The 72,089-nt window shown below is 43.1% G+C and overlaps 6 non-coding genes across 6 annotated transcripts; 5 read left to right on the top strand and 1 right to left on the bottom strand.

The window, feature by feature from the left end:
• Positions 1-29,259: 29,259 nt before the first annotated feature.
• Positions 29,260-29,331, top strand: TRNAP-UGG (transfer RNA proline (anticodon UGG)). Its single transcript has one exon. It is a non-coding gene; the product is annotated as a tRNA-Pro (tRNA).
• An 11,789-nt stretch (positions 29,332-41,120) lies between these two features.
• On the top strand, positions 41,121-41,192 carry TRNAP-AGG (transfer RNA proline (anticodon AGG)). Its single transcript has one exon. It is a non-coding gene; the product is annotated as a tRNA-Pro (tRNA).
• A 4,621-nt stretch (positions 41,193-45,813) lies between these two features.
• On the top strand, positions 45,814-45,885 carry TRNAP-AGG (transfer RNA proline (anticodon AGG)). Its single transcript has one exon. It is a non-coding gene; the product is annotated as a tRNA-Pro (tRNA).
• A 1,396-nt stretch (positions 45,886-47,281) lies between these two features.
• On the top strand, positions 47,282-47,353 carry TRNAP-AGG (transfer RNA proline (anticodon AGG)). Its single transcript has one exon. It is a non-coding gene; the product is annotated as a tRNA-Pro (tRNA).
• A 1,944-nt stretch (positions 47,354-49,297) lies between these two features.
• Positions 49,298-49,369, bottom strand: TRNAP-AGG (transfer RNA proline (anticodon AGG)). The gene has a single exon. It is a non-coding gene; the product is annotated as a tRNA-Pro (tRNA).
• A 1,755-nt stretch (positions 49,370-51,124) lies between these two features.
• TRNAP-AGG (transfer RNA proline (anticodon AGG)) lies at positions 51,125-51,196 on the top strand. The gene has a single exon. It is a non-coding gene; the product is annotated as a tRNA-Pro (tRNA).
• Positions 51,197-72,089: the final 20,893 nt, after the last annotated feature.

Here is a 72,089-nt window from a genome sequence, read left to right as displayed (position 1 = left end):
CCAGGAACAGCAGAGCAAGCACCAGTGCTCTGACCAAGGGGAGCTATATAGCCCCAAGGAAGAGGGAGGGAGTTTTGGCTCCTCCCAACAGACCTATAGATATATAGATATTAACCAAAATAAATTTCCAATTACCAGGGGGAGCCTGGATCAAACCCAGGCACCCCCTCTTTCCCCACTTCTCCTGAACATTTTCATTATTTTCTCTCCCCCTTCTGTCCCAATAAAAGGGGGGGGGGGGGAGACGATACAGAGGAGATTCCTCCTCTGGAGACGCTAGAAGCGTGTTTCCAGCGACATCCGGAAGCCGTCCGACATCGGGACCAGCTTCGAAGCTTGCGCATGCGCAGAAGGGACCAATGCGCAGGGAGAGAGAGAAGCGCGCCGGCCCCAGCAGCAGCAGCCAGACTTCACAGGGAGGAAGAGCTCTGACTGCCGACTAATGCAGAGCCGACAGGAGAAGGTAAGACGCTCAGGGGAACTAAAAGTAGGTAAGGAGGTAAGAGAAACCTCCTTCCACCTGTCCTACCACAGGACAGAAAAAAACACAAGGGGAGGAGGTTCCTCTTACCTTCTTATAGGGGGCATAACGGCTGCATTTAATTTGACTTCATTTAAATTCTACCTGTCCTAAACCGCACACAGGGGCAGGAATACCCCATCTGTTGTGCTGCGGTTTGGACGTGGGGGATTCCATGTATATCCATGTGTAGCTTTACGCATCCAGGTACATCCACGTATATCCATGCACATCCACATAAATCCATGTATATCCATGCGTATCCATGTACATCCATGTAAAACAAAATACATCTGTGTACATCCATATCCATCCATGTACATCTATGTGTATTTATGTGTATCCATTTACATCCATATACATGCTTGTACATCCATGTGTATCCATGTACATCATTACACATCAATGTACATCCAGATGTATCCATGTACATCCATGTCCATCTATGAATATCTATGTCTATCCATGTACATCCATGGGCAGCGCCGCACCTCCCATGAGGCGAGCTGAAGCGAGCGCTTCAGGCGGCGCTATGTCAGGGCCCCAGGCAGGGCGGCATTTTTGCTTCCCTAAGCCAGTCCAGGACAAGGTGTCCTGGACTGGCTTAGCACCGAGCGGTGGTTTGGGGAGGCCACTGGAGCAGCGCTGCTCCAGCAGCCTCCCCTCACGCTCAGGCAGAGAGCAGGTCATCTCCGTGCCTGCTCTCTGCCTGCGAACGGCGCTAAGCCCCGCCCCTCCTCTTGGCCACACCCCCTCCTCACAGCCACGCCCCCTCCTCAGGGGGGCGGCTTTCTGTAGTTCGCCTCGGGCGGTGAAAGGGGAAGGTTCACCCCTGTCCATGGGTATCCATGTACATCTATATACATCCATGTCCATCCATGTGTATCCATATACATCCATTCACATCCATATTGTCTGGGGTTGCTAGGTGGGGTGACATAGACACACAAGTCCAGTTTGGACTACTTTTCAGACCCCAGAGTATAATAATCGGAGACCCGGGGGAATAAAACATAAAAAAATTACTGTTTCTTACCTGTCCCCGGCTCCTACGCTGTCTTCTCCACTGCCGTCCTTCTGAAATGACGTCAGACGTCACATGACCCGGGACGCAGGCGGGGTTCATGTGACGTCAGAAAGGAGGCCTAGCAGGATCGTGGAGAGGTAAGTAACAGTGTTTGTTACGTTCCCTTACCTCTCCCGATCCGCCGATCATTATACTTGGGAGTCTGCAAAGACCCCCGAGTATAATGATAGTATTTGTGGGGCCCGCGGTGTCACTTACCGATCCCGGCCCAGCCAGGATCAGCAAGTGAATAGGGCCCGTAACGGCCTATTAAACGGCCTATTAAAAAAAAAAAAAAAACGTAGCGGTAGCGGCTGTCACCAGGCCCCCAATGGCCCGGGCCCTGTGGCAGCTGCCTCCGCTGCTTCTACGGCAGTTACGCCCCTGGATACACATATATATGGATATACATAGATACACATGATATACATGGATATATATATATATATGCGTTTACTGCATGAAATAACAGGACTTAAGTTGCAATAATCTAAACAGAGGCAAATAAAATCTCATATAGTTTGTAGTTTTAAACGGGACATACTAAAAAGAATGAAGAAAAAGAATAAAGAAAAAGAATGAACATTATTACCAATGGGGAAAGATGTAAAATAAAGATGTAGTGAGCTTTCTAGGTTTAAAAGAACTGGAATGAACAGGATATATATGTAGTCTCTACTGGAATGAACATATATTCCATAGAAACAGATGTATAATACTTTTCCTGTGCTAGATACACCAGGAATGAACAGGATATATCTGTAGTGTATAGTGGAATGAACATATATTCCATAGAAACAGATGTATAACACTTCTCCTGTGCGAGATACACCAGGAATGAACAGGATATGTCTGTAGTGTATAGTGGAATGAACACATATTCCATAGAAACAGGTGTATAATACTTTTCCTGTGCTAAATAGAGTAGGAATGAATAGGATATATCTGTAGTCTCTACTGGAATGAACATATATTCCATAGAAACAGATGTATAATACTTTTCCTGTGCTAGATACACCAGGAATGAACAGGATATATCTGTAGTGTATGGTGGAATGAACATATATTCCATAGAAACAGATGTATAATACTTTTCCTGTGCTAAATAGAGTAGGAATGAATAGGATATATCTTTAGCCTATAGTGGAATGAACATATATTCCATAGAAACAGATGTATAACACTTTTCCTGTGCTAGATACACCAGGAATGAACAGGATATATCTGTAGTCTATAGTGGAATGAACATATATTCCATAGAAACAGATGTATAACACTTTTCCTGTGCTAGATACACCAGGAATGAACAGGATATCTCTGTAGCGTATAGTGGAATGAACATATATTCCATAGAAACAGATGTATAACACTTTTCCTGTGCTAGATACACCAGGAATGAACAGGATATATCTGTAGTGTATAGTGGAATGAACATATATTCCATAGAAACAGATGTATAACACTTTTCCTGTGCTAGATACACCAAGAATGAACAGGATATATCTGTAGTCTATAGTGGAATGAACATATATTCCATAGAAACAGATGTATAACACTTTTCATGTGCTAGATACACCAGGAATGAACAGGATATATCTGTAGTGTATAGTGAAATGAACATATATTTCATAGAAACAGATGTATAATACTTTTCCTGTGCTAGATACACCAGGAATGAACAGGTTATATCTGTAGTCTATAGTGTAATGAACACATATTCCATAGAAACAGATGTATAATACTTTTCCTGTGCTAGATACACCAGGAATTAACAGGATATATCTGTAATCTATAGTGGAATGAACATATATTCCATAGAAACAGATGTATAATACTTTTCCTGTGCTAGATACACCAGGAATGAACAGGATATATCTGTAGTCTCTGCTGGAATGAATATATATTCCATAGAAACAGATGTATAACACTTTTCCTGTGCTAGATACACCAGGAATGAAAAGGATATATCTGTAGTGTATAGTGAAATTAACATATATTCCATAGAAACAGATGTATAATACTTTTCCTGTGCTAAATAGAGTAGGAATGAATAGGATATATCTTTAGCCTATAGTGGAATGAACATATATTCCATAGAAACAGATGTATAACACTTTTCCTGTGCTAGATACACCAGGAATGAACAGGATATATCTGTAGTCTATAGTGGAATGAACATATATTCCATAGAAACAGATGTATAACACTTTTCCTGTGCTAGATACACCAGGAATGAACAGGATATCTCTGTAGCGTATAGTGGAATGAACATATATTCCATAGAAACAGATGTATAACACTTTTCCTGTGCTAGATACACCAGGAATGAACACGATATATCTGTAGTGTATAGTGGAATGAACATATATTCCATAGAAACAGATGTATAACACTTTTCCTGTGCTAGATACACCAAGAATGAACAGGATATATCTGTAGTCTATAGTGGAATGAACATATATTCCATAGAAACAGATGTATAACACTTTTCATGTGCTAGATACACCAGGAATGAACAGGATATATCTGTAGTGTATAGTGAAATGAACATATATTTCATAGAAACAGATGTATAATACTTTTCCTGTGCTAGATACACCAGGAATGAACAGGTTATATCTGTAGTCTATAGTGTAATGAACACATATTCCATAGAAACAGATGTATAATACTTTTCCTGTGCTAGATACACCAGGAATTAACAGGATATATCTGTAGTCTATAGTGGAATGAACATATATTCCATAGAAACAGATGTATAATACTTTTCCTGTGCTAGATACACCAGGAATGAACAGGATATATCTGTAGTCTCTGCTGGAATGAATATATATTCCATAGAAACAGATGTATAACACTTTTCCTGTGCTAGATACACCAGGAATGAAAAGGATATATCTGTAGTGTATAGTGAAATTAACATATATTCCATAGAAACAGATGTATAACACTTTTCCTGTGCTAGATACACCAGGAATGAACAGGATATATCTTTAGTGAATAAAGAAATGAACATTTGTTCCATAGAAACAGATATATAAGACTTTTCCTGTGCTAGATACAACAGGAATGAACATGATATATCTGTAGTCTATAGTGGAATGAGCATATATTCCATAGAAACAGATGTATAACACTTTTCCTGTGCTAGATACACCAGGAAAACAGGATATATCTGTAGTGTATAGTGGAATGAACATATATTCCATAGGAACAGATGTATAACACTTTTCCTGTGCTAGATACACCAGGAATGAACAGGATATATCTGTAGTCTCTGCTGGAATGAATATATATTCCATAGAAACAGATGTATAACACTTTTCCTGTGCTAGATACACCAGGAATGAAAAGGATATATCTGTAGTGTATAGTGAAATTAACATATATTCCATAGAAACAGATGTATAACACTTTTCCTGTGCTAGATACACCAGGAATGAACAGGATATATCTTTAGTGAATAAAGAAATGAACATTTGTTCCATAGAAACAGATATATAAGACTTTTCCTGTGCTAGATACAACAGGAATGAACATGATATATCTGTAGTCTATAGTGGAATGAGCATATATTCCATAGAAACAGATGTATAACACTTTTCCTGTGCTAGATACACCAGGAAAACAGGATATATCTGTAGTGTATAGTGGAATGAACATATATTCCATAGGAACAGATGTATAACACTTTTCCTGTGCTAGATACACCAGGAATGAACAGGATATATCTGTAGTGTATACTGGAATGAGCATATATTCCATAGAAACAGATGTATAACACTTTTCCAGTGCTAGATACACCAAGAATGAACAGAATACATCTGTAGTGTATAGTGAAATGAACATATATTCCATAGAAACAGGTGTATAACACTTTTCCTGCGCTAGATACACCAGGAATGAACAGGATATATCTGTAGTGTATAGTGGAATGAACATATATTCCATAGAAACAGATGTATAATACTTTTCCTGTGCTAGATACACCAGGAATGAACAGGATATATCTGTAGTGTATAGTGGAATGAACATATATTCCATAGAAACAGATGTATAACACTTTTCCTGTGCTAGATACACCAGGAATGAACAGGACATATCTGTAGTGTATAGTGAAATGAACATATATTCCATAGAAACAGATGTATAACACTTTTCCTGTGCTAGATACACCAGGAATGAACAGGGTATATCTGTAGTGTATAGTGGAATGAACATATATTCCATAGAAACAGATGTATAACCCTTTTCCTGCACTAGATACACCAGGAATGAACAGGATATATCTGTAGTGTATAGTGAAATGAACATATATTCCATAGAAACAGGTGTATAACACTTTTCCTGTGCTAGATACACCAGGAATGAACAGGATATATCTGTAGTCTCTGCTGGAATCAACATATATTCCATAGAAACAGATGTATAACACTTTTCCTGTGCTAGATACACCAGGAATGAACAGGATATATCTGTAGTCTATAGTGGAATGAGCATATATTCCATAGAAACAGATGTATAGCACTTTTCCTGTGCTAGATACACCAGGAATGAACAGGATATATCTGTAGTGTATAGTGGAATGAACATATATTCCATAGAAATAGATGTATAACCCTTTTCCTGCGCTAGATACACCAGGAATGAACAGGATATATCTGTAGTGTATAGTGAAATGAACATATATTCCATAGAAACAGGTGTATAACACTTTTCCTGCGCTAGATACACCAGGAATGAACAGGATATATCTGTAGTGTATAGTGGAATGAACATATATTCCATAGAAATAGATGTATAACCCTTTTCCTGCGCTAGATACACCAGGAATGAACAGGATATATCTGTAGTGTATAGTGAAATGAACATATATTCCATAGAAACAGGTGTATAACACTTTTCCTGTGCTAGATACACCAGGAATGAACAGGATATATCTGAAGTCTCTGCTGGAATGAACATATATTCCATAGAAACAGATGTATAACACTTTTCCTGTGCTAGATACACCAGGAATGAACAGGATATATCTGTAGTGTATACTGGAATGAGCATATATTCCATAGAAACAGATGTATAACACTTTTCCAGTGCTAGATACACCAAGAATGAACAGAATACATCTGTAGTGTATAGTGAAATGAACATATATTCCATAGAAACAGGTGTATAACACTTTTCCTGCGCTAGATACACCAGGAATGAACAGGATATATCTGTAGTGTATAGTGGAATGAACATATATTCCATAGAAACAGATGTATAATACTTTTCCTGTGCTAGATACACCAGGAATGAACAGGATATATCTGTAGTGTATAGTGGAATGAACATATATTCCATAGAAACAGATGTATAACACTTTTCCTGTGCTAGATACACCAGGAATGAACAGGACATATCTGTAGTGTATAGTGAAATGAACATATATTCCATAGAAACAGATGTATAACACTTTTCCTGTGCTAGATACACCAGGAATGAACAGGGTATATCTGTAGTGTATAGTGGAATGAACATATATTCCATAGAAACAGATGTATAACCCTTTTCCTGCGCTAGATACACCAGGAATGAACAGGATATATCTGTAGTGTATAGTGAAATGAACATATATTCCATAGGAACAGATGTATAACACTTTTCCTGTGCTAGATACACCAGGAATGAACAGGATATATCTGTAGTGTATACTGGAATGAGCATATATTCCATAGAAACAGATGTATAACACTTTTCCAGTGCTAGATACACCAAGAATGAACAGAATACATCTGTAGTGTATAGTGAAATGAACATATATTCCATAGAAACAGGTGTATAACACTTTTCCTGTGCTAGATACACCAGGAATGAACAGGATATATCTGTAGTCTCTGCTGGAATCAACATATATTCCATAGAAACAGATGTATAGCACTTTTCCTGTGCTAGATACACCAGGAATGAACAGGATATATCTGTAGTCTATAGTGGAATGAGCATATATTCCATAGAAACAGATGTATAACACTTTTCCAGTGCTAGATACACCAGGAATGAACAGAATATATCTGTAGTGTATAGTGAAACGAACATATATTCCATAGAAACAGATGTATAACACTTTTCCTGTGCTAGATACACCAGGAATGAACAGGATATATCTGAAGTCTCTGCTGGAATGAACATATATTCCATAGAAACAGATGTATAACACTTTTCCTGTGCTAGATACACCAGGAATGAACAGGATATATCTGTAGTGTATAGTGGAATGAACATATATTCCATAGAAATAGATGTATAACCCTTTTCCTGCGCTAGATACACCAGGAATGAACAGGATATATCTGTAGTGTATAGTGAAATGAACATATATTCCATAGAAACAGGTGTATAACACTTTTCCTGCGCTAGATACACCAGGAATGAACAGGATATATCTGTAGTGTATAGTGGAATGAACATATATTCCATAGAAATAGATGTATAACCCTTTTCCTGCGCTAGATACACCAGGAATGAACAGGATATATCTGTAGTGTATAGTGAAATGAACATATATTCCATAGAAACAGGTGTATAACACTTTTCCTGTGCTAGATACACCAGGAATGAACAGGATATATCTGAAGTCTCTGCTGGAATGAACATATATTCCATAGAAACAGATGTATAACACTTTTCCTGTGCTAGATACACCAGGAATGAACAGGATATATCTGTAGTCTATAGTGGAATGAACATATATTCCATAGAAACAGATGTATAATACTTTTCCTGTGCTAGATACACCAGGAATGAACAGGATATATCTGTAGTCTCTGCTGGAATGAATATATATTCCATAGAAACAGATGTATAATACTTTTCCTGTGCTAGATACACCATGAATGAACAGGATATATCTGTAGTGTATAGTTAAATGAACATATATTCCATAGAAACAGATATATAATACTTTTCCTGCACTAGATATACCAGGAATGAACAGGATATATCTGTAGTCTCTAGTGAAATAAACATATATTCCAAAGAAATAGATGTATAACACTTTTCCTGTGCTAGATACACCAGGAATGAACAGGATATATCTGTAGTGTATAGTGGAATGAACATATATTCCATAGAAACAGATGTATAACCCTTTTCCTGCACTAGATACACCAGGAATGAACAGGATATACCTGTAGTGTATAGTGAAATGAACATATATTCCATAGAAACAGGTGTATAACACTTTTCCTGTGCTAGATACACCAGGAATGAACAGGATATATCTGTAGTCTCTGCTGGAATCAACATATATTCCATAGAAACAGATGTATAACACTTTTCCTGTGCTAGATACACCAGGAATGAACAGGATATATCTGTAGTCTATAGTGGAATGAGCATATATTCCATAGAAAGAGATGTATAACACTTTTCCTGTGCTAGATACACCAAGAATGAACAGGATATCTCTGTAGTGTATAGTGAAATGAACATATATTCCATAGAAACAGGTGTATAACACTTTTCCTGTGCTAGATACACCAGGAATGAACAGGATATATCTGTAGTCTCTGCTGGAATCAACATATATTCCATAGAAACAGATGTATAACACTTTTCCTGTGCTAGATACACCAGGAATGAACAGGATACATCTGTAGTCTATAGTGGAATGAGCATATATTCCATAGAAACAGATGTATAACACTTTTCCAGTGCTAGATACACCAAGAATGAACAGAATACATCTGTAGTGTATAGTGAAACGAACATATATTCCATAGAAACAGGTGTATAACACTTTTCCTGCGCTAGATACACCAGGAATGAACAGGATATATCTGTAGTGTATAGTGGAATGAACATATATTCCATAGAAACAGATGTATAACACTTTTCCTGTGCTAGATACACCAGGAATGAACAGGATATATCTGTAGTGTATAGTGGAATGAACATATATTCCATAGAAATAGATGTATAACCCTTTTCCTGCGCTAGATACACCAGGAATGAACAGGATATATCTGTATTGTATAGTGGAATGAACATATATTCCATAGAAATAGATGTATAACACTTTTCCTGTGCTAGATACACCAGGAATGAACAGGATATATCTGTAGTGTATAGTGGAATGAACATATATTCCATAGAAATAGATGTATAACCCTTTTCCTGCGCTAGATACACCAGGAATGAGCAGGATATATCTGTAGTGTATAGTGGAATGAACATATATTCCATAGAAACAGATGTATAACACTTTTCCTGTGCTAGATACACCAGGAATGAACAGGATATATCTGAAGTCTCTGCTGGAATGAACATATATTCCATAGAAACAGATGTATAACACTTTTCCTGTGCTAGATACACCAGGAATGAACAGGATATATCTGTAGTGTATAGTGGAATGAACATATATTCCATAGAAACAGATGTATAATACTTTTCCTGTGCTAGATACACCAGGAATGAACAGGATATATCTGTAGTGTATAGTGGAATGAACATATATATATATATATATATATATATATATATATATATATATATATATATATATTTTTTTTTTTTTTTCTTAGAGTAGAGTAGAGTTGGAAGGGACCTCAAGGGCCATCGGGTCCAACCCCCTGCGAGTGCAGGTTTTCCTAAATCATCCCAGCTATATGTTTATCCAGATTCCGCTTGAAGATTTCCATTGATGGAGCGCCCACCACCTCCCGTGGCAGCCTATTCCACTCTCTCACTACCCTCACTGTCAGAAAGTTTTTCCTAATGTCTAATCTGTATCTCTTTCCCTTTAGTTTCATCCCATTGCTTCTTGTACTTCCTTGTGCTAATGAGAATAGGGTAGATCCCTCTGCACTGTGACTACCTTTCAGATATTTGTAGACTGCTATTAAATCTCCCCTCAGCCTTCTCTTCTGCAAACTAAACAATCCCAATTCTTTTAGCCGCTCCTCATAGGACATGGTTTGCAGACCTTCCACCATTTTGGTTGCTCTTCTCTGCACTTGCTCCAATTTATCGATGTCTTTCTTGAATTGAGGCGCCCAGAACTGTACACAGTATTCCAGGTGTGGTCTGACCAGGGAAGAGTACAGCGGAATAATGACCTCTCTTGATCTAGATTCAATGCTTGTCTTAATACATCCCAGAATTTTATTAGCCTTTTTTGCAGCAGCACCGCACTGTTGGCTCATGTTGAATTTGTGATCTACTATTATGCCCAAGTCCTTTTCCCCTATGCTATCACTTAGTTCTATTCCTCCCATACTATATATGTTTTTTACATTTCTGTTACCCAGATGTAGAACTTTGCATTTGTCCCTGTTAAATACCATTTTGTTCGCCTCAGCCCATTGTTCCAGTGTGTCTAAGTCCTTTTGAATACACTCTCTCTCCTCTCTAGTGTTGGCTATTCCTCCTATCTTCGTATCATCTGCAAATTTTATGAGTTCCCCAATAATTCCATTGTCCAGATCATTTATAAAGATATTAAAAAGTACTGGGCCCAGAACAGAGCCCTGCGGCACCCCGCTTTTGACTTTCTTCCAGTTCGATGTGTAGCCATTTAGTATTACTCGTTGTGCCCGATCATTAAGCCAGTTGTGAATCCACCTAACTGATTTTTTTGTCAAAGCCATACTTAATCATTTTTTCAATAAGAAGGTTATGTGATACTTTATCAAATGCCTTACTGAAGTCAAGATATACTATGTCCACGGCATTCCCTTGGTCCAACCATTCAGTGATTTTGTTGTAGAAGGAAATCAGGTTAGTCTGACAAGATTTATTGGTCCTAAAGCCGTGCTGGCTCTGGTTAATTAATGCCTTCCCATCCAGGTACCGAAGTAAATGTTCCTTGACAATTTGCTCAAAGATTTTTCCTGCTATCGAGGTCAGACTTACCGGCCTGTAATTTCCTGGATCGTCCCTTTTCCCCTTTTTGTAGATGGGGACAACATTTGCCCTTTTCCAATCTAAAGGGACCACTCCAGTTTCCCATGACTTACCGAAGATTATAGCAAGGGGTTCTGTTATTTCCTCTGCTATCTCTTTCAGGACTCTAGGGTGTAAATCATCTGGTCCTGGGGACTTGGTTTCCTGTAACTTGGCTAAGTGCTCTCTTACCAGACCTTCGCTTATAGTCAGCTTGGAGTCCTCCTTCCCCTCATCTCCATCACCATTAATGTCGATATTTCCATTAGTTTCTTGGGAGAAGACGGATACAAAATATGAATTTAGTAGCTCCACCTGCTGTTCCACCATGTTAACTGTTTCTCCTTTGTCATTCTTCAGGACTCCAATGGTCTCCTTCACTTTTCTTTTGCTTTTAACATATCCCCAAAATCCTTTTACCTTACTCTTTGCCTCTTTTGCAAGCTTCAATTCGTGTTCAGCCTTAGCTCCTTTGATGCTTGTCTTGCAGTGTCTGCAGACTGCTGTGTACTCTTCCTTAGGTATAGTTCCCATCTTCCACTTTTTGTATGTTTCCTTTTTCCTTTTTAGCAGGTTATGTAATTTTTTGGTCATCCATCCTGATATTTTTAGGTGCTTCCCATTTTTCTTCCTTCTAGGTATTGTTAGTTCCTGTGCTTTAATAATTTCCCTACGGAAGATTTCCCACCCTTCATGTGCATTTTTGTGCTTAAGAATTTTGCACCATGGAATTCTGCTAACCCTTGCCTTCAGGCTCTTGAAGTCTGCCCTGCTAAAGTCGAGCCTTGAAGTCTGTGTCTTCTCAGGTCTTCTTCTTCTTGCAACCCTAAACTCAAGTATAGCATGATCGCTGAATCCCAGTGTCCCTGCTACCTGTAGTCCCTTAACCATGTGCTCTTTGTTGGTTAGGACTAGGTCCAAAATGGATGTTCCTCTCGTGTTTTCTTCTACTAGCTGGGCAATGAAGTTGTCTGCTAGAGAGGATAAAAATTTGATAGAGCCTTTACTCTTGGCTGTGTGGGTTTCCCAATGAATGTCAGGGTAATTGAAGTCTCCCATGATCACTATTTCATGTTTCTTTGAGAGCGTGGTCATTTGCTGTGAAAAAATCTCATCCATGTCTTCTGTCTGTCCTGGTGGTCTGTAATAAACGCCTAGTATGATGTCCTTATCATTGTTTTTCCCTTGAATTACTACCCAAATAATTTCCAGTAGATTATCATTCTGTAAAACTGTAAATTCTGTGGAGATGTGTTCTTTTTTAACATACAATGCAACTCCACCCCCTCTTTTATTAGTTCTATTCTTTTTGAATAAGTTGTATCCTTCCATCTGTATGTTTCAATCATGCATGTCGTTCCACCAGGTTTCTGTGATGCCGATGACGTCATAGTTTTCCTTGTGTATCATCAGCTCTAGTTCTCCTTGTTTGTTTCCCATGCTTTGTGCGTTTGTGTAAAAACATTTCAGATTGTGCTCTGTTGTATCCTTTTTCGTAATTTCCTTCTGAGTATCTTGTCTTGGGTCCTCTTTACCACATCTAGTAACCTTGTTTAGTATGTCTTTTAGCTGCATGTTCTTGTCTTTCTTTTTTCTTCCCATCCCCTCTTCTTCTAGTTTAAAGCCCTTCTGATGAGTGTGGCAAGTCTTCTGGCAAATATGTTTTTCCCAGGTTTTGTGAGATGTATCCCGTCTCTAGCAAGGAGTCCATCATAGAGGTAATTCACGCCATGGTCCAGAAATCCAAATCCTTGCTCTCGGCACCACCGTCGAAGCCAGGTGTTTACTTCTAGTATTCTATTCCATCTCCTGATGCCATGACCATCAACTGGGAGGATTGATGAGAATACTACCTGCGCATCCAGTTCCTTCACTGTCTTCCCCAAATTCCATAGAAACAGATGTATAATACTTTTCCTGTGCTAGATACACCAGGAATGAAAAGGATATATCTGTAGTGTATAGTGAAATTAACATATATTCCATAGAAACAGATGTATAACACTTTTCCTGTGCTAGATACAACAGGAATGAACATGATATATCTGTAGTCTATAGTGGAATGAGCATATATTCCATAGAAACAGATGTATAACACTTTTCCTGTGCTAGATACACCAGGAATGAACAGGCTATATCTTTAGTGAATAAAGAAATGAACATTTGTTCCATAGAAACAGATGTATAAGACTTTTCCTGTGCTAGATACAACAGGAATGAACATGATATATCTGTAGTCTATAGTGGAATGAGCATATATTCCATAGAAACACTTTTCCTGTGCTAGATACACCAGGAATGAACAGAATACATCTGTAGTGTATAAAGGAATGAACATATATTCCATAGAAACAGATGTATAACACTTTTCCTGTGCTAGATACATCAGGAATGAACAGGATATATCTGTAGTGTATAGTGAAATGAACGTACACTCACCGGCCACTTTATTAGGTACACCATGCTAGTAACGGGTTGGACCCCCTTTTGCCTTCAGAACTGCCTCAATTCTTCGTGGCATAGATTCAACAAGGTGCTGGAAGCATTCCTCAGAGATTTTGGTCCATATTGACATGATGGCATCACACAGTTGCCGCAGATTTGTCGGCTGCACATCCATGATGCGAATCTCCCGTTCCACCACATCCCAAAGATGCTCTATTGGATTGAGATCTGGTGACTGTGGAGGCCATTGGAGTACAGTGAACTCATTGTCATGTTCAAGAAACCAGTCTGAGATGATTCCAGCTTTATGACATGGCGCATTATCCTGCTGAAAGTAGCCATCAGATGTTGGGTACATTGTGGTCATAAAGGGATGGACATGATCAGCAACAATACTCAGGTAGGCTTTGGCGTTGCAACGATGCTCAATTGGTACCAAGGGGCCCAAAGAGTGCCAAGAAAATATTCCCCACACCATGACACCACCACCACCAGCCTGAACCGTTGATACAAGGCAGGATGGATCCATGCTTTCATGTTGTTGACTCCAAATTCTGACCCTACCATCCGAATGTCGCAGCAGAAATCGAGACTCATCAGACCAGGCAACGTTTTTCCAATCTTCAATTGTCCAATTTCGATGAGCTTGTGCAAATTGTACCCTCAGTTTCCTGTTCTTAGCTGAAAGGAGTGGCACCCGGTGTGGTCTTCTGCTGCTGTAGCCCATCTGCCTCAAAGTTCGACGTACTGTGCGTTCAGAGATGCTCTTCTGGCTACCTTGGTTGTAACGGGTGGCTATTTGAGTCACTGTTGCCTTTCTATCAGCTCGAACCAGTGTGGCCATTCTCCTCTGACCTCTGGCATCAACAACGCATTTCCGCCCACAGAACTGCCGCTCACTGGATGTTTTTTCTTTTTCGGACCATTCTCTGTAAACCCTAGAGATGGTTGTGCGTGAAAATCCCAGTAGATCAGCAGTTTCTGAAATACTCAGACCAGCCCTTCTGGCACCAACAACCATGCCACATTCAAAGGCACTCAAATCACCTTTCTTCCCCATACTGATGCTCGGTTTGAACTGCAGGAGATTGTCTTGACCATGTCTACATGCCTAAATGCACTGAGTTGCCGCCATGTGATTGGCTGATTAGAAATTAAGTGTTAACGAGCAGTTGGACAGGTGTACCTAATAAAGTGGCCGGTGAGTGTATATTTCATAGAAACAGATGTATAATACTTTTCCTGTGCTAGATACACCAGGAATGAACAGGTTATGTCTGTAGTCTATAGTGTAATGAACACATATTCCATAGAAACAGATGTATAAGACTTTTCCTGTGCTAGGTACACCAGGAATGAACAGGATATATCTGTAGTCTATAGTGGAATGAGCATATATTCCATAGAAACAGATGTATAATACTTTTCCTGTGCTAGATACACCAGGAATGAACAGGATATATCTGTAGTGTATAGTGGAATGAACATATATTCCATAGAAACAGATGTATAACACTTCTCCTGTGCTAGATACACCAGGAATGAACAGGATATATCTGTAGTGTATAGTGGAATGAACATATATTCCATAGAAACAGGTGTATAATACTTTTCCTGTGCTAAATAGAGTAGGAATGAATAGGATATATCTATAGCCTATAGTGGAATGAGCATATATTCCATAGAAACAGATGTATAACACTTTTCCAGTGCTAAATACACCAGGAATGAACAGAATACATCTGTAGTGTATAGTAGAATGAACATATATTCCATAGAAACAGATGTATAACACTTTTCCTGTGCTAGATACACCAGGAATGAACAGGATATATCTGTAGTGTATAGTGGAATGAACATATATTCCATAGAAACAGATGTATAACACTTTTCCTGTGCTAGATACACCAGGAATGAACAGGATATATCTGTAGTCTATAGTGGAATGAACATATATTCCATAGAAACAGATGTATAACACTTTTCCTGTGCTAGATACACCAGGAAAACAGGATATATCTGTAGTGTATAGTGGAATGAACATATATTCCATAGAAACAGATGTATAACACTTTTCCTGTGCTAGATACACCAGGAATGAACAGGATATATCTGTAGTGTATAGTGGAATGAACATATATTCCATAGAAACAGATGTATAATACTTTTCCTGTGCTAGATACACCAGGAATGAACAGGATATATCTGTAGTGTATAGTGGAATGAACATATATTCCATAGAAACAGATGTATAACACTTTTCCTGTGCTAGATACACCAGGAATGAACAGGATATATCTGTAGTGTATAGTGGAATGAACATATATTCCATAGAAACAGATGTATAACCCTTTTCCTGCACTAGATACACCAGGAATGAACAGGATATATCTGTAGTCTATAGTGAAATGAACATATATTCCATAGAAACAGATGTATAACACTTTTCCTGTGCTAGATACACCAGGAATGAACAGGATATATCTGTAGTCTCTGCTGGAATGAACATATATTCCATAGAAACAGATGTATAATACTTTTCCTGTGCTAGATACACCAGGAAGGAACAGGACATATCTGTAGTGTATAGTGAAATGAACAGATATTCCATAGAAACAGATGTATAATACTTTTCCTGTGCTAGATACACCAGGAATGAACAGGATATATCTGTAGTGTATAGTGGACTGAACATATATTCCATAGAAACAGATGTATAACACTTTTCCTGTGCTAGATACACCAGGAATGAACAGGATATATCTGTAGTGTATAGTGGAATGAACATACAGTGGGGTAAAAAAGTATTTAGTCAGTCACCAATAGTGCAAGTTCCACCACTTAAAAAGATGAGAGTTGTCTGTAATTTACATCATAGGTAGACCTCAACTATGAGAGACAAAATGAGAAAACAAATCCAGAAAATCACATTGTCTGATTTTGTAAGAATTTATTTGTAAATTATGGTGGAAAATAAGTATTTGGTCACCTACAAACAATCAAGATTTCTGGCTCTCACAGACCTGTAACTTCTTCTTTAAGAGTCTCCTCTTTCCTCCACTCATTACCTGTAGTAATGGCACCTGTTTAAACTTGTTATCAGTATAAAAAGACACCTGTGCACACCCTCAAACATTCAGACTCCAAACTCCACTATGGTGAAGACCAAAGAGCTGTCAAAGGACACCAGAAACAAAATTTTAGCCCTGCACCAGGCTGGGAAGACTTAATCTGCAATAGGCAACCAGCTTGGATTGAAGAAATCAACTGTGGGAGCAATAATTAGAAAATGGAAGACATACAAGACCACTGATAATCTCCCTCGATCTGGGGCTCCACGCAAAATCTCACCCCGTGGGGTCAAAATGATCACAAGAACGGTGAGCAAAAATCCCAGAACCACGCGGGGGGACCTAGTGAATGAACTGCAGAGAGCTGGGACCAATGTAACAAAGCCTACCATCAGTAACACACTACGCCGCCAGGGACTCAGATCCTGCAGTGCCAGACGTGTCCCACTGCTTAAGCCAGTACATGTCCGGGCCCGTCTGAAGTTTGCTAGAGAGCATTTGGATGATCCAGAAGAGTATTGGGAGAATGTCCTATGGTCTGATGAAACCAAACTGGAACTGTTTGGTAGAAGCACAACTTTTCGTGTTTGGAGGAAAAAGAATACCGAGTTGCATCCATCAAACACCATACCTACTGTAAAGCATGGGGGTGGAAACATCATGCTTTGGGGCTGTTTCTCTGCAAAGGGGCCAGGACGACTGATCGGGTATATGAAAGAATGAATGGGGCCATGTATCGTGAGATTTTGAGTGCAAACCTCCTTCCATCAGCAAGGGCATTGAAGATGAAACGTGGCTGGGTCTTTCAACATGACAATGATCCAAAGCACACCGCCAGGGCAACGAAGGAGTGGCTTTGTAAGAAGCATTTCAAGGTCCTGGAGTGGCCTAGCCAGTCTCCAGATCTCAACCCTATAGAAAACCTTTGGAGGGAGTTGAAAGTCCGTGTTGCCAAGCGACAGCCCCAAAACATCACTGCTCTAGAGGAGATCTGCATGGAGGAATGGGCCAACATACCAACAACAGTGTGTGCCAACCTTGTGAAGACTTACAGAAAACGTTTGACCTCTGTCATTGCCAACAAAGGATATATAACAAAGTATTGAGATGAAATTTTGTTACTGACCAAATACTTATTTTCCACCATAATTTGCAAATAAATTCTTACAAAATCAGACAATGTGATTTTCTGGATTTGTTTTCTCATTTTGTCTCTCATAGTTGAGGTCTACCTATGATGTAAATTACAGACGCCTCTCATCTATTTAAGTGGTGGAACTTGCACTATTGGTGACTGACTAAATACTTTTTTGCCCCACTGTATATTCCATAGAAACAGATGTATAACACTTTTCCTGCGCTAGATACACCAGGAATGAACAGGATATATCTGTAGTGTATAGTGAAATGAACATATATTCCATAGAAACAGATGTATAACACTTGTCCTGTGCTAGATACACCAGGAATGAACAGGATATATCTGAAGTCTCTGCTGGAATGAACATATATTCCATAGAAACAGATGTATAACAGTTTTCCTGTGCTAGATACACCAGGAATGAACAGGATATATCTGTAGTCTCTGCTGGAATGAACATATATTCCATAGAAACAGATGTATAATACTTTTCCTGTGCTAGATACACCAGGAATGAACAGGATATATCTGTAGTGTATAGTGAAATGAGCATATATTCCATAGAAACAGATGTATAACCCTTTTCCTGCACTAGATACACCAGGAATGAACAGGATATATCTGTAGTCTCTGCTGGAATGAACATATATTCCATAGAAACAGATGTATAATACTTTTCCTGTGCTAGATACACCAGGAATGAACAGGATATATCTGTAGTGTATAGTGAAATGAGCATATATTCCATAGAAACAGATGTATAACACTTTTCCTGTGCTAGATACACCAGGAATGAACAGGATATATCTGTAGTGTATAGTGGAATGAACATATATTCCATAGAAACAGATGTATAATACTTTTCCTGTGCTAAATAGAGTAGGAATGGAGTCTCCTGATGAAGCCACGCTAAGGCGAAACGCGCGTCGGGGTGTTTTGGTTTCCTCACCGCTGATGTCTCGGAGTTAACCCCTTTATTATTGTCCTGTTCACACTGCTCAATAATGTCTGTAGGTATGTACTATCACTTGACTTAGGTTACCTATTAGTGTATTCCTTTGTAATGCATTGCTCACATACGCTGTATATATCTATTGCAGATTCTTCTTGGGGCTGGTTCCTATTATAAATATATTATTAATCTGATAAAGTGACTCTTTGCTATATGGGACATTATCCCCTGAAGTCTGTTACTCAGGCTAATTTCTAGGTGCATTCTTTATTTTGTAGCAGTGTTTACATCTATATTTAATACGATCTTGTTATTTGGGTTGTTACTTCGGGTACATCACCGGTGAGAGGGTTCTGGTTTTTTGTCTGACTGTTTCAGCCAGACACCACTTGTGCTGCCCTCTAGAATTTCTGTAATGTATGTTTTGTATATGTTTATGTATTATTTCTAAATAAATATTTGTTGATATATTTTTATAATTTATTATGACCCATAGTTTTTGTTATGCTATGGCTATTTTGGTTTGGGGGCTATTGAATATTTTTGGATAAAATTTGGTTGGTTGTTACAGGAAAAGTGTTATACATCTGTTTCTATGGAATATATGTTCATTCCACTAGAGACTACAGACATATCCTGTTCATTCCAGTTCTTTTAAACCTAGAAAGCTCAGAAAATCTTTATTTTACATCTTTCCCCTTTTGTAATAATGTTCATTCTTTTTCTTTATTCTTTTTCTTCATTCTTTTTAGTATGTCCCGTTTTAAACGTTTTCTTTTGCATGGATACTTATGGCCAACATTAGTACTGTCATGTGATTGTCAGGAGGGTCTGTCACTGGTGGGAATGGGGGAAAACTGTCAAAACCCCAATGGAGAACATTCTAAAAACCATATAAATGAAGAATTGTCTTTGTTGCTATAGCAACTGATCACAGCACACATTCGATTTCATATTTTACTGTTGAAACATGATTGTTCCTTTGGTCAACAATTTTCATAAATCTACCGCAGCAAAATTACAATTGCCTCTTATTGCCACTAGGTGGAGCTGCTGCCTAAGTTTCCCGTTTGTATACTTGGAATAGGAGTATTTTCTACTGGCCGTGGCTTCTCCTATCACCTTGTAGCTGTAGCTCCTCCTCTATTGGGCGATATACTTCTGGCTGTAGCTCCTCCTCCCAGCTGAGGCTCCTCCTTCAGCTATTCGGCTGCCGGGCGCTCCACTTCTCCTTTGTGGCTTCTCCTCCTGGGACCGTTGGACTAAGGGCTAGTTCACACGTGAACTGCCCGCGCGGGTTTTGACACAGAGAGAGACGCGGCGAGCCGCGTCTCTCTCTTGTCAAAACCCGCCCGCCGCGACCATCGCTGTCGCGGCTTAACCCTCTGCTGTCGGCTCAAATGAATGAGCCGACATAGGAGGGAGCTGCCGGGGGCGGAAGCCGCGCGGCTGAGCCTGCGCGGCTTCCGCCTGAAGAAAGGACATGTCCTTTCTTTTCTCCGCTAGCAGCAGCTCGCCGCTAGCGGAGAACAGAAGTCCAGCGGTCTCCATAGACCACCATTATAAGGGGAGGTTTTGGACGCGAAATCCGCTGTCAAAAACCTCCCCTTGTACTCACGTGTGAACTAGCCCTTACTGGCACCCGCGGTTTCCGTTGGCTCAGGGTAACCTGGGCTCCATTGTGACGTTCATTGTGTAAGCAGGCAGTCACGTGTCTAGTGACGTGACCTCCGCAGCTCCTCACCACGCGGGGTTCACAGAACATCAGGCCGCAGAGCTCAGCCAGCAGGGAGAGAGAGAAGCTGCTCTGTAGTCCTGTCTGTGCTGTGTGTTGTATGATATCCAATACAACTGTCCTATAGTCTTCTGAGCTGGACACATGCAGGAGACTGCCTGCCCCAACAGACCCATCACTGAATGTACTAGAAGTGCATTCATGAGTGTGCGTGTATAGAATACTACAGATTAAATTGTCCAATTACTGTTAGATGAAAATATATGGTCAATACCGTGTTTCCTTCTGAAAGGGGGGTGGGGGGCTATATTATTTAGACCACAAATGCAAGAAAATAAAGATATCCGTGGTACAATTGTTCCTGAAAGACAGTCTAGAACTCTAGACAGTGGTGGTGAGGATAACTTGTCCAGACCGCCACTAAAAACCACATGCTGGTGATAATAGTTTTGCCTTTACACCAGTCTCTAAATTGCCATTTATATCCCGCCATTATACTAGGCAATCTACTATACTAATTGTTATCCAGCATAGGTCCTTAATGTGGAGCTCTATTAGTGACTAGCTCTTTCACCGTTAGCAATATTATACCATCAGTTTATACATTCCTAGAGACTGGTGGAAAGGCAATACTATTATCACCAGCATCTGGTTTTTAGTGGTGGTCTGGACAAGTTATCCTCACCACCACTGTCTATGCTGTCTTTCAGGAACAATTGTACCACGGATATCAATCATTAGTGGTCAGTTGCTTCTGTCTTTATTTTCTTGCATTCGTGGTCTAAATAATATAGCCCCCCCCCCCCCTTTCAGTAGGAAACACAATATTGACCATATATTTTCATCTAACACTAGTTGGTCAGTTTAATCTGTAATTTTTATTTGGTTGACAAATTTAGGGACTATTTGCTTCAAACAAGGATGCAAAGAAATGGCCTTTTTAGGTCATAGGATTTATGTCAGATGAAGTTTATACACGTCCTACATCTGTAACTGGGCAGAATATTAAATCCTATACAGAGGAATTCCACTGATAAGATTTAGATACGTTGAATGCTTTATAATCATAATTTTAATCGTATCAAAAAAGATTATATACAGTATTTTACATTTTAAGACGTCTTTTGATAGTATAATCACCTATCCCTTATTCTTATCCAATTATTGGGCACGCTATATCCTTTCATCCAATGTTTTTGATTTATTTTGTGTGTATAGAAGTGTATAATAAAAGGAATAAAATGTGCGTCACACATAGCTCGCCGTAGCAAATTTTGCTCTGCCCACTTTTCTGTTCACTCCGTCCATTCTCATTTAATTTTCATGTGCCCCCACACAGTATAATCTTCCTATAGTCACCCATAAATTATATCTCCTCCCCTCCATCTCTCCCCAAGTTTCATATCCCCCCTTCATCTACCCCCAGTTTCATGTCCCCCCTCTATTTCTCCCCCAGTTTCATATCCCCCTCCATCTGCCCCAGTTACATGTCCCCCCTCCATCTCTGCCCCAGTTTCATGTCCCCCCTCCATCTCTGTCCCCAGTTTCATGTTTCCCCCTCCATCTCTGCCCCCAGTTTTATGCCACCCCTCCATCTCTGCCACCAGTTACCCCCTCCACTTCTTCCCCCAGTTTCATGTCTCCTCATCTCTGCCCCGTTTCATGTCCCCCCATCCATCTCTGCCACCAGTTTCATGTCCCCCTCCATCTCTGTCCTCAGTTTCATGTCCCCCCTCCATCTCTGCCACAAGTTACCCCCTCCGACTCTGCCCCCAGTTGTTTTTGGGCTTAAATTGTGCGCCTTTGCACTGCGCACCTGAGGAATTTATTGTGATAACTGTAACGTATTCTCCCGAGGCAATATCATCACAAAACCATAACTGTTTGAAGAGGTCCTGAGGTGAAGAATGGTGCCGCATAGTGTAATGTACAGCCATAGGTTTCCTGCTACACAGGACAGCCCCTTGCCGAGATAACGAGATTGCATAGTTATGCAAATGGAACTGGCCAGGAGATTACAATACTGCTTTGATCAACATTGCTCAGGCACTTCCAAGAGTTAATTAGACTCGATCATTTGACTCTTGTCCCTCACATCCTGCTACAGGATAATTAACAGGGGAAAATAGACATGACATGTGGCACTGTATATAAGATGGGCACTGAAAAATCTATGACTGATGGGCTATTCATCACACTGATACAATACATAGATATTTACATACATGGCTGAAAATCATAATTGTGGGTTGGTTCATTACACAGGAGCAACTATGGGGCACAATATAGTGCGCAGGAATGTGTGTGTGTGTGTGTGGGGGGGGTCGGGGCCTCTGGCGTCGGTTGGGGGGGGCCTCATGTCAAAAGTTCACCACGGGGCTCCGCCATTCCTAGTTACGCCACTGAAGCTATACATCTAATTATACAATATTAATAATAATAATAATTGTATAATATAATTAAAGGGGTTGTCCAGTTTCAGACAAATTTTTAGAGACAAAAGTTATTGATTTTATTATGTTTATTTCTATGTAATGTTTCAATATACTTTTACTATTGATTCCTCATAGCTCTCTAAATCTCCATGTGCTGTTATTCATTCTGCTTAGCCTAGGTTCACACTAGAGGATCAGAACAAGGGAGAGGCGGACTGCCAATGTAGTGATAACATGCAGAGTCCAACAGACTCTATTAAATAAACTGAAACCGGACATTTTCCTCTGCTGATTTTCAGGTGAATAATACAAGAGAGTCTCCAATGGAAACTCCGGAACTGATGTGAATGTAGCCAATCACTGGATAAAATCAGCCCATGGTCATGTGATATATGGTCCATGGCCATGTGACAGGTGCAAATCCTAAAGGATTTAATCAAATCCCGGAAGATGTTAAAATAACAACTCTGTTGGGTTATTTCCCTAAAGAAAGTCAGTGATTTGATCAAATCCCTGAACTGTTTTAGTGAAATGATGAAATAATCTTGTTTGATATGAAAAGTATTGATTTAGTAAACCATGCATTATTAAATGTAGAGTAGGTAATTATTTATTCAAAACTAATTAACAAAAGAAATTGGTATTTAAGCTGATAATTTTTAGCACATACTTCCATAACATAATTTTTTCCCCCATAATAGTGCTGTGTATGTGTCCGTTGTAGTCTAAGTAGATGCAGCTATTTTTTATTTGTTCAATGACTGTGAAGCTTCTTCTATCCTTTCGTGAGTCCACAAAGGTGTTTTCTATATCATGCCGCTTGTTCAAAACACGTCCTGATAGTTTCATTAAACTGTTCTTCAGATACAAATTCAGTCAGAGTAGATTTTTTTTTTCTATATCTGAACCCGTTGTTCGTGTGCGGCATGTCAGCAGCGCGGCGCTTTGGCCGGCATGGATGCCGGAGGGGAGTGATAACGAGTGAAACATAGAGCTGTGTGAGGGTCCATTCACATGGAGGAAAATGGTGAGAAACTTGGTGTGGAATTTTCCACGCTGAGAATAAAGCCTCCCATTGATTTCAATGGGTTATGCTAGCTTATTTTTCTACTAGCGGAATGGACCCTATGTCCTGACTTGTGTTATTTCAGGAGAGTTTTCTTTTCTATATCTGAACCCATATTTTTGTGTTCATCACGTCAGAAGCGCAGCGTACTGGCCGGAACGGACACTGGAGGGGATTTGTGAGGTAAAGGGGGAGTGGTAACAAGTGAAATATAGAGCTGTGCAAGTCCTGACTTGTGTTATTTCAGGGGAGTTTTTTTTTCTACATCTGAACCCATTTTTTTGTGTGCATCACGTCAGAAGCGCAGCGCACTGGCCGGCATGGACGCCGGAGGGGAGTGGTAGGGTAAAGGGGGAGTGGTAACGAGCAAAATATATAGCTGTGCGAGTCCTGACTTGTGTTATTTCATCATTTCACTAAAACAGTTCAGGAATTTGATCAAGTCACTGACTTTCTTTGGGGAAATGACCCAACAGAGTTGTTATTTTAACATCTTCCGGGGTTTGATGAAATCCCTTGTTACATTATTTCCCTGCAACATATATACCGCCTCTGTTGCAGTTTCCCTCTGGCATGGTACAGAAAAGCCAGTGGAAAAACTGATGCCAGAAGACTGCTGAGCCAGTGCCTACAAGACTGGATGAATGCCAGGTGCTTATCTTCTGATAGGACATTCTTTTACAGCTCATTGGGCAAACGTATGAACACATTAAGGATGTATGTTGTGTATTTAACATGTACGACACTTTTAATGTCAAATAATATACATGACAATATTAGGCTACGTGTAGCCTCCAAATATAAGCCGGTCATACTGCAGACTTCTTTCCAAACATATGCATCTATAGGTCCATGGGTAAATCGCAGAAGTGGCACATTGATGACATCAATGTGTCACATGTGCCCTCCAGGACCCATTCATTTCATGTAGTGAGACTGAAACGCAAAACAGACAGAAATAGGATCTGTCCTACCCGATCCTCTTGATAACACAAAGGCAATAGAAAATAATGGGTCAGCACACTAGCCAATAAAATACAGCTAGCACACTGACTAGGAACATGTTCTTAGCCTGACATATTCATAAATACAGTATATTTGAGCAGGGTGAAAGTAAAGGGCTGTAGTAATTCAGATATCCAACTCCATAACACAGTAAACTGAATAGTGTGCATCATGTAAATAATGTAAGTAGAGTGATCACTGCACCCCAAAACAAAATATCTAATACTCCAAAATCATGGTTTTCTGTCCGCCTTGTTCTTACACCATCTGGTTTCATGTCTGCCGCACAAAGCACACCTTGAAACCTGTCTAAAGGACAGACATGTGTACAGCCCAGCCATAAGGCATAAACTATGGACATAAACTATAGACACTCAAGAAATTGATAACAATGTGAGAAGTAAATACTTCAAGAACGCCATCAAATAAATATATAGAATATACAATTAGGCTAAGTTCACACAGTGAAAAATAAAGCCTGGGGTCACTGGCCAGACCCCAGGCTGCCGAAGATGCATACAGGCACCCCCTGATTCAGCGCGGGGTGCCAAGGGGGACATATGGCATGGTGGAAACCCTTGATTCTCAGCTCTGATCAGGGGTTAAAGGACTAGGGAGTTAGCTGTCAATTACAGCTAAAACCTGCTCCTCATGCTGGCTGCGGGTGAGCAGCAGCTACTATCAGGGAAAGTTTGTTACTACAACAACCTTTCCCTGATGTGGCCATTATACGATCAGGACCTGAACCTGATTATGGCTCTGTGAACACCAGCAGCTATTAGCGCTGTGTTCACGTGGTTCCTGACCCTTGGGGAGACCTGATCCCCAATTTAGCAGGGTCTGTTTACAATCATCCAGCAAGAGCCGACAAACGTAGATAAACATCTACAGCGAGCCAATTACTGTATCATATTGAAGAAGGTACCAGCTAAATGTGTGCTTGTTACTATTCAATTTTTTGTTTATTTTTACTTTTTACATCTACTTTTTATTAATATATGTTCATTATTTTTCTGGAGACATTTGAGCAAATGCAAGAAACATAATTGTAAAATTTACGCAACACATTACAATTAGAATTTTCACTTTTGGAGTCTTGACCATAAATGCAAGAACATTCTAAAATCTGCCAGAAAATCAGCCATGATTTACTTTTTGTGGCGGGGTTACCTCGCTGTGCTGTGTCCCTGCCCGATATGAGGAGGTCACTGCTGGTTTTGACCATTAAAAGTCCTTGTTTTCATTACAAATCAAAACCCAGACTGACCACCAAGATGGTTCAAGATTCTTATCTATGCAGAATTTGTATCTAGATAGGTTCATGGGAAACCCTTTACAGCAAAAGACAAATCTGAGATATTTCATAGAACTAATACATCTTTCTAGTTGATAAATGAGATGAAGGTCCAGCCGGGTGTCCATGTCACATGTTCTCCAATCCTGAAGCAAGCACAAGTCTAGAACAGAAAGTAAGTTCATGTCATTTTACAGAAAAATTGTAAAGCTAATAATAATAATAATAATAATAATAAATTTTATTTATATAGTGCCAACATATTCTGCTGCACTGTACAATTTGTAGGGTTCAAATACAGACAGATACATAACAAAGAACGTCATTTCACACAATGGGACTGAGGGCCCTGCTCGCAAGAGCTTACAATCTATGAGGTAGAGGGGTGACACAAGAGGTAGCAGGGGCGGCATTGCTTATACAGTATTCAGACAATGTTGTAATAGAGGTGACTGTCATTACAAAAACAAAACTTTATGAGCCATCACTAGTGGTGTCCTGTAACATGTGGATGGAGCTTGGACAGATAAAGTTAGCCTGAAAAGACATCATATCATGTGGGGTAATGTGGGAGTGGGGACAGAGGAAGGTTAAATTTTGGGGATTCTAATTATAGTACGGAAGGGTTTACAATAGAAATGGTGATAGGCCTGTCTGAAAAGATGAGTCTTTAGTTTGCATTTGAAACTGTAGAAATTGGGAGTTAATCTGATTGTCCGGGGTAGAGTATTCCAGAGAAGTGGTGGAACTCTGGAGAAGTCTTGTATACGAGCGTTATGAGCATTTATTCTATGATGAATAGGCAGCCAATGTAGCGACTGGCTATTAAATACAACAAAATAAATTTGATGAGCTATAAAATACGACAACCAACCGACAAAAACGCCCCACTACATACTTTTGGAATGAGGATTTTACCACCATTGCAAACTCTTAGCACACCTACATCCTCCCACACAACACTGACAATCTGCTGCAAAGCCAAGACTGCAGGATCCAGCAAATAAAGCTCGAACAGCTACCTTTAGACCAGACTAGTTCCTGGCAACTGGTATCAGATACTGGTCAATGCTGCTACGCTCCCGCCATGATGCTGTATAATCTAAGCAGTGCCAGTACTAAAGTGAAGTCCTTAATTGGATATCAGGTTTGGATAAAGCCTAAAATATCAACTCTTGAAGTTCCCTGAAAAAGAAAGGAGGATTCCCTTAATGTGCAGGACCAAACAGTACATGATCTCCGGCCCCTGCTAAGCCCCATACCATTCGCGGTGATGTCACTGAGATGTGGCTAGGTATATGCTCCAGCCAGAAGCGTGACCACCCTGCGTGTAGCACGAATACTCCATTGTACAAGCAACACCACCACTTGTAGCACAGTGCCCAACAAGCACCAAAATCCATGTGCTGACCGTACCTACATATCACAGAAGTCACCGTCACCTTCCTCAGGGAGCTCCAAGAGTTGATACTCGAGTCTAGGCCTTATTCAGACAGAACATCCGCTTAAGTTGTTCACTGCAGAACACTTCCCTCCCCTCCTGATATTACTTGTCCATAGTATCAAAAATCAGTGATTTAATAATACTCTTTTCTTCCCCTAGTAACAACCCCATTTTGTTTGCCCATGCATAATACAAATGACTATCTTTGTGATGCCTGATGAGTTATTATAGCGCCCCCTTGCCCCCTTATAATGGTCTCTACTTGTGAATAATAGTTCCCCACTTATAAATCAATCCCTCTTACCAATATAATTCCTTTTTATAAATAACCCCCCAATAGTAATCGTTTCCCCTTATAAGTAATAGTTCCTTTTCCTCAATAGCCTAACCCCCCCACCCCCCGCTTACCTTCTAACTTTCTTACTTTACAAAGACTCTATTTGCCTATATATCTAGGCCTGTGCAGACACATTTTAAGATTTGCCAGTGACATTCCATTTCTCAGGCATTTTTTTTTATATTAGCGTTTGTATGACAGCACAATGATTGTATTAGCACAATATACCTGTGATGCAACGTTTGCTACATCTGCATCACAAAAAAGTCACATGGCTAGAACATTGCTGGTACATGGAATAACACAAAGATACGCAACGTCCATGATTTTTAATCAACAAAATGTGTAGCTAGTGTGAAAGTAGCCGTTTAGCCAATTTAACTCTTGATTCATGAGACAAATCTTTGGTTCAAACCACCTGAACCCCAAGTAAATGAGTCTTGAAGTTCACTCATCTCTATTCTTGATATTTTTTTTCTGTCTGTACTTTTACATTTTTTAGCTTTATAGCATTTCAAGTGTTACATACAGCATAGAGGTAATATTTGTGTTAAATATTTAATATTTTATTAAATATTTGTTTTAATCTGGCATTAAATGGTCAGCATGTCTGCTACTATTTTTAAAAATCATGCTTGAAATATTTCACTTGTCCCATAATCCAGAATATAGCACTACACTGCACTACACTGTGCTTTGCTTGCTGTTTGATCACTGCATAGAGAAGTAATATGATCCAAGTGCTATTTTTGTGCTGATGATGTGGCATCTGCATATGTACTCAGTAAACTACAGTCTACAAGTCAAGCTATACAAGAGGCTCGTTGGTCTAGGGGTATGATTCTCGCTTTGGGTGCGAGAGGTCCCGGGTTCAAATCCCGGACGAGCCCAATTTTTTAAATTATATACACATTTGTCTTGGGGGGGGTCTTGCAGAATCCCATTTCTATAATAAGTGGGAGCTCCTATAATACATTTGCATTTGGAAATACACTCATTGAAGAAAAATAACTGAGAAGAAGCAGCTTTACTACACACCTCTCAGCCCAGAAGGAAATTTTGCGTAGTTACTGTAGGAACTAGTATGCAACCACTATTCAGTCATTATATAGTGGTAATATTTTAAACTGTAATTTTTATTGAAAGTTTTCATAAAATACAAACAATAAGGACAAGACGAAGTTGTAAATATCATGAACAAATAAGCAAAGATATACACATAAACAACCAAAAAGAAGGGGGGGGGGGGTAAAAGAAAGAACGGTAATGGAATCAAAGACCATTGATGGCACAGTATGCATCTCAGGGCGACCATATTGCATGAAACACATCCAGAGAATGGTTGAGTGAGGCCTTCAAATTCTCCATACTACGGATGTCCTTAATACGGCCAATAAGATTGGACCCAGAGGGCCTCTTCCAGTGCAGAGCAATAAGTGTCTTGGCCAGAGTGCAAAGGTAAAGGAATAATTTAGAAGACTGCTTACCAAGATGAGTGAGAGGGAGGTTAAGGAGGTAGGTGAGAGGGTCTAGAAGAACCCCTTGAATAAAAAGGACATCAGTTAGAGATTTAACTTCCAACCAAAAGGGGGGTATCCCAGGGCAACCCCAGAATATATCACACAGGGTAGCATTTCTCGACTGACAACGCCAACAATGATGGGGGATGCTAGGGTTGAGAGCATGAAGCAGGGCAAGGGTATGATACCAATGCATAAGTAATTTGTACTGAGTCTTCACGGAATGTAATAAATATGGAGCCATTGTCCAGGCGAGATCCTCCTGTTTAACACCTCAGACCACCTGTCCATATATTTATGAGAAGAGGAGCCCCTTCTCTCAGGGGAAGAAGGGAGCCTATAAATGCAGGATATATCAGACCTGCCGTGAAGGTACCTGCCCGACAAATCCTTTTTGAAGGCAGAGGGCAAGGAGCCAAACTGTGAAAATACAAAATGTATGATCTGCAGGTAATGAAACCATTCAGAAGTGGGTAAGTGCAAAACCAAAGCGAAATATTCAAAGGGCCTCAGCTCCAAGGTCAACGGGTCAACCAGATCAGCAATATGAAAGAGACCCTTCCCAATCCAAGGTCATACCATAGCAGCTGAAAGTGCCCCCGGGAGAAGGGTTATACAAAAAGGAAGCCATAGAAGAACACGGGAGGACAATGGAAAGAGTTTGGAGCAAGTGATCCAGATAGCTCTCGTGAAACGAATGTGTCCTAGGAGAGGAGTGGAAGGAAGAGAAGAACGGGTCCACAGAAACGCATTAGCATTGGAGTTAGCCAAAGTTTCTCAATCTCGACCCATTTTGTATAGGCCTGCGGAGCCGCCCAGAACAGGGTGCAACGTAAATGTGAGGCCTAATAGTAATGCAAGATATGTGGAACCGCCACCCCCCGTCCTTTCTCGAGAGCATCACAGAGCGGGGAATACGGTGACGTTTACCATTCCAAATAAACTGAAAGATTGCCTTTTGCAAGGTACGCAGCTCCACATGAGGGACAGCCACCGGGAGAGTCTCAAAAAAGTGAAGGAGTTTTGGAAGGAGGAACATTTTAACAGCTGTAATACAAGAGAGAAATATGCAGGGGGTGCCGCCTATCTAGTAGACCACGTAGTTCACTAAATAAGATGGGAAAGTTAACCGAGTAGAGGGTGGAGTAGGAGGGTCTTTAAGACCTGGAGGAGGTTGGGAAAGGAAGTATGAGGGTTGATAATGTTCAAGAGAACATCATCCGCAAACAAGCTAATTTTGAAGCCCGTATCTCTAACTTTAACCCCTGTGATATTAGGTTTGGAATGAATCATGGAGGCAAGGGGTTCTATGTAGAGTGCAAATATGAGCAGGGATAAAGGACAACCTTGGCACATCCCATTGCGAATTTTAAATGGCGTTGAGATAGAGTTAGGGAGTTTCACTACAGCCGAAGGGCAAGCGTACAACCGCTGTGAAGAAGGCCCCAGTGAGACCAAATTTTTGAAGAGTGACTGTCATAAATGGCCAGTCGAGACGGTCACAAGACTTCTCGGCGTCAAGGCTTAGGAGGAGGCAGGGTGTAGCAGCGCAGTTGGCTACATCTATCAGATCCACAGTCCTTCTGTGGATCCCCCTGATTGCAGGGGATAAAACCCAACTGGTCCATATGGATTAAAGATGGAAGCCAAGCGCTGCGCCTATTAGCTATAATTTTAGTAAAGAGTTTCAGATCGGTATTCAGTAGTGCTATAGGGCGATAGTTAGAGCACTCTTGATGATCTTTGTGAGGTTTAGGGACTAAGGTAATGTGGGAGTGGAGCATAGTCTCAAAGGTGTGGGAGAAAATCGGACTGGAACATTTTGTAATAGAGGTAGGTAAACCCGTCTGGGCCATTGCCATTAGGAAAATTCTTAAAAGTAGCACTAAGTTTGTCTTCCGTAATGGGAGCAGTAAAAGAGGAAACTGCTGAGGACAAGGACAGGCATCTAAATATGCATGCAAGGCAGGGTCGCGAGGCCCAAGGTCTCCACTCAGACGAGAGGGGAGGTTATACAATTTGGTATAATATTCCTGAAACGGACGTTATAGAATCAGGGTGGTGGTGCAAAACACCACGTGAATCCCTAACCGCATGTGGAACAGAGGACACTTGATGGTCACGCAAAGTCTTGGCAGGCAGGGTGTGGGCCTTATTACCTCTGTCATAAAAACGCCGCTGCCTGTACAGAATTAGACGTTGGGTTGCCTGAGTAGCAAGGTCACGGAGGTCCGCCCTAGCCGCTACTAAGTGGTGAAGGGTGGAGGCTGAGGGGGTATGGGCCAGATGGGCTGACAAAATACAGATTTGGGACACTAAGGCTTCCTCTCTAGCCTTATCTAGCCTTATCTCTAGCCTCCTATCTTTCTTAAATTGGGTAGCCAAGGCAATGCAATGGGCCCTCATGACCCCCTTATGGGCCTCCCAAAGGGTAGAGGCAGAGGAGACAGAGGGTGCATTTAGGCTAAAATAATCCTGAAGCTGTGTATGGAAGGTATCACAGGAAGTCACAGAGTGGAGGAGCGGTTCAATCAACCGCCAATGACACCGTTTAAGCGGAGTTGCGGCTGAAAATAATGAGAGAAGAACAGGAGCATGGTCAGACCAAGAAATGGGACCAATATCAGCATCAGAGATAAGCCTAAGGGTCAGGGTATTACCAAAAAAATAATTGATCCGAGAGTGGTTTTTATGGGGATGGGAATAGAAAGTATAGGACCGAGCAGTAGGGTTGTGAATGTGCCAGAGGTCATAGAGGGCCAGGCGAAGCTGTGGGGCACTGGACACACCACTGCCAAGGACAATTAGTCCAAGTGTTCATAGAAGACCATAATAAAATCTCCGCCAACAACAAGACCAAACCAAAGAAGGCCCACAAACGTCACAGCACCCTCTTGAGGAAGGGGATCTGGGAGGAATTAGTAGTATATACATTACAGAGGACAATGGGACTTCCATGAAACAGACCCTCTAGAATCATATAGCGACTATCCGGATCCAGGTGAGAGGCCAAGATCAAAATAGTGCAGGAACGGGAGAGTAAAATAGCCACTCCACCTTTTCTACGGATATTATAAGCAGAGTAGGCAAAGGCGAAATAGTGTCTGGCAAAATTAAAATTCCCCGGGTGATCAAAGTGGGTCTCTTGTAGGAAAGCCACTTCTGACTGGGGGGAACGAAGCTCGAGCAGGACCAAACAATTCTTAGTGTTGGAGCCCCGACCCTTCACGTTCATTGTAAAACACTTAGCCATGATCAGGTGGGAAAGGGGGTACCAGCAAATGTGTGAGGAACAAGAAAAGGCAGATCTCACCAAAACGGAAGGCAGGGAGGGACTCCAAGCCTAAAAGGGGAGGGGGAAGACAAAACAATAAACCATTAAACAACATGACAAAAGACAAAAATGTATTATAGGCAGGACTAACTCTCCTAGCCGGGGCCTAAAAGCTAAGACTAAGGCATAAGCAGACTAATACCAAAAGGGTCCAAAAGGGGGACACACAACTGGATTGAGCCTCCGTGGGGGTGGGGGGTTGAGATGAAAAGGGAGATGGACCGTTTATAGAACAGAGGGGGTGAAAGCTAACTACTTTGAGAGGAGTGAAGACTACCTCCCACCCTGACTGCACCTAAGCAGAAAGTGCAAAGAAATTAAACAGAAGACCTGCTAATAAAACACAATCCACAATAATCAATGAGACCAAAAATAACATGTGAACAGCAGACAGTCTGTGAAAACCGGAATGCACTCCATCTCAAAATCTAAAGAAATAAACAGAGAAAAGTCAATGCCGAAAGCGTGGGGAGTCACCCACCATTGTCTCAGAACCGCTTCAGGGGGGAGGCTGTTGCCATTTTTTTTACTTCTGTTGGGACCACACCAGAGGAGGCGGTGGGGGAGGGGATACAGCCAGTGTCCAGTCAGGCAGATGCAAGGGGGGAGCAATGTCCATAGCGGAACAGATGGACTGAAGGTCAGAGTAGAAATGTAGAGTAGCAGCATGACCGTTAAAATGGTCAAGGCAAAAGGAAATCCCCATCTGTACGGGATCTGATGGTCATGCAGCAGTTGGAGGAGGGAATGAAGATGCCGGCGCTTCTGAAGGGTAAAATCCAGGAAAGATCCTGATACAGCTGCATTTTCGCTCCATCAAAATCAATATCCTTCAGTGCCCTAGCCTTGGACAAGATTGCCTCCTTCAGTCATGGAAGTCATGGACACAGCAAATGACATCCCGAGGAACGGACCCGGAGCCTTTAGGACACAGAGCCCTGTGCGCACAGTTCAACTTAATTTTGTGAGTGGGGGGTTCTTGCAGCACAGAGTTGAAAATTGCCTCCAGAGTAATATGCAGGTCCTCCTCATGAATGGACTCCGGCAGTCCCTTGACCCTAATATTGTTCCGCCTGTCTCTGTTGTCCAAGTCCTCCACATGGTGCTGGAGGTCAAGGAAAAGGTGATGTTGGGAGAGAACAGAGTCCTGTATCTGCTAGACATAAGCATGGGTCTGATCATGATCGTCCTTTAAAGAATCCTCCACGCAATGTGATGGAGGTCTTGCCGTAGGGCAGATATCTCAGCCTGAATTTCCGTTCAGATCTCTTTGCGGCAGGCCTCGGTAATCTCAGTAACCAAGGAGCGGGTAAGGAATTGAATCCATTGTGGTGAAGGAGAAGACAGAAGAGGTTCATTCTTTTCTAGTTGTAGATGCTGTGGCACAGACATCGGCGAATGAGGAGACATGGCAGCATAGCGAGACAAGGAAGGAGTAGCACCAATATCCCCCTCAGCCCCCCAGGAATGTGCAGGCGAAGCAGCCCCTTGTTGTAGGTGATGAACCTGGGAGGTAGAGAGTGGAGGAGATCTGGCTAGTGACAAAGTCCCTGGAGCACAGTCATAAACCGCAGGCACAGCAGTGGAGGGAGCAAGGCTAGGAGGCACAGGGGAGACTGGCTGGAGGAGAGGAGGCTGGAGGTCAGCATGTTGGGAAGAGGAAGCAGTGCTAGTGACTTGTAGCAGTGAGTTGGCAAGCAGAGGAGAGACTGTCGGCGCCGCCATCTTGTATACCAGGTGATCGGAGACAGAGGACTTTGCAGCGGCCCTGCAAAGATGACATTGCTGGATCCAGAGGAAGCGGAGGATCGGAGACACTTAGCGACATCACCGATGAACGTGGCAAAGGAGCTGGTGGCAGTAGCGCAGGAGCTGGCGTGGCCTACAAATATGGCCGTCGTCATATGGAGGCCCGGGTGGAAGCCGTCGGAGGGACAAAGCAAGAGGAGATACCCGGCTGCCCAGTGTGAGTAGAGGAGGCAGGGGCCCTTGAGATGGAGACAGCGACCGTTTTCTTCCCCATAGGGGGAGCAGGGAAGCCAATGTAGGTCTTGTAGCAGCAGGCAGGGTAGGAGCTGAGGGAGAATGCATCCTACCACATCAGTACCTAGGCCACACCTCCATAAATCAGTATTTAAAGACATGGAAAATTATTTAGGGGGAAGGCTGGTGGTTATGTGGATACAAGTTCCAAACCCCAGAGCAATACTGATGTAATATGTAATAATTTGCAGTTTAACTGACGTACTATGACGTCATAAATGCCCGGTGCTTTACGCAAATGGACGTAATAGTGCGGGCGGCATCAGCTGGAGATGTACTATCTGAGTGGGTGGCATCGGGTGTTAATTTGTAAGTGACAGCTAACACCCACTCATTTAACCCCCAGTCGGAGCTGCACTTCGATTGGGGGTTTTAACCCCTTGGTTATGTTTGACCACAGCATACAAGGGGTTCCATTTTTCATTATCAGCTGAGCATTAATTTCTGGAAATTAAATTAATGCAAAGCTCAAGGGCTAAAAATGCTCGCTACCCCCACTTGATGAATCCCTTGAGTGGTGTAGTTTCCAAAGTGAGGTGACATATCTGCGGATTCTACTTTACTGACAATTCAGGGACTCTGTAAAAGTGGCATGACGTCCAAAAACCAAACTGTGCTCCAAAAACCAAAATAGTGCTTCTTTACTTCTGTGCCTAAACAGCAGTTTATACCCACATATATAACTTTTTGGAAACCAGGATAACTCACTTAAAAGTTTTAGGATTGCACGTCTCTGATGACACAAAGTGGGTACAACATATTGTGCACTGAAATGGCATATTTCTTTAAAGGGATTCTATCATTAGAATCCCTTTTTAACTTAATACACGTCAGAATAGCCTTAAAGGGGTTTTCCAGGCTGACTTTTTTTTTTTTTTTTTTTTTTTTTTTTAATAAAGGTGTGTTAGTGCTACTGATGGGTTGCTAAATACACCCATACTGTTTGAATTATTTGAGAGGTGCAGTTTTGAAAATGGGAGGTTTCTAATATATATAGGCCTTTATAATCTCCTTCAGAACTGAAGATGTCCCTAAAAAATTAGTTTGAGAAATGTTCTTGTAAATCTGGAAAATCGCTGTTATATTTGTAAACACTTTAACATCCATTATGAATTAAAAGATGAAGCCAATATATAGCAGATATATGATAGATAATATTTATTGTATTTGGATGGTATTTCACATTTTGATTACAAATATTACAAATATTAAAATAATATTAAAATAAAAAACCCAAGACAGGCTACTTCTTTACTTTACTTCTATATTAGAAACATATGCATTCCTTTAACTGTGCTCAGTATCAAACATTGTGGTGACAGAAAGCTACAAGCTAAGGATGTAATATGATACAACTTCTACTTCAGTGCTGATGTGGCACTTGAAGCTGCTTCTTGAAACACATTACACAACTTAGAGCATCACAGCATCAAATGCATCTCCTGACTATCTGAAAGTAACAAAATACGTTTTTGATACTGATACATGGGAATTCTATAATATACTTTTATGTGCAAAAAATACAGAAACAAAAGCATGAAGCTTTATAACCAAAATGTTTCCACATGTATAAAACATAGTTATTAAAGATAAATGGCTAAATATTTTCTGCATGTGTGTAAATATTGGACTGGCACATGGATTTTTAGGAATTTGGTGCAAGATTTTTTTTTATGTTGAATCATATTGAAATATGAACTGTCACACAATTGCTGCAAAATAAATAAAATGTCATATATATTTTGCATCTGCTACCGAAAGCTACTTAATAATAATAATAATACATTTTATTTATATAGCGCCAACATATTCCGCAGCACTGTACAATTTATAGGGTTCAGATACAGACAGACAGACATAACAAAGAACGTCATTTCACACAATGGGACTGAGGGCCCTGCTCAAAAGAGCTTACAATCTATGAGGTAGAGGGGGTGACACAAGAGGTAGCAGGGGCTGCATTGCTTATACAGTGTTCAGACAATTTTGTGCATTAGGAATTGTGATAGGCTTGTCTGAAAAGATGCGTCTTTAGATTGCGTTTGAAACTGGAGAAGTTGGGAGTTAATCTTATTGTCCGGGGTAGAGCATTCCAGAGAAGTGGTGCAGCTCGGGAGAAGTCTTGTATACGAGCGTGGGAGGTTCTGATAATAGAGGATGTAAGTGTTAGATCATTGAGTGAGCGGAGAACACGGGTTGGGCGGTAGACAGAGATGAGGGAAGAAATGTAGGGAGGTGCGGCTTTATGGAGAGCCTTGTGGATGAGAGTAATAACTTTATATTTTATTCTATAATGAATAGAATAAAATATAAAGTTACTTTAACAATGTCCTCCATCTATCCTGGTATAGTCTAGTCAATAGTAATAAATTCCATACTGCTGATTTACCTGCACCATCAGCATAAGTAGAAGCTGGTTAGGTGGAATGTAAAGAAGAAGGGTACTTTGCGCTTCCTTTCTAGATGATATATTTGTGTTGGGATGCGTTCAGTGACTTGTCCTCAAAAGTCCCAGTCACTCCTCTAGATCCTTGATCCCATAGAATGAAGGTAGAAGGGTGGGGTGTCTTGGGTCTAGATGGCGGTTCGCCTCAGTCGGGATGTACAGCTTCCCTTATGGGGATGGCTGTTTGAAGATAATGGAGGTGTAATGGGATCCAAATAGGATGATGCCCACACTGTCTCCAGACGACACTCAGATGGATACAAATAGTACTTTTTATTGATTACACGTTTCGAGTTTTTTTGTGTTTGAAAACGAAACACAACCTCTTCATCAGATCTTTAATGTTTGTAGTCAAATCCAATGTCGCATGCGCTCACAGCACAGGGGACGCCCCCAGTGCTGTTTGAACGCAGGGGACCACCCCCATTGCTGCGATAAAACTAATAAGCATATGGACAAAAACTGGGATATGTAAGGAACGGCGACGCGGAGAAGACATCTAAAGGTAGGGGAAGAATAGCCTTTCTTAAGGCTATTCCGACGTGGGTTTAGCTTAAAACGGGATTCTAATGATAGAATCCCTTTAAAGAGGTTGCAAGGAATGTATTAATTTATCTGGACCCAGGGATGTTGATGATGTGTCTTAAGGACACAGGGCTCATGACATTGCTGGAACCCATCATTACATTATAATCTAATGAAATGTTAATTACTTGTGAGATTGGGGAAGGAGGGGGGAGCCGAGGGAACCAGGGGGCCAAACACTATGTCTTGTCACAAGATCAGGGGGTTATGATGCCTCTGTAACCCCAGGATCCAAAAAAATAAATAAATCAAAGCAATATGGCTTTTGGAAGGTGGTGGGTAAAATAGAAAACTGCAAATATGAAAAATGGTTGGTACAGGGTTAAAAGCCAGGAGAACTACTCGTACGATATTGAAGATTTCAAATAAGTTTGTCCAAGGGTTGTCGCTCAACAATTGCTCAGTAGCTGATGCCACATCTGAAAGGGAATAGGTGTTCTTATTCATATGTCCTATGGACATTATAGACTTGGAATTGTCCTGTGTGGTAACTAATGTCATAGTACCATCACATTGTACCGCCCCCTGTTTATTTATGTCAGGGTGACCTCATTAACAATATATAACCTCTTGGTAAATAGAGCGACCAGACTGCCATGATTAACAGTATCAGTCACTGGACTCAATATAACAGCGACATCCATTGGACCCTAATATCAGCTGCAGACCCCACAATAACTGGGACAGCTCTTAGATAATATAATAGGATTGAAGTCATATGACACAAATAGCAGTGGCAGCCTGTTACAGTAGAAATTCTTCTGTTGCATCATTGGGGCAGTTACCATGCACTGTCTGGCAACTAATATGTTAGTGAGCGGCTGATGTCGGAGCAGAATTGTTTGGCTCCTGAGTGGTTAGTCTCTTTATAAATATTTTCTGGCTTTTTTTGTTTGGTTTTCCCAGTTTTCATAGTATAATCCAGTTTATTATACCTTGCCTAGTCTGTTTCTTGTACTTCTCCACTGCTCTTTAGTTTATTCTCGTCTAGCCTGAGACCTGTAGTACTTGTTTGTTTTCTCCCAGCTTGTTGCCTCGCTTCTTCCTTTAGCTCTTCTTGCTGGTGTTCTATGGTCCCGCAGCTAGATCTATTTATGTTAGATTCAGTATTGCAGTTCGCTGTTTATATTAGGGATATCTTTAGGGACAGTGAGTATTAGGGCTAGTGTTTAGGGAACCAGTGATAAATTTGGAGAGAAGCAGTCAGGATTGGTACTCTATATGGTATAGCTCAGTGATGGTGAACCTTTTAGAGAAAGAGTGACCAAACTGCAACTCAAAACCCACTAAATTATCGCAAAGTGCCAACACGGCAATTCAAACTTAATACTGTGTGGATCTACAATTGCGGACAGTTACAGACCCATAAAATACAGTCGTGTGAATGGGGCTTCACCGAGCTTTTAATGATACAAACAACTTTGTACTGAAAGGTCAAGGACTATGCATTTGGTGCTATTGAACAATTAATGTTCTCTATTTACATTGCGCAGGATCTGTTTTATAGTGACCATGCAATGTTATTACAGCCTGTACTAATATCATGTCTGCTATAAAAAAATGTAATGTGGGATATAAATAGTGAAGGGCCTTCACACAGTACAATCACAGTGGCCCCAATGCTGTACAGTCTGCTTCTTAGTGGTCCCCAGGCTGTACAGTATGCTCCACTGTGGCCCCAATTCAGTATTATATGCCTCAGAGTGGCCCCCATATAGTATATGCTCTACAGTGGCTCCAGACAGTACAATGCTCTCCACAGTGGTCCAGAGACAGTACAATATGCTTCACAGTGGCCCCGAGACAGTATTATATGCTCCACAGTAGGTCCACGCACAGTATTATATGTTCCACAGAGGCCACCACACAGTATTATATGCTCCCCTTTGGGCCCCCTCCATAGCATTATTTGCTCCAAAATGGCCCACACACAGTATTACACACTCCACTTTGGGCCCCCATACAATATTATATGCTGCATAGTAGTCCCACCCCACACAGTATTATATGCTCCACAGTAGGCTCCCCCCCACAGTATTATATGCTCCACAGTAGCCCCCCCCCCACACACAGTATCATATGTTCCACAGTAGCACCCCTTCCCCCTCACTTACATGAAGTCCCATGAAGAGCAGCTGGGCGTCGTCCTTCTGACTGCAGGCACTGATGACTTATGCCATCACGCCTGCATTGGAGCAGAGGTGACACTCAGCAGTCAGTGTAAGCCGCAGTCCCACGGCCTACACTGACAGAAGGGCAATCTCTGACAATCTGTCAGGAACGTCCTTCTCCACAGCAGCGCCTATCCCGCTGTACTGTGTGAGCGGGGAGGAACGCCCCCCCCCTCCTGATAATACTCGTCTATGGATGAGCACTGTGAGCAGAGGGAGGGGGCGTTCCTCCCCCTCACACTCTACAGCGCGATAGGCGCTGCTGTGAATAAGGACATTCCTTCACAGTCATTCCTCTTCTGACTGTGAAGAGCTACCGTGGCGGCACCGATAGCGCTTTACCCGGGGCACAGATCGGGAAAGCCGACAGTGGGCAGAATTCAGCGCACTGTCGGCTTTCCAGCAGTATATAGAACTGCCTGTGCCCAAATCCATGAAAGGCTTTACTACTCTAGATCTGTTTAATTGAGCAGACATTATATATACATCTGTAAATATTCGTAATACAAACAATATTGAACAGCTGTTCAGCTGCCTCTTCAACCTATAAATTTGGAGCTATGGCCAGATGTTGATATCTGTCTCGTTGGTCTAGGGGTATGATTCTCGCTTAGGGTGCGAGAGGTCCCGGGTTCAAATCCTGGACGAGCCCTTTATTTATACTTTCCTTGGGTTAATATTGAAATTCATTCCTCTTTATTATCTTTGCATTTAACAGTTCTGTAAGTATAAGCAATAGGTCCCCAGGAAAAAAAAATTCAGTCAGAAAAAAAAAAAAAAAAATTCAATTTTTTTTTCTTTTTCACTCTCATTTTGTACCTATTTTCTCAATATCTGTAATTTAGACAGTGTTACATTGTGTAGTTATTTCCTACTTTATGAATGCTTCTTATCACAGTCAAGTAATCAAAGTTTGTCCCTATAAAATCTACAGGACCTAATGCTGAGGGAATCAGGTGTTTCACCTGCCACTAAATAGCAATTTTTTCTGCTTTAGACGTCGGAATAGCCTTTAGAAAGGCTATTCGTCTCTTACCTTTAGAGGTGGTCTCTGTGGCGCCGTTCCTTAGAAATCCCGATTTTTACCGGTATGCTAATGAGTTCTCTCGCAGCAATGGGGGCGGGCCCCAGCACTCAAACAGCGATGGGGGCGTCCCCACTGCTGCCCGAGATGTCTCTCCAGCGACACCTCCTTCTTCCGCTGCATCCTCTCCTTCTCTGCTGTCTTCCTTCTGCGTCAGCTCCAACGCCTGCGCAGTCGGCTCTGCCAGAGAAACAAGGCCGCGATTGCGCTCACGTGCAGTACGCTCCTCGAAGTCTTCGCTGAACAGAGCGTATTGCGCATGCTCAGTAAGGTCTGTACAAACCTCCGACGTGCGAGTGAAGTCATCCAGGCTTTTAGTTCTACCATTGTCGGGAAATGCTATTGCTTTGATCACTTTTTATTCTAATTTTTATCAGAATCAAAACAGTGAAAAAACGGCGGTTTGGCACTTTTTACTATTTTTCCCGCTACGGCATTTACCGTACAGGAAAAATATTTTTATAGATTTGTAGAGCGGGCGATTTCGGACACTGTGATACCTAACATGTATGTGTTTGACAGTATTTAACTACTTTGATATGTGTTCTAGGGAAAGGGGGGGTGATTTGAATTTTTAATACTTTTTACACTATATATATATATATATATATATATATATATATATATATATATATTTACTTTTTTTGCATTTATTAGACCCCCTAGGGGTCTGATCACTAATGCAATGCATTACAATGCTAATGCATTGCAAAAAGTCATTTGTTTTGCAGGCTGCATAGACCAGCCTGCAAAAGAAAGAGACTGCAGACTGGCCGGGAGCCTTGTAAAGGCTCCCGGCTGTCATGGCAACGTGACGTCGGCCCTGGAGCTTTGATCGAGGCGCCGGAGGGGTTAATGCCTCCGATCGGTCCGGGGACCAATAGGAGGCATTAGCGCTGGCTGTCTACTGTGTAACACAGTAGATACCCGGCGGCTATGGCGGCCGCGCGACTTCCGGGCGAAATGTCGGGAAAGGGCTAAAAGCTAGCAGAACCCATTGAAATCAATGAGAGGCTTTTTTTTCCAGCGTGGAAAATTCCACACCAAATTCCTCACCATTTTCCTCCATGTGAATGGACAAATCTCCCAAAAAGGCACTCAATTTTGGAAACTAGTCCACGCAATATTTTTTAAAAAGAGGTATAGTGAGAATATTTACCCTACAGGTGTCCGCCAGAATTTTACATCATTACAATAAAATCACTTTTCAGCTCCAAATTTTCACAAAGGGCTAAAGGAAAAAAGATGGATTCGTCTGGAATCATATGTTAACAGTCGGCTTTTTGGTTTAGGGGTATGATTGCTCCCCTCTGCTGTGCAGGGGATGATCCATTACATCAGCCTTCTTCAGACCAGTGTCATCAATCCCTGACTTTGCTCCAGGTATGTGCTGTGTCTTGTGTGTGTGTATGTGGGGGTAATACAGATTCCTTATGGTATTCATAACATGAACCAGAATTTCATATACATTTGCTTTGCTATACTGTCAGTATTTACTGCAGTTTTGCATTATATTTGTCAGGATGATCATCATTATATTTCTTTAGACTCTTGCTATACATGTAAATGATGAAGCAAGATAAAAGCTGTAATTTTAAAACAAATTGAAAACTCTTAGGCTGGGTTCAAATCTGCTCCGGCCTCTCCATCGTTCAGGTTCGCTGGAGGAGCAAGACCACTGTTTTAGTGGTTACACACAGACATCGCCGGACACCATTGACTGGAAAGGCATCCGCGGTTTCAAAACTGAAATAGGAGCTTTCACTTCCGGAGCGGTATTATATATCACTAGAAAGAGGAGCTACCCTTCCATGGTATTATATACCGCTAGAAAGCTGAAAGTGTCCTGAATTCAGTGCGCTGCCAGCTTTCCCGATGTGTACCCAGGTGCTGGAGATATTGGTGCTGTTAGTTTTGGCACAGATATGCCTCCACTGTCAGAAGGGCCAGTTTCACTACTTGGTGGTAAGGAATCCCCCCCACTCCTGACAGTACTCCTCTATAGCATTGTACTGTCGGAGGAAATGCCGCCAAGCAATGACACTAAACAGTAAAACTCACCCTTCTGACAGTAGAGACATATTTGTGCTGAAACTAACGGCACTGATATCTCTGGCAGCCAGGCATATAACGTCAAAGCTGGCAGAGCGCTGAATTCAGTGCACTGTCAGCTTTCTAGCGGTATATAAAACCGCAGGTGCCAGAGCACGTCCATTTGTCCATGCAGGACTTTTGTCTCCGCTGATTTTTAACGTTTTCTGGAGACTCCGGCACAAGTGTGAATTTAGCCTATGTTATACATAGCTGCAATATGAGGGACTACATGACCTGATTCTGCTTTGGTTGAGCAGGCTGGCGATCTTCTAACCTGTGATATCCTTTCTTAAATGTCTCATCTATATACCCACTGACATAATTAACTGCCCATATTGGCCCCTCCACACAGTATTGTGTACCATAATGGCATCTCTACACAGTATATTGTCCCCTACAGTGTTTGGTGCAAATATTACAAAAACTTTAGGTGTATAAAACCCAAAAATATGGGGAGATTATGACCCATGTGCACTTGAGAACAAAAGAGTATAATGTTTGGAAGCCCAGGGAAGGTTAAAAAAAAAGTCTTACCGCTCCAGTGCTCCAGTGATATGTCCTGCTGTCTTCAATGGCATCACAGATGTGAATTACGTTGGCATCATTATGCATCAATTACGCCAGCCGGACCCATGTGACGTCTGTGATATCAGTGAAGAGGGATGAAGACAGCAGGAATTAGTGTTGGAGCACAGGAGAGGTAAGTAAGACTGTGTTGTTCTGTGTGTGTTTTTTTTTTTTTTTTTTTTTTTTTTTTTAAACCTTCTCCTGGGCATCTGAACATTATACTCTGTATATACCCCAGAGTGTAATAATAGCAGTTTGTCAGATCAAAAGTGCCAGGCAAAGCTTGCAACACAGCTCTTGAGAGGTTCGTCCAACAAATACCAAGTACCACTGTCGTACTTACCGATTCTTGTGCATTCCATATCACGTCCCTGTCAGTGAAGTCCTGTTCAGTGTCATTGATGTGGTATGGGAAGAAGGGGGCCCCCTGGAGGGCTGAAGGGGAATCTGGGGTGGCTGTGAGCAGGAGTAGGGACAAGTAAGTAAATACGGCCCGTATCTGCTGGAATGCCTCCAGCAGTTAATGGCCTAGTTTAACAAAACAAAAGCAGCAGGGGCCCACTAGGCCCTCTATGGTCACGGGCCCATAACAGCTGCTATGGCAATAATTGTGTCTTAGAATTTAGGGCCCTACTTGTAAACTTGCCCACGACCCAACTTTCTATAAGACTGGCCATGCCTGTAGTACTTGTTTGTTTTTTCCTTGCTTGTTGCTTCGCTTCTTCCTTTAGCTCTTCTTGCTGGTGTTCTATGGTCCCGCTTCTAGTTCTATATATGTTAGATTCAGTATTGCAGTTCACTGTTAATATTAGGGATATCGTTAGGGACAGTGAGGATCAGTGTTATTAGGGCTATTATTTAGGGATCCAGTTATAGATTTGGGGAGAAGCAGTCAGGGTCACTTGTCTATATGGAATAAACAGGGGTGAACCATGGCTTTCTGCCGCCTGAGGCAGACGTCAGAAAGCCCCCCCGGAGGAGGGGGGCGGAGCAGAAGGGGCTGGCCGGGGCCACATGGAGGGGGCGGGGCCAAACTGAGGGGGTGGGTCCGAGCGGAGCTAGCATCTTTAGCAGGCAGAGAGCAGGAAGGGAGAGGACCTGCTCTCTGCCTGAGCATGAGGAGCGGCCGCTGGAGCAGCGCTGCTCCAACGGCCTCCCCAATCCACCGCTCAGTGACGGTGACCCTAAGCCAGTCCAGGACAGCTTGTCCTGGACTGGCTTAGGTCAGCAAAAATGCCACCCATCCTGGGGCCCTGGCATAGCGGTCGCTTCAGGTCGCATCATAGGAGGTGCCGCGCTGGGCATAAATCATATGATTCACTGACACATCTCTGCAATTGAGCACCCATATTGGTTATGATTTACAAAATGTGTGAGTTATATTTTCATATATATTAAAATGCTTTATTTCTCTAGATCTGATTAATTGATCAGACATTATACATCTGTAAATACAAATAGCATTGTACAGTTAGTTAGCTGCTTCCTCTACCTATTAATATGGAACTACATACAGATTTTGACATCTGGCTCGTTGGTCTAGGGGTATGATTCTCGCTTAGGGTGCGAGAGGTCCCGGGTTCAAATCCCGGACGAGCCCTTTGTTTTGGGTTATTTCCTTTAGAAATAATTAAATTAATTTCTTTTAAATACTAATCGGAATTGTTACTTCACATATCTGATTTTGTTGGAAGGGATCCCCTACGTAACGAATAGCATGAAATAGATGATGTAACAATGCTAACAGTAGTAGTATATTGGAAGATAGCGGGCCCCAGAAGTGCCAGTAAAGTAGAATCCTCTGAGATGTGACCCTATATTGGAAACTGCACCCCTCAAGGAGTTTAGAGGTGTTGTGAGAATATTACTCCACAGAGATACACATTCATTTATTTCCCACAGTTTAGCAGCTGAGAGAAAAGTGAGAATTATTTTTTTTTTCAGAAATACGCCATTTCAATGTGTAATATATTGTGCCCAACTTGCGTCAACCGAGGAAAACGCTCCAAGAGCTGTCGTGAGATAACCTGCAAGATACACCACAGCAGAATTTCAGAATTTAATGCACAATGGATAGTGCATAGTAAAAATTGCCAATTTTCAACAATTATGTCGTTTTAGTGCCCAATATGTTGTGTACAACTTTCACTGGACTTCGAGATAAGAAACCTATGCATTCCTTCATCTGTGCTCACATCAAAGACTAAGAATGGTGATCTATAAGCTATGGATGTAATATGATACAACCTCCATGTCAGTGCTGATGTGGCACTTGAAGCTGCTCCTTGAAAGTCATTACACAGCTTAGAGCATCACGGCATCAAATCTATCTCCTGACATCTGATAATAATACAATCCATCCTTATTAGTACTGATACATCGAGATTATATTATATATTATGTACAAAATAATTCAGCAACAAAACATGAAGCTTTATAACCAAAATGTTCCCACATGCATAAAATATATTTTTCAATTAAATTACTGCATGTAAATATGTATATGTGAATTAATTGTTCATAATATGATTCTACTTATACTATATTCTGTCTATACGATCAATCAAATAGAAAATATGTATGTAATTAGAACCAAAAAGTCTTAAGACTTTGTTACGAGATAGATTTTATTTAAAAAAAAAAAAAAAGGCCCAGTATGTTAGCAATATATTAGATAAAATAATCCTTTAATAGTCCCACCATGGGGAAATTCAGTGTGTTACAGCAACATGGATAATACAGTAATATATTACAAGAAATAACACATACATATTCTCTAAAATAAAATATTTATAAAACTCTGCATTACACTGCACCATATCTTATACTTTACAAAATCAGCAGTTACTTTTGTTATTTAGATGGTTGCTGTGAAATGTTAGCATTCTGTTTTAGTTAGCTACTTGCTTGGCTAGCCTTGGGTTTCTTACTTTCTAGTTTAGTGCAGATGGATATTCATACTCTTAAACAGACCTCAATCCAGATGTTTTACAGTTGGCTCGTTGGTCTAGGGGTATGATTCTCGCTTAGGGTGCGAGAGGTCCCGGGTTCAAATCCCGGACGAGCCCTGTTTTTCTATTCTATTGTACTCAGCCAGGATAGCATTTACATTTGACACTCTGTAGACCAGAAACCAGGGGCGTAACTATTGGGGTAGCAGCAATAGCGGCTGCCACAGTGCCGAGGACATTAGGGGTCCCGGTGACATCCACTACTGCTGCATTTATTTATTTATTTTAATAGGCCGTGACCGGCTGGAGTAACTATAGCCGGAAATGGGTCCTATTTACTTACCTCTCCTGGCAGGCTTCAGGCCTACTCATGTGACGTCCCTGACGTCACATGACTGGGGCCTGCGTCCTTATGCGTCGTGACGCAGGACCCAGGTCACGTGATATCCTGTACAGGGCCGGCGTCAGCGCACGGCATAGTCGGGCAAGTGCCGGGGCCCACAGAGCCTCTGGGGGCCCCCCGGCACTTGCCTGTCACGATTTCAGCTCATCGGCGTCCGTCCGCCGATGAGCTGGAATACATACGCGATTAAAGCAGGAGCTGTGAGTTCAGCTCCTACTTTAAAGCTCCGGCCCGGCTTGCGTGTGTAGGCGCGATGACGTCATCGCGCCTACACACGCAAGCCGAGCCGCAGCTAAGCAGGAGCTGAACTCACAGCTCCTGCTTTAATCGCGTATGTGTCTGGAGAAAGGAGCGTCGGGGGAGCGATGGAAGGTGAGTGATAGAAGGTGAGTGTAAGTGTTTGTTTTGTATTAAATATAAAGGTGGAACATAATGAAGGGGGCCCATGAAACTGGGGGGCAAATGAAGGGGAGGGGGGAACGGCATGACACTGGAGAACATGAAGGTGGTGGGGAGAGAACGGCATGAAACTGGGGACAAAGATGGAGGGGGCCCAATGAAACTGGGGGGGCAAATGAAGGGGAGGGGGGAACGGCATGACACTGGGGCAGATGAAGGGGGTGGGGAGAGAACAGCATGACACTGGGGCAGAGACGGGGGACATGAAACTGTGGGCAGATGAAGGGGGAGAACGTGATGAAACTGGGGACAGAGATGGAGGGGGGACATGAAACTGGGGGCAAAGGAAGGGTGTATATGAAACTGGGGGAGAGATGGAGGGGGGGCCATATAATTTACGGGTGACTGTAGGAGGATTGTACTGTGTGGGAGCACATGATAAATGAATGAGAATGGGTGGAATCAACAAAAGTGGGTGGAGCCAAATTTGCCGCGGCGCGCAGAGGAACATTATTCCTTTCCCATCAGCACAGAGGATGTCATCAGTTTAAAGGGATTCTATCATTGTAAAAAACACATTTTTTGGAATAGCCTTTATAAAGACTATTCTACTCCTACCTTTATTTATCTTTCTGCTTTCTGCCATTCTCAAAAAATGTTTTATTCTAACATGCGAATCATGCTCGTGGAGCACAGGGGATGCTCCTTCTGTGCTCCGAGCACACCATCGTCATCATAGGAACACTACCTCCATTATTAATGTGCCCTACAACATTTTCTCGTCCTCTTCGCTGCATAAACCAGTGCTGTCTTCCTTGGGATTGAATTCTGTGTATGCGCTGTTGGCTCTGCCCAAACCAAGCGGGCTCGAACACAACATCGTCTACTTATGCAGTGAAGAAGAGAAGGCGTTAATAACTGTTAATGGAGGCAGTGTTCCAATGATGATGATGGGGTGCTTGGGGCACAGAGAGGGCACCTCCTGTGCTTCATGTGCATGATTTACATATGGGAATAAAACATATTTTTTGAGAATGGCAGCGAGCAGAAGATAAATAAAGGTAGGAGTAGAATAGTCTTTCCAATTGTTATTGCAACATGTCTTCAGTCAAAAATGAGTTTTTATTGCAATGATAGAATCCCTTTAAATTGTTAACATCCTTTGTTGTTATGAGAAGGGAACAATGTTACCTGTTCCTGGTCTACAAAGTGTCAAATGTAAATACTATTCTAGGTGAGTACAATAGAATAGAAAAATAGGGCTCGTCCGGGATTTGAACCCGGGACCTCTCGCACCCTAAGCGAGAATCATACCCCTAGACCAATGAGCCAACTGTAAAACATCTGGATTGAGGCCTGTTTATGAGTAAGAATATCCATCTGCACTAAGCTAGAAACTAAGAAAACTAAGGATAGCCAAACAAGTAGCTAACTAAAACAGAATGCTAACATTTAAAAGTATCCATCTAAATCCTGTGCCTTCCTGAGCATGATTTGCATATAGGAATAAGAAATTTTCCGAGAATGGCAGCGAGCAGAAGATAAATAAAAGTAGGAGTAGAATAGTCTTTATAAAGGCTATTCCAACACGGCTTCAGTTAAAAAATAAAAATTTGCTTTTGCACTGATTGTCTCCCTTTAAACTCTTCTATACTGCCCATAAACTATTTACGTTCGGGCGGTCCCTCTTTTGTTCTGCAAGGATGTACCAGTACATCCTTGCAGTTTTCAATAGGTGCCGAGATCATGAAGCTGCTGTAACGGGAAGCGGGCTGTAACTACAGCCAGAGCTCCTCTAGAGAAGGCAGGGAAGGTTTATTACCGTCCCAGCTATCCCTTATCGCTGTATACACAGCTATGGGCGCCGCCATGATGTGGCTGCCTTCTGACCCAGCAGTCATGTGATCCGCCATAGTCTGCTAGAGCCTCTGGGTCCTACAGGTCCCAAATCAGCCCTGTACTAACGCTCAGGAGACTGAGGCTACAACTGAAGCTAAATGTACCAGCCCCAGTTGCAGTGGAAATCAGCCTCCTTAACCAAAAAAAGTCAACAGATGTCCCCAAAGGTCTATTATGACCTTATGTGGACACAATGTAAATAAATAAATAATATATTAGAAATATAATATAAATAATATAAAATAAAATATTTTATAAAGATTTTTAGTAGCCCTTTGTGATAGCAAATAAAATAATAAAGTGAAAAACAGACCAGTTTCCCCCCCCCCCCCCTTTTGTTTATATTTTCGCGTATGTAAAAAAAAAATAATAATTAAAACACATGCAAAAAATAAAAGCATAAAAATAGAGCCCTATGTGTCACCAACAAACGGCGCAGAAATTAGTTGAATAATGCAAATGATAAAAATATTATAGCCCTCAAAACAATACGTATAAAAAAACTCAAAAATGTGTCTGGTCCTGGACAAGAAATTGTCCTGGTACAGAAGTGGTTAAAGAAGATTCCACCCAAGTTTTCAAAAACAGAATAGAGGCAAAAATATTGCGATATTCAATTCACTTTCCTTTCCCAATTTTTCATACACAATAGTAAATATAAAAAGAAAAACATATTGGGTATCACTATGTCCAAAACTGCCCATGCTGTTAAAATATAAAAAGATTTTTCCCATATACTGAACACTGTAGCAGAAATAAAGATCAAAACACTGAAATAGCCATTTTTTTCTCTGCATTGAAAAAAAAATGAAATAAAAAAATTCTCAAAAGATCTTACATTCTACAAAATGACATCAATAAGAACAACTCTTTACATAACCCTGTATACTAAGGGTAAGTTCACACGATGTAACGTTGAGCGTGATCTGGCACGTATACACGTGTCGGCAGATGACACACTCAAAATGCTCCCATTGATTTCAATGGGAGTTAGGAGCGTATACGCCGCGTTATTTTGTGCCCGTGAGGGTTTTTTCTTTTGAAAAGGAAGTAACTAGAGATGGGTGAACCACTAAGGCATGAGCAGGCAACTCACTTGGTTATCCTGAGTTTTCTTAGTTTGTAGTATAGAGCACATGAATATTCATACTCATGAAAAAAATGTTTGTATCCTGATATTCACAGTTGGCTCGTTGGTCTAGGGGTATGATTCTCGCTTAGGGTGCGAGAGGTCCCGGGTTCAAATCCCGGACGAGCCCTATTTTTCTATTGTATTGCACTTGCCCAGGATAGCTTTTACATTTCATATTTTGAGAAACAGATAAATTAGAGAGAGATGACAGATAATAAGATTGGAAAGACCAATGAGAAAGGGAAAGATCAGAGAATGATAGATGAATCTACGTGAAATCTGACAAAAATTTGGCAAGTATTATTTTTGTTTTAACATGAACCACTAAAAATTTTTTTAACTGACCCTAATGATATCAATATCTTCTAAAAAATGCTATTTTGCTGTCACATACATGATGCCTAGTATATGGACCTCTACCGCTATTTTAAATATATGAAAATAAGAATCCTTATCATCTGGAGTAGGTGATTTAGCCTGGCACCATGCACTTTGGGAAAACAACTCATGTCACCAAGTGACCAGGTGAGTGACTCCTGGGAAATCCAGTTGACATGTCTGATTTTGGCCCTTGTATTGAGCATGGTGAGACGTTCTGGTGGACAGGATATGGAATCTGTAAGTGTACCCACTTTTACTCTCACAATGCTTTTACATTTCGATTGCTTATTTAGCTATTGGTAAATATTTCTGAAACCCCAGCCTCCCTTTAAATAACACCAGTGACTTATCAATGGCAATATTTTTGTGGATTCTATGCCTCTGAAAATTTCTTGTTAACCAGTTCCGGACCATAGACTCTATATGTTGAGTGGTGTATACAAATTGCTCAATAATGTGGCTGTTCTTTCATCCAGCAGTCACATGACTATGCTTACATTTTCGCAGATATTAAAATAAAGAAAAAAAACAAAGAAACATAAAAAATATAAATAAAACCGTGTTTATTACCGAAAAAAATCACAATCAAAAATATTTGAATAACCCAAAGGAAAAAAATGTTATAGCCCTCAAAACTGAAACTGGCATATCATATAAAATGTTGTGGACTGCATAGTTGGTTTCTTAATAAATCCTTTGTTACGAAAAGGAGACCCCAAAACTTTAGTACCTCTTCAGCAATGGTGGGATGCCACATTTAGTCTTTTACATAACAAAATTGGGGTCATTTTTCGTTTTCCACCTTTGTTGAGGCTCTTCATTATCAGTATCCATGTGTCTGAAAATGACCGCTCTACAAATCTATAAAAATATTTTTCCCGTATGGTAAGCATTGAAGTGGGAAAAAAGAAATCAAAAGTGCCAAACGCCATTTTTTCACAGTTTTGCCTCTTATAAAAATTTGAATAACAACTGATCAAAATCAATACCAATTCCCTAAAATGGTATAACTAAAAAGTACTCCAGGCCCCTCAAAAAAAGACGCCCTATGCATCCCTGTACATGTTGTGGGGATAACGTCACGCCTTAGGGAGAGACCACCTTCTCAGGTGTGTGGAGACTTATAGCAATAGTTGCTCCACTGCAAAGGAACATGGGAAGAATATGCAAATCTGTCTCCCAAGATGTAAACAGGGAGACAGTGCCTCTGTTTGCTGCCCTCTATAGCAAGCAACCCTGAACAACATGCCCGACTTCCCAGAAGCCTTTGCTGCATGATGCGAAGTTATAACCAGATCAGTTTCTCAGCTACGGACGGCACCGTTTCTGTCTCTTTGGACGTCATCAGCGCAGCATAGAGAGAACTGATTTGGTTTGAGTGAGAGGTTGTGAGACCAGATTGTGGGGATAACGTCTATCCTTAGGGAGAGACCACCTTCTCAGGTGTGTGGAGACTTATAGCCATAGTTTTTTTTTTTTTTTATCGAAGGTCTCCGTCTGTGCCAATCAAAAACACCAAGTGCACGAAAAAAGCATGGGTGCCACACTAAAAAAAACCCAGTTTGGACCAATTCATGGTGGAGGGAGCCTCTAAAAACCCCAGTTTGGGCAAATTCATGGTGGAGGGAGCCTCTAAAAACCCCAGTTTGGACCAATTCATGGTGGAGGGAGCCTCTAAAAACCCCAGTTTGGGTAAATTCATGGTGGAGGGAGCCTCTAACCAGCCCAGTTTGGACCAATTCATGGTGGAGGGAGCCTCTAAAAACCCCAGATTGGCCAAATTCATGGTGGAGGGAGCCTCTAAAAACCCCAGTTTGGACCAATTCATGGTGGAGGGAGCCTCTAACCAGCCCAGTTTGGACCAATTCATGGTGGAGGGAGCCTCTAAAAACCCCAGTTTGGACCAATTCATGGTGGAGGGAGCCTCTAACCAGCAGAGTTGTGGGAAAGCAGGGTGGAGGGAGCCTCTAACCAGCAGAGTTGGTGGAAATCAGGGTGGAGGGAGCCTCTAACCAGCAGAGTTGGGGGAAATCAGGGTGGAGGGAGCCTAGTATTAGCAGAATTGTGCAACGCTTATGGTGGATGAGTATGAGGATGCGGAGGAATTGGAGAGGTTGAGTACAGACATGGAGTTTCATGTTGGGGTGCTTTACACAGGTGGGCCCAAAAATGAAGGCTCTATCCAGTGGTGGTTCATTTTTATCAAAGTGAGCCGGTCGGCACTCTCAGCTGACAGACGGGTGCGCTTGTCAGTGATGATGCCACCGGCTGCACTGAACACCCTCTCAGATAGGACGCTGGCGGCAGGACAGGACAGCACCTCCAAGGCATATAGGGCAAGTTCAAGCCACAGGTCCAACTTCGACACCCAATACGTGTAGGGCGCAGAGGGGTCGGAGAGGACAGGGCTGTGGTCGGAAAGGTATTCCCGCAACATGCGCCTATACTTCTCACGCCTGGTGACACTAGGACCCTCCGTGGCGGCACTTTGGCGAGGGGGTGCCATCAAGGTGTCCCAGACCTTAGACAGTGTGCCCCTCATTTGTGTGGACCGGTGAGAACTTGGTTGCCTACTGGAGGAACTGCCCTCCCTGCCGCCAACGTCACATGCTGGAAACATCTCCATCATATTCTGCACCAATTGCCTGTGGCAAGCATTGATGCGATTGGCCCTCCCCTCTACCGGAATAAAAGACGAGATGTTGTTTTTATACCGGGGGTCAAGGATAGCAAAGATCCAGTACTGGTTGTCCTCCATGATTTTGACAATACGCTTGTCTGTTGTAAAGCACCCCAACATGAACTCAGCCATGTCTGCCACAGTGTTAGTTGGCATGACTCCTCTGGCCCCACCGGAAAGTTCAATCTCCATTTCCTCCTCATCCTCCATGTCTACCCATCCGCGCTGCAACAATGGGACGATTCGAAGTTGCCCGGAAGCCTCCTGTATCATCATCACATCATCGGACAACTCTTCTTCCTCCTCCTCCTCCTCCTCCTCCATTAAACGCAGTGAAGCGGACAGATGTGTGGACCTACTCTCCAGCTGTGACGGATCGGATGCTATCCCTAACTCCTCTGTGTGATCTGAGTTATCCCTGATGTCAATCAGGGATTCTCTCAGAACACACAAGAGCGGGATTGTAAGGCTCACCATCGCATCCTCAGAGCTCACCCTCCTTGTGGACTCCTCAAAGACCCGTAGGATGTCACAAAGGTCTCTCATCCATGGCCACTCATGGATGTGAAACTGAGGCAGCTGACTTTGTGGCACCCTAGGGTTTTGTAGCTGGTATTCCATCAAAGGTCTCTGCTGCTCAACCACTCTATTCAACATCTGAAACGTTGAGTTCCAGCGTGTGGGGACGTCGCACAAAAGCCGGTGTTGTGGCACATGCAGGCGTTGCTGGAGAGATTTTAAGCTAGCAGCGGCTACTGTCGACTTGCGAAAGTGGGCGCACATGCGCCGCACTTTCACCAGTAGCTCTGGAACATTGGGGTAGCTCTTTAGGAAACGTTGCACCACTAGGTTGAAGACGTGGGCCAGGCATGGAACATGTTGGAGTCCGGCAAGCTCCAGAGCTGCTACCAGGTTCTGGCCGTTATCACAAACGACCATGCCTGGGCCCAGGTGCAGCGGCTCAAACCATATTGCCGTCTCATCGAGGAGGGCATCCCTCACCTCGGAGGCAGTGTGCTGTCTGTCCCCCAAGCTGATCAGCTTCAGCACAGCCTGCTGACGTCTACCAACGCCAGTGCTGCAACGTTTCCAACTCGTAGCTGGGGTCAATCTAACAGCGGAGGAGGAGGCGGTGGCGGAGGAGGAGGCGATGGCGGAGGAGGAGGCGGTGGAGGAGGAGGAGGAGGGGGGTGTTCTTCTCGTGTCCCTGCCAGGAATGTTAGGCGGGGAGACGAGGTACACCGGGCCAGTTTGAGAAGCAGTCCCAGCCTCAACTACATTCACCCAGTGTGCCGTCAGTGAAATGTAGCGTCCCTGTCCGCATGCACTTGTCCACGCGTCGGTGGTCAAGTGGACCTTTGTGCAAAGCGCGGAACTAAGGGCCCGCCTGATGTTGAGTGACACGTGCTGGTGCAAGGCGGGGACGGCACACCGAGAGAAGTAGTGACGGCTAGGGACGGCATAGCGAGGTACCGCAGTTGCCATCAGGTCCAGGAAGGCGGGAGTTTCAACAAGCCGGAACGCCAACATCTCCTGGGCCAGCAGTTTAGCGATGTTGGCGTTCAAGGCTTGCGCGTGTGGGTGGTTAGCGGTGTATTTCTGCCGCCTCTCCAATGTCTGAGAGATGGTGGGTTGTTGTAAAGAAGCGCCTGATGGTGCCTTTGATGGTGCCGGAGAAGGAGATAAGACAGGAACAGGGGAGGATGAGGAAGAAGTCAACAAAGTGGCGGAGGCAGATGAAGTGGTGTCCTGGCTCGTCCTCTGGAGTGCATCGCCAGCACAGTAAACCCAATATATTCCTGGAATTCCCAGTCAGACAATGGCACTATATGGCAGTAGCAAGAAATGAGGGTATTTGTAAACCCAATATATTCTTGGAATTCCCAGTCAGACAATGGCACTATATAGCAGTAGCAAGAAATGAGGGTATTTGTAACCCCAATATATTCTTGGAATTCCCAGTCAGACAATGGCACTATATGGCAGTAGCAAGAAATGAGGGTATTTGTAAACCCAATATATTATTGGAATTCCCAGTCAGAAACTGGCACTATATGGCAGTAGCAAGAAATGAGGGTATTTGTAAACCCAATATATTATTGGAATTCCCAGTCAGACAATGGCACTATATGGCAGTAGCAAGAAATGAGGGTATTTGTAACCCCAATATATTCCTGGAATTCCCAGTCAGACAATGGCAATATATAGCAGTAGCAAGAAATGAGGGTATTTGTAACCCCAATATATTCTTGGAATTCCCAGTCAGACAATGGCACTATATGGCAGTAGCAAGAAATGAGGGTATTTGTAACCCCAATATATTATTGGAATTCCCAGTCAGACAATGGCACTATATGGCAGTAGCAAGAAATGAGGGTATTTGTAAACCCAATATATTATTGGAATTCCCAGTCAGAAACTGGCACTATATGGCAGTAGCAAGAAATGAGGGTATTTGTAAACCCAATATATTATTGGAATTCCCAGTCAGACAATGGCACTATATGGCAGTAGCAAGAAATGAGGGTATTTGTAAACCCAATATATTCCTGGAATTCCTAGTCAGACAATGGCACTATATAGCAGTAGCAAGAAATGAGGGTATTTGTAAACCCAATATATTCTTGGAATTCCCAGTCAGACAATGGCACTATATGGCAGTAGCAAGAAATGAGGGTATTTGTAAACCCAATATATTCTTGGAATTCCCAGTCAGACAATGGCACTATATGGCAGTAGCAAGAAATGAGGGTATTTGTAACCCCAATATATTCTTTGAATTCCCAGTCAGACAATGGCACTATATGGCAGTAGCAAGAAATGAGGGTATTTGTAAACCCAATATATTATTGGAATTCCCACTCAGACAATGGCACTATATAGCAGTAGCAAGAAATGAGGGTATTTGTAACCCCAATATATTCTTGGAATTCCCAGTCAGACAATGGCACTATATAGCAGTAGCAAGAAATGAGGGTATTTGTAACCCCAATATATTCTTTGAATTCCCAGTCAGAAACTGGCACTATATGTCAGTGGCAGAACTTGAAGGTATTTGTAACCCCAATATATTATTGGAATTCCCAGTCAGACAATGGCACTATATAGCAGTAGCAAGAAATGAGGGTATTTGTAACCCCAATATATTCTTGGAATTCCCAGTCAGACAATGGCGCTATATGGCAGTAGCAAGAAATGAGGGTATTTGTAAACCCAATATATTCTTGGAATGCCCAGTCAGACAATGGCACTATATGGCAGTAGCAAGAAATGAGGGTATTTGTAACCCCAATATATTCTTTGAATTCCCAGTCAGAAACTGGCACTATATGGCAGTAGCAAGAAATGAGGGTATTTGTAAACCCAATATATTCTTGGAATTCCCAGTCAGACAATGGCACTATATGGCAGTAGCAAGAAATGAGGGTATTTGTAAACCCAATATATTCTTGGAATTCCCAGTCAGACAATGGCACTATATGGCAGTAGCAAGAAATGAGTGTATTTGTAAACCCAATATATTCTTGGAATTCCCAGTCAGACAATGGCACTATATGGCAGTAGCAAGAAATGAGGGTATTTGTAAACCCAATATATTCTTGGAATTCCCAGTCAGACAATGGCACTATATACCAGTAGCAAAAATTGTAGGTGCACGTAACCCCAATATATTCTTTGAATTCCCAGTCAGACAATGGCACTATATGGCAGTAGCAAAAATAGCGGGTGTATATAGCCCCAATTCTATTGCTAGGGGACTTGCAGGGTATTTCTGGGGTGAAGGTGGGGGGGCACACCATTGGAACGGGGATTTGGGGTGTATATATAGGGTATACGGGAATACACTGTCAGTGTATTCCATTCAGGATGCTGGGAAAGCTGGGTTGCGGCGATTAAGCCTGTCAGTGCCACGTTACACTGACAAGCTTCTCCCTGGAATTTAGCTCTTACAAGAGCTGTTGGTTGTCTTCTCCTTCCTATCCTAGCCTGTCCCTGCCTACCCAGAATCTAAGCCCTAGCTAACTGGACGGAAACCTCTGTCCCCGGTGAATTGCAAGCTCAGAATGACGCGAACCTGGGCGGCGCTGTTCTTTTAAATTAGAGGTCACATGTAGAGTTGAGCGAGAACTGTTCGGATCAGCCGATCCGAACAGCACGCACGCATTGAAATCAATGCACGCAGCCGGCACGTGGCGGGTTAAGCGGCCGGCTGCCGTCAAACCGGAATCACCAGGTGCTTCCATTCATTTCAATGCGTGCGTGCTGTTCGGATCGGCTGATCCGAACAGTACTCGCTCAACTCTAGTCACATGTTTTCGGCAGCCAATGGGTTTTTCCTACTTTTTTCAACGTCACCGGTGTCGTAGTTCCTGTCCCACCTACCCTGCGCTGTTATTGGAGCACCAGGGAAGGTGGGAGGGGAATCGAGTAATGGCGCACTTTACCACGCGGTGTTCGATTCGATTCGAACATGCCGAACAGCCTAATATCCGATCGAACATGAGTTCGATAGAACACTGTTCGCTCATCTCTAGTCTGTGACTCATCCCCCCACACTACACTTCCCAACCTTTTGTGTCTGCTTAAGGCTTATGGCGATCTCTCTGGTTACAAAGTGAATCTCTCAAAAACGGAGGCGCTTCCCCTTAATATCTCACAGGAAGGCCTTGCTCTCCTTCGGGCGAATTTTGACTTCCAGTGGCGGACTTATTCGCTACCTAGGTATTCAGATGTCTTCTACTTATGCGACCCTCTATTCGTCGAACTACCCTCGCCTGTTCCATGGTCTTCGAGCCCTTTTGGATAGGTGGCAACCTCTGCCTACCTCTCTTTTGGGAGGATAGCTGTGGTGAAGATGACCCTTCTTCCAAAGCTTTTACATTACTTTGAGACACTCCCTGTTGCGGTCCCTCGGGCTGATCTCCGCAATCTTCAGAAAGCCATCTTTTAGTTCATTTGGCAGGCTAGGCGCTACCGTATTCCTCGTTCGGTTATGTTGGCAGGGAGAGATTATGGGGGTCTGGCTGTCCCGCACCTCTTGCATTCTTATTGGACAACCCACCTGCGCTGTATTTCGTTTTGTTCTTCCATCCCGGTGTAAGAGGGTGAAACAGCCCCTGTGTAGTGAATGTGCAATGTGTAATTGAGTTGGTGTTTTCATAACCTGACATTTTGTTGTTTGACCACAAGAGGTCGCTGTTGCGAGATAACAAGTAAAAGGAAAAAGGCTGCATGCCCCTGGAAGATTGATGTGGAGACCCTGATCGTTGGAGGAAGGTTCTAGGAGCCATTTTGAGTCAGAGTGTGCTAGACTCTAGAGGAGAAGAGAGAGCTGTGGAGACATCACTGTGCAGAGAGGGTCCTTGGAGGGAGAAGCCACAGCAAGAATAGCTGAGGATTTGAGACTTTCAGAGTCTGTCCAGACACCATCCTAAGGAGAAGATTACTGTCAGAGACTTGGCTGAGAAGTGAGACTGTCAGTGAGACCGCATGCTGTCCGAGGAGCTCCTCTTCACCCTGATGCTAACAGAGACTAAAAGGTACCCAACAGAAGTAAGCGTGCACGCACCACACTGCAAGTTTTGCACCATATTGCTGGGACTGAGTAAAAAGCCTGTAGTTAGTTAGTTAGGTATAATCATCACCCCAGGCTGCAATACTGGTGAACTATCTACCTGTCTGGTAAAAGGACTAAGTCACAGAGGATTTCTACAGAGTTATATCTCCCAGAGAGGGACTTGTAAGGAAGTCTGGGAGCAACATTTAGTTTAACTTTACACTGTTTGGCTTGCAAGCTAACTAACCATTATACTTGCTTAGTTGTACTTGGTTTGGGGGGAATTTAGTAGTATTGTGATAAGATTGTAAACCCTGGTGTTACACCGCCGGATGCCTGTGTCACACACACTGAATTGTTCCTGTGTAATAGGGTAATAACAGGTAACAGGCAGCTGCATAGGCGCAGCTTGCAGGTAGGTAAAAGCTTGGAGTATATTGAAGGCCACACTAGTGGGCACCGTGCTGTATAACACCAGGGTCCCAGCCTCTAGGCTGTGTAAATGTAATACCTGGGAGTGTTCTTTTGGACAAAAGAGGTTATCTAAACTAAGTAAAACCCTATCTTGGTTAAATTGAATTGGACTCACTTCCTTTGTTCGTGACTTCGCTGTATCCTGGGGAGCCCACCTCGGTACACGGCTTACAACTTGGCGTAGTCGGCAGGATACAGCGACCCTCATGGACGGGAATGTGGCGGGAGAGAATCCCCTGGCACCAGCTGTGGTGGTCCAGGGTGCCCCTGCACAGCAAGCCCCAGCGCTGGTAATGCCGGCCCAAGTGGGGTACTTATCGGCCGGGGCACTAATGCAGCATCTGCCAAAGTTTGACGGTAATAATATGACGTTGCAGGACTGGACTGAAAGGGTACGAAGTATAGTTAGACTGAGCAACCTGATACCGGAACTGCGTGCAGAGATAGCATTAGGGGCCCTAGAAGGTGACGCTAGACGGACAGTGATGGTACGGCCCGAATCGGAAAGAGACACTTTAGAAAAAATATTTGCTCTGCTAGAGGGAGCTCAGGGAGGGCGTGCCAAGGTAGCGCAGTTGCGGAGCAACTTCTTCAATCGGTCACAGAGGGAGGGTGAGACTTTAACGCAATACTCTAACGCCTTACAAGAGATGCTGAATGAAGTGCAGCGACGGGACTCAGAGGCTATGGGAGCCTTCAAAGAAGTGGACCGGCTGCTACGAGATCAATTCATCCTAGGGTTATCCAATAAGTTGTTACAGGATAAACTGCAAGAGATGATCCGGGCAGATGCCAACCTGACATTCTATAATGTTTACCTGGCTGCTGTAGAGAGGGAAGAAGCGCCCGTGGCTGTGAATGTGAAGGCTGTGAGTAGCACCCAAGTGACAGGGACCCGAGGAGGTCCTGAAGACCCAGGGTCCTTAAAGGATGTAGTCCAGGCTCTACGGGCAGAAATGAGAGAACTCCGACTGGAGGTGTCCCAGATGCGAGCAGGTCAATCTATGGTTCCAGAAATGACCGCATCGTCCTACTCTCCCCCGCTGAGAGTACACCGTGGCCGAGGACCCACCAACCGAGGCTCATCAGCTGGGCAGGTATCAAGGGGACCCCTCTGCTGGAGTTGCAGACAGTATGGCCATATCGCCAGAGAGTGTAAGGGGGAGGTGGAACCCGAGCCGGCTTTAAACTCCCGACCGCCGCAGTAACGGGGCGTCCTGTGGCGGTTCACCAACAATCAAGCCCCGTACATGATGAATGCGACCTATATGCTAGCAGCCCCGTTATGGAAGCTGAGCTGGAGGGCCAGAAGGTACGCTGCTTAGTTGATACTGGATCGGAGTGCACCCTGATGCCCCTGGAGTTCTTCGAGAGACACTTCGGACATATGATGGAGCCAGAGGATGGAAGTGTCATCCGGTTGATAGCTGCCAACAATGGTGCGATGGACGTACAAGGGATCGTCTGGATGCGGGTCCGGCTGTTTGGGCAAGACATTGGCAAAAAGGGGATCGTGCTGATAGACCATCCGTCCAGGAGAGGACTCGATGTGACGCTGGGCATGAACGTGCTGAGAGACCTAGATCATCACCTTTATGCAAAGGAAGGACCTAAATACTGGCAGCGGGCCACCACACACCGGCCGACTCAGAAGGTCCTACAGCAGATGGTGAGGAGCTGTAGTTTGCAGAAGAGCACCATGGCAGGGCGCTCCATTGGATACGTGAAGGTGCCGCTGAGTGCCCCAATGAAGATTCCACCGCGACAGGAAAATATTGTGATGCTTCCGGTGGGGGCTGGACGACCATTAAATGGACTAGAGGTCTTGATAGAGCCTGCCCTGCAGGGAGAAACGCAGACCCGCCCTCTGGTAGCCCGAGCACTTGCCACTGTGAAGGATGGGTGTGTGCCTATACGCTGTCTCAACGTACTGGACAGTGAGTTGTTCGTGCCTGGGAATACCCTGCTGGCTGAAGTTCATGTGCCCGGGGGTGACATCCTTCGCCGGAAGAGCTTCACGTTGCAGCCTGATGGGAGGTCGTCTTGGACCTATGCTGTGAAGGTCCAGCAAAGGCAGCCTCCAACGACAGAGTGGAATGGCCAAGTGATCATGTCTCTGATGGGAGTAGATCGCCGGTCTCTGACCCCGGGACAACAGAAGCTTCTGGAGGACACTCTGTGGGAATTCCAGGAGGCGTTTTCAAGACACGATGAAGACTTCGGGTGTGCTACCGCCATTGAACACGAAATCCCCACTGGCGATGCTGCGCCTATTCGGGAGCGGTATAGGCAGATTCCCCCCAAGATGTATCAGGAGGTGAAAGAAATGGTGGCTAGCATGCTGGAGAATCAAGTGATCCAGGAGAGTAAGAGCCCATGGGCTGCTCCGGTGGTCTTGGTGCGGAAGAAAGACGGAAGTCTCCGTTTCTGCGTAGATTACCGGAAACTAAATGCTAAGACCGTCCGTGATGCATACCCCCTTCCACGGATTGAAGAGTCACTATCCTCCCTCGGTCATGCCAAGTATTTCTCAACGCTTGACTTGGCCAGTGGATATTGGCAAGTGCCAGTGGCCGAGAAGGACAAGGCCAAGACAGCGTTTATCTTACCCATGGGACTCTATGAGTTTAACAGAATGCCTTTCGGTCTGTCCAATGCCCCAGGGACATTTCAGCGGTTGATGGAGCTCTGTTTGGGTGACCTAAACTTTGAGTCGGTATTGATATATTTGGATGACGTTGTAGTGTTTGGGTCCTCATTTGAAGAACATCTCGAAAAGCTGCGGCAGGTCCTAGGGCGATTGCGTGATCATGGGCTAAAAATCAAGCCCAAGAAGTGTCAACTATTCCAGCAGCGAATAGAGTACTTGGGACATGTAGTCACTCCGGAAGGGGTACAACCTGCGCCCAGCAAGGTGGAGGCCGTCCAGAAGTGGCCCCAACCAAGAACCCTGCGTGAAGTACAAGCCTTTCTAGGGTTGGCCGGTTATTACAGGAGATTCATACCCAAGTTCTCTCATCGGGCTGGCCCCCTAAATGAACTACTGAGAGGCACAGCTGGTGGACCCAAGAATCGCCCCATTGAGTGGGGGCCACGACAGCAAGAAGCCTTTGAGGGGTTAAAGAAAGCTCTGACCAGTACCCCGATCCTGGCCTATGCACAGTTTGATAAGCCATTCCTGTTGTACACCGATGGAAGTCTACATGGTCTGGGAGCTGTGCTATCTCAAGTTCAAGATGGACGTGAGAGGGTGATTGCCTATGGCAGCCGGTCCTTAAGGGAGTCAGAGCGTAACCCCGACAACTACAGCTCCTTTAAGTTGGAGCTTTTGGCACTTGTATGGGCCATGACTGAAAGATTCACAGAGTATCTGACGGGTGCAGAAGTGATTGTGATGACGGACAATAACCCTTTAGCACACTTAGAGAACGCTAAGTTAGGTGCCCTTGAGCAGAGGTGGATGTCCCGCCTTTCCAAGTATCAATACCGTATCCAGTTCCGATCAGGGAGAGAGAATGGCAACGCTGATGCCCTCTCCCGAGTCCCTGTGGGGTTGCCAACCAAGAGTGGAGAGGAAGGGCTAGAAGACAGTGAAATCCCACACCTCGGCAGAATACCGCCATTCCAGAACATAACCCATTCAAGTGGGGTGGCTTCAGGGATGCCGATGGTGCTGGGGAAGACATTGGAAGATTGGGAAAGGGTTCAAAATAGCTGTCCGGACCTATGTAAAGTGAAAGAGTGGATCCGGACTAAGATCTGGCCACGGCCGAATGAGCGGGCTAGCTTAACCCAAGAGGGTCAGAAGTTACTGAGACAGTGGGATAAGCTGGTTGTCATCCAAGGACTCCTATGTCGGACCATATACATACAGTCAGAGCTGCAGCACCGGCAACAGATTGTCATCCCGATGTCATTGGGACCAGTAGCCGCTCAGGAAGCCCATGAGAGTGGGGCCCATTTTGGGAGTGCCAAAACGTACCAATGGCTCCAACGATTTGTGTATTGTCCAGATTTGGGAAAGATGGTGACCAAGGCATGTCTTCAATGTCGGTCCTGCGGGCTGAGTAAAAGTCCCGAACAACGTGCCCCTGTACAAACTATTCAAACATCTGCCCCCCTGCAAATTCTAATGATTGATTATGTACAGATTGGGTACTCTACCTCAGGACATTCTTACTGTTTGGTTATGACGGACCATTTTACAAAGTATGCAGTAGCTGTACCCACCAGAGATCAGACGGCTGAATCCGCTGCCGAAGCAGTCTGCAAACACTTTATACAAGTGTTTGGGTGTCCACAGAAAATCCATTCAGATCAGGGGGCGTGCTTTCAGGGGGCTTTGATGAGTGAATTGTATCAACTCTATGGGATCGAACGTTCTCGCACGACCCCATATCATCCACAGGGGAACGGGGCATGCGAGCGGTTCAACCGCACCTTGATACAGATGTTGCGGACGCTAGAGGATAGTCAAAAAGCTCGGTGGCCAGAGTATCTACCTGAACTGATGTGGGCCTATAACAATAGAGTACACAACACCACTGGTTACTCTCCACACATGTTGATGTTTGGGAGGGCAGGTCAAGAGATTGAGGATCTCCACATGCCAGATCCAATGCAGCCTCCTCCAAGGAGCACTACCGCATGGGCGCAAGAACACCGTCGCCGACTGAGAGCAGTACATAAGGTTGTGGGCGAACGCATGAGACAAATAGTACACCCCAACCCAGGGCCGGTGCAGAGGGATGAATACGCCCCAGGTGATCGTGTGATTGTCAGGGCCAAGAGGCCAACGGGAAAATTGGATGGGCGGTGGGAGGCGGTACCATATGTTGTGAAGCGAAAGGTAGACCCTGATATTCCAGTGTATGAGGTACAGCCAGTAGGGACTGGAGGACCCTCAAGGAACCTTCACCGTAACATGTTAAGACGCTGCAATTTTGAACACTCGGTGGCCGACGAGGTGGTACAGGCTCCTAGCATTGCTACCAGGGAAACCCCCTTAGACGATGAGTGGTGGGTTGTCCCTGCCCCAGCCGATCCAGGGAACCAAGTCGAGTCTAGTTTGCCGCCCAGGGAGGGAGTTGTACAACCTGCAGAACAGCCATCATTGGGTGTGCCGGGTGCCCCTGATTCTGTGACTCTGCGTAGGACAGCCAGGTCCAATGCTGGGGTACCCCCACAGCGCTATGCACAAGATGAGTTTATATGGGAAAGGTTGCCAGGGACGTCAACCTCTAGTGGGGTGGCATGTAAGAGGGTGAAACAGCCCCTGTGTAGTGAATGTGCAATGTGTAATTGAGTTGGTGTTTTCATAACCTGACATTTTGTTGTTTGACCACAAGAGGTCGCTGTTGCGAGATAACAAGTAAAAGGAAAAAGGCTGCATGCCCCTGGAAGATTGATGTGGAGACCCTGATCGTTGGAGGAAGGTTCTAGGAGCCATTTTGAGTCAGAGTGTGCTAGACTCTAGAGGAGAAGAGAGAGCTGTGGAGACATCACTGTGCAGAGAGGGTCCTTGGAGGGAGAAGCCACAGCAAGAATAGCTGAGGATTTGAGACTTTCAGAGTCTGTCCAGACACCATCCTAAGGAGAAGATTACTGTCAGAGACTTGGCTGAGAAGTGAGACTGTCAGTGAGACCGCATGCTGTCCGAGGAGCTCCTCTTCACCCTGATGCTAACAGAGACTAAAAGGTACCCAACAGAAGTAAGCGTGCACGCACCACACTGCAAGTTTTGCACCATATTGCTGGGACTGAGTAAAAAGCCTGTAGTTAGTTAGTTAGGTATAATCATCACCCCAGGCTGCAATACTGGTGAACTATCTACCTGTCTGGTAAAAGGACTAAGTCACAGAGGATTTCTACAGAGTTATATCTCCCAGAGAGGGACTTGTAAGGAAGTCTGGGAGCAACATTTAGTTTAACTTTACACTGTTTGGCTTGCAAGCTAACTAACCATTATACTTGCTTAGTTGTACTTGGTTTGGGGGGAATTTAGTAGTATTGTGATAAGATTGTAAACCCTGGTGTTACACCGCCGGATGCCTGTGTCACACACACTGAATTGTTCCTGTGTAATAGGGTAATAACAGGTAACAGGCAGCTGCATAGGCGCAGCTTGCAGGTAGGTAAAAGCTTGGAGTATATTGAAGGCCACACTAGTGGGCACCGTGCTGTATAACACCAGGGTCCCAGCCTCTAGGCTGTGTAAATGTAATACCTGGGAGTGTTCTTTTGGACAAAAGAGGTTATCTAAACTAAGTAAAACCCTATCTTGGTTAAATTGAATTGGACTCACTTCCTTTGTTCGTGACTTCGCTGTATCCTGGGGAGCCCACCTCGGTACACGGCTTACACCGGCATGTACCAAGTGGGTCGAGATTGAGAAACTCTGACTAGCACCCATGCATCCCAACACTTTCTTGTGGGTTGGCTCCTCAAATTTGAAAGTTCCTTCAATTTTTTGATCCGTTAGCATCCTTTACCATGTTTTTTCCAGACCCATTTTCACCCATCAGACCCCAGCCTATTGAGTTTAATTTCATTGCTCCAAATCACCTGTTTCAATCTTCTACTGTTTACTTTTCATAAACTTGAGTCAATGCTTCTTATAAGGATACTGAGGTCGAGGTTTTTTCACCATTTTTGTTGCTACCATTCCAGACTTGTGTAACACGCAATGTTTATCTATTTTGCTATTTATTTATTTATTTATTTATTTATTTTTACAAATAATCCTGTTTCGCCAGGCACTGTTTTGGGCCTGCATTGTTACTGCTACCAAGCAGTTTCCACACAATATATGCTGAATAAGAATGTTAGCACAAATTACACAATCTGGTCCCATTGTAAATCACTTCCCAGTAAGACTGTGTTCACACGGTGCAGTTTTGCTCAAAATGTGCATGTGTTTTTATTGGAAAACCAAATGCATTTTCAAACACATGCATTTGGTTTTTGAAGGACACACATGTTTTTAAAGCATGCAGTTTTTCCTGCATGATGTTAATGATAAAGCATTCACACCTTTTGCACACCTTCACTCTCCTTATGCATCTACCATGCTGTCATCCGTCAGTGCCCATAAAATCCTTAGATCCCTGACAGAAGAATACCTGTCTGATGCAGACAGGAAAGAGGCTAGAATTATTAAAAATAAATATAAAATGTGCTTGTCCACCTTGCTGCTTCAGTCTTCAGTAACTGCTATGAACCATGTGCTGGCTTGTTTGGTGGTTAGGACCAGCCCTCCTGGCTGCTATGGCAGTCAGTACAGTTTAGACCAGTGTTTCCCAATCTTAATAGAGTAAACTGTGCCAATAAAGGCAAATTCCAAACTACTTTAATATAAAAATATAAATTTATTGAAAATACATAAAAATACAGAAGACAAACAATAACGAGACCAATCCATCTAAAGTAAAGGCTACACACACAGGGAGACACAGTAATATATCAGAAATGCATGCCAGTGATGCATGGAGGCAAATAAAAAACAATCACTATGACCACATCATATAGATGAGTAAAATAATACCGTGTAAAACACATATGGTGAAACATGAATGGGTGGAGCCAATGAAAATAATGATTCCAAAAGCCTACGTAACATCAGTAGAATGCACACATAAAAAATGCAATGGAGAGTCCTGGCAAGCTATCAATCTCTGATCTTTCCCTCTCTCATTGGTCTTTCCAATCTTATTCTCTGTCATCTCTCTCTAATTTATCTGTTTCTCAAAATATGAAATGTAAAAGCTATCCTGGGCGAGTACAACAGAATAGAAAAATAGGGCTCGTCCAGGATTTGAACCCGGGACCTCTCACACCCTAAGCGAGAATCATACCCCTAGACTAATGAGCCAACTATAAACATCTGCATTCAGACATTTTTTTTATAAGGGTGAATATTCATGTGCTCTATACTACAAACTAAGAAAACTCAGGATAAAAATCCATTTTAATGTTTTAGTATACAGGGTTATGTAAAGGGTTGTTTTTATTGATGTCATTTTGTAGAATGTAAGATATTTTGAGAATTTTTTTATTTCATTTTTTTTTTTCAATGCAGTGAAAAAAAATGGCTATTGAAGTGTTTAGATCTTTATTTCTGCTACAGTGTTCACTATATGGAATAAATATTTTTATATTTTAACAGCATGGGCAGTCTTGGACATAGGGATACCCAACATGTTTTTCTTTTTATTTATTTTTGTGTGTACAAAATTGGGAAAGAAACGTGTGTACAGGTAAAGGTTTTTTTTTTTTTTTTTCAGTGACAAGACTATTTCATTCTTAGACCCCTTAGTCTTTGTTGGCAGTCACATCCATTCCACATTTAGCACATGGTGGGCAACATCACATTACCATTCATTACACTGTGCAACAATGATTCTGCTACTGAGAGAAAAACATGTGATTTACACTAAAATGCGCACCCCGATTCCAAATATGAACTCAGAATTATCCTGACACATCTGGATTTTACGTTATATAAGCAAAGCTTATTCAATTATAATATTAATGTATCATATATTCAAAATATTCCAATGGACATACCCAGACCTGTCCGGCACCAAAACTTCACACTTTCGTCATCGACACACCAAGTTAGCTGCAGACTATGCAATGAAAAGCAATGTCTGTGTCTGTACTGATGTAAATGGTCTTATGATGGAGTTAGATGGTGCACATGTTCCTGATAAATGGAGGCTAATTGGAAATGATCACATACTCAGAACATAAATGTAAAGTTTATGCTGACCTGACAGTGGTAGCATTGCTGAGTGGCCTACAGTTAGGGTACACAGAACATATGTGTTTCTTGTGCCTATGAAACAGTCATGGTGACAGCAATCATTACAAAATGAGACAGTGGTCTCTCAGAGTCCAGCACACAGTTGGTCAGTACAATGTACAACACAAATCACTGGTCAATCGACTACAAGTTTATCTTCCATCACTTCACATTAAAACTTGCTTTAATGAAAACTTGTGTAATTGCACTTGATGGTGATGGAGATGCTTTCCAGTATATGAAGGAGAAGTTTAGCACACTGAAAACTGAGGCTAAAATAAAGGGCAGAATTTTTATTTGCCCTGAAATCAACAAACTAATGTGATGTAAAGTATCAGAACAAAAGTCAACCCTCTGGACATTGCAGCTTGGGATGTATCTGCGCTAGTAGTTCAGAACTTCCTTGGGACCAGACAAGCTGAAAACTCTGCTGAATTAGTAGACAATAGAGATGAGCGAACAGTGTTCTATCGAACACATGTTCGATCGGATATCAGGGTGTTCGCCATGTTCGAATCGAATCGAACACCACGTGGTAAAGTGCGCCAAAATTCGATTCCCCTCCCACCTTCCCTGGCGCCTTTTTTGCACCAATAACAGCGCAGGGGAGGTGGGACAGGAACTACGACACCGGGGGCATTGAAAAAAATTGGAAAAAGTCATTGGCTGCCGAAATCAGGTGACCTCCATTTTAGACGAATAGTGGATTTCAAATCCGGGTCATATGAGAATGTGAACTTTGTGACTATGAGACAGGGATAGCTGTACAGGCAGGGATAGCTAGGGATAACCTTTATTTAGGGGGGAATGTTATTAAAAATAACTTTTTGGGGCTCTATCGGGTGTGTAATTGTGATTTTTGTGAGATAAACTTTTTCCCATAGGGATGCATTGGCCAGCGCTGATTGGCCGAATTCCGTACTCTGGCCAATCAGTGCTGGCCAATGCATTCTATTAGCTTGATGAAGCAGAGTGTGCACAAGGGTTCAAGCGCACCCTCGGCTCTGATGTAGCAGAGCCGAGGCTGCACAAGGGTTCAAGCGCACCCTCGGCTCTGATGTAGGAGAGCCGAGGGTGCGCTTGAACCCTTGTGCACACTCTGCTTCATCAAGCTAATAGAATGCATTGGCCAGCGCTGATTGGCCAATGTATTCTATTAGCCTGATGAAGTAGAGCTGAATGTGTGTGCTAAGCACACACATTCAGCTCTACTTCATCGGGCTAATAGAATGCATTGGCCAGCGCTGATTGGCCAGAGTATGGAACTCGACCAATCAGCGCTGGCTCTGCTGGAGGAGGCGGAGTCTAAGATCGCTCCACACCAGTCTCCATTCAGGTCCGACCTTAGACTCCGCCTCCTCCGGCAGAGCCAGCGCTGATTGGCCGAAGGCTGGCCAATGCATTCCTATGCGAATGCAGAGACTTAGCAGTGCTGAGTCAGTTTTGCTCAACTACACATCTGATGCACACTCGGCACTGCTACATCAGATGTAGCAATCTGATGTAGCAGAGCCGAGGGTGCACTAGAACCCCTGTGCAAACTCAGTTCACGCTAATAGAATGCATTGGCCAGCGCTGATTGGCCAATGCATTCTATTAGCCCGATGAAGTAGAGCTGAATGTGTGTGCTAAGCACACACATTCAGCACTGCTTCATCACGCCAATACAATGCATTAGCCAGTGCTGATTGGCCAGAGTACGGAATTCGGCCAATCAGCGCTGGCTCTGCTGGAGGAGGCGGAGTCTAAGGTCGGACCTGAATGGAGACTGGTGTGGAGCGATCTTAGACTCCGCCTCCTCCAGCAGAGCCAGCGCTGATTGGTCGAGTTCCGTACTCTGGCCAATCAGCGCTGGCCAATGCATTCTATTAGCCCGATGAAGTAGAGCTGAATGTGTGTGCTTAGCACACACATTCAGCTCTACTTCATCAGGCTAATAGAATACATTGGCCAATCAGCGCTGGCCAATGCATTCTATTAGCTTGATGAAGCAGAGTGTGCACAAGGGTTCAAGCGCACCCTCGGCTCTGATGTAGCAGAGCTGAGGGTGCACAAGGGTTCAAGTGCACCCTCGGCTCTCCTACATCAGAGCCGAGGGTGCGCTTGAACCCTTGTGCAGCCTCGGCTCTGCTACATCAGAGCCGAGGGTGCGCTTGAACCCTTGTGCACACTCTGCTTCATCAAGCTAATAGAATGCATTGGCCAGCACTGATTGGCCAGAGTACGGAATTCGGCCAATCAGCGCTGGCCAATGCATTCTATTAGCCCGATGAAGTAGAGCTGAATGTGTGTGCTAAGCACACACATTCAGCACTGCTTCATCACGCCAATACAATGCATTAGCCAGTGCTGATTGGCCAGAGTACGGAATTCGGCCAATCAGCGCTGGCTCTGCTGGAGGAGGCGGAGTCTAAGATCGCTCCACACCAGTCTCCATTCAGGTCCGACCTTAGACTCCGCCTCCTCCAGCAGAGCCAGCGCTGATTGGCCGAATTCCGTACTCTGGCCAATCAGCACTGGCTAATGCATTGTATTGGCGTGATGAAGCAGTGCTGAATGAGTGTGCTTAGCACACACATTCAGCTCTACTTCATCGGGCTAATAGAATGCATTGGCCAATCAGCGCTGGCCAATGCATTCTATTAGCGTGAACTGAGTTTGCACAGGGGTTCTAGTGCACCCTCGGCTCTGCTACATCAGATTGCTACATCTGATGTAGCAGTGCCGAGTGTGCATCAGATGTGTAGTTGAGCAAAACTGACTCAGCACTGCTAAGTCTGCATTCGCATAGGAATGCATTGGCCAGCCTTCGGCCAATCAGCGCTGGCTCTGCCGGAGGAGGCGGAGTCTAAGGTCGGACCTGAATGGAGACTGGTGTGGAGCGATCTTAGACTCCGCCTCCTCCAGCAGAGCCAGCGCTGATTGGCCGAATTCCGTACTCTGGCCAATCAGCACTGGCTAATGCATTGTATTGGCGTGATGAAGCAGTGCTGAATGTGTGTGCATAGCACACACATTCAGCTCTACTTCATCGGGCTAATAGAATGCATTGGCCAGCGCTGATTGGCCGAATTCCGTACTCTGGCCAATCAGCGCTGGCTCTGCTGGAGGAGGCGGAGTCTAAG

The sequence above is a fragment of the Leptodactylus fuscus genome, chromosome 2 (assembly GCF_031893055.1).
Source record: "Leptodactylus fuscus isolate aLepFus1 chromosome 2, aLepFus1.hap2, whole genome shotgun sequence".
Lineage (NCBI taxonomy): Eukaryota > Metazoa > Chordata > Amphibia > Anura > Leptodactylidae > Leptodactylus > Leptodactylus fuscus.
The sequence above is the reverse complement of the archived record's forward strand: the minus strand, read 5'-3'. Positions and strand labels throughout refer to the sequence as shown.